The sequence below is a fragment of the Lampris incognitus genome, chromosome 12 (genome assembly GCF_029633865.1).
Source record: "Lampris incognitus isolate fLamInc1 chromosome 12, fLamInc1.hap2, whole genome shotgun sequence".
In the NCBI taxonomy this organism is placed as follows: Eukaryota; Metazoa; Chordata; class Actinopteri; order Lampriformes; family Lampridae; genus Lampris; species Lampris incognitus.
Genome location: NC_079222.1, coordinates 49,508,866 through 49,568,029, shown reverse-complemented (window position 1 = coordinate 49,568,029; position 59,164 = coordinate 49,508,866). Strand labels below are relative to the sequence as shown.

At 47.9% G+C, this 59,164-nt stretch overlaps 1 protein-coding gene across 3 annotated transcripts; it reads right to left on the bottom strand.

Annotated features, from left to right (window-relative positions):
- Positions 1-22,563: 22,563 nt before the first annotated feature.
- Positions 22,564-56,746, bottom strand: LOC130121896 (M-phase phosphoprotein 9). 3 transcript variants are annotated; one of them, XM_056290852.1, is made up of 24 exons: positions 56,671-56,746; positions 54,289-54,560; positions 53,329-53,476; positions 50,889-50,978; positions 50,266-50,789; positions 48,701-48,863; positions 48,401-48,494; positions 46,655-46,758; positions 44,818-44,934; positions 44,259-44,728; positions 43,907-44,056; positions 42,433-42,520; positions 39,726-39,941; positions 39,327-39,374; positions 39,111-39,175; positions 37,902-38,003; positions 37,004-37,222; positions 36,740-36,915; positions 36,250-36,525; positions 34,079-34,199; positions 28,970-29,061; positions 25,749-25,951; positions 23,767-23,835; positions 22,564-23,573 (listed from the first exon to the last, which is right to left on the bottom strand). In XM_056290852.1, exons 2-24 carry the CDS (start codon positions 54,522-54,524, stop codon positions 23,472-23,474), a joined length of 3,873 nt encoding a protein of 1,290 aa, XP_056146827.1. In that variant the 5' UTR covers positions 54,525-54,560; positions 56,671-56,746; the 3' UTR covers positions 22,564-23,471. The 3 variants fall into 3 exon arrangements, 2 of the variants coding, with proteins under 2 accessions (XP_056146827.1, XP_056146828.1); XM_056290853.1 differs by having other exon boundaries at positions 48,701-48,860; XR_008811103.1 differs by lacking the exons at positions 22,564-23,573; positions 23,767-23,835; positions 25,749-25,951 and having other exon boundaries at positions 34,079-34,194.
- Positions 56,747-59,164: the final 2,418 nt, after the last annotated feature.

The window sequence follows — 59,164 nt, the reverse complement described above, 5'->3', positions numbered from 1 at the left end:
TGGATGGATGGATGGATGGATGGATGGATGGATGGATGGATGGACGGATGGATGGATAGATACACCGATCAGCCAAAACATTAAAACCACTGGCAGGTCTCGTGACAGTGGCACCTGTCAGGGGGTGGGACGTATTGGGCAGCAAGTGAACAGTCGGTTCTTGAAGTTGATGTGTTGGAAGCAGGAAAAATGGGCAACTGTAAGGATCTGAGCGACGTTGACCAGGGCCACATTGTGACGGCTAGTCAGCTGGGTCAGGGCATCTCCAAAACGACAGGTCTTTGGGCTGTTCCTGGTATGCAGTGGTCAGCACCTACTGCCATATTCAACTCCACTCCAAATGAGGAGCGAGACAAAAATCTCTTACAGTATTGTCACACTTCATGAACAGACACACAACGTATAGACACATAGGTGTGCGCCCTGATCTCAGAGTGCACTGCCTTCGTACCTTGCAACACAACCTGCTGAGTCATGCTTATTGTTGCAGTCACAACGGTGTGTAGCCAGAGTTCTCCCTAATGCTGGCTGGAGGAAGTAGCTCATCTTTATTGCTGGACTGTCATCTTAATGGATAACAGAGCTTGCTGAAAGAGGTCATGGGTCAGGTCTCCTCTCATCCTTCTCTTCCAGCTTGTGACTCTCCAGGGCCGGTCCTTCGGACCTTGTTACACTCCAGTGAGCTTCTCACACATTCCTCTGCTATCAGCTAACAGCCAACAACAGACCTTTATCAGTTCCCATGGAGAAGACACTTCATAGCACTGGATCGGCTGGGAGAGCTTGGTCTGCTGCATCCTGTGGGCCCAGGGACCACGGCCTTGCCCGGAGCTGCGCCCGAGGAGGTCACACCGAGGGCGGTCTGACAGGACGCGGAAGCGGGGCAGGCTAAGCTAACTGCTAGCCCATGCAGACCGGCAGTTCCGATAACACCACGGGTGGTCTTGCAGCGGCCTCAGCTGGCGTCGACTGTGGTGTTTTTGATGTCGTCATGTGGAGTGTGGGGAGGTGTGTCGAGGGTGTCTGGCTGGGAGAGCTTGGTCTGCTTCGTCCCGTGGGCCCACGGACCATGGCCCCTGCTTGGAGCTGCGCCCGAGGAGGAAACACCGAAGGCGGTCTGAGAGGACGCAGACGCAGGATAGGCTAAGCTAACCGCTAGCCCATGCAGACCGGCAGTTCCGGCAGTCATCCTGGCTGGCGCTCGTTCCCTTGGACAGCGATTTTTTTTTTTTACTTTGTATATATGCATATCTGTGTTAGTTTGGGTTTGTGTGTTCTTGTAGTTTTTGGATGTGTTTTTGTCTTTGTGTTGCACTGCTGAGGGCTGGGGGGAAATGGCATTTGGTTTCATCTCATGTGTGCAAGTACATAAAATGAAACGACAAATAAAGTGCTCCGGATTCCTGATTCACCATCATCATCATCATCATCATCATCATCACAATAGTATGGTAGAACCCAGGGATCTGGAGAATATCTGACTTGTGCCGCATGAAGTACAGTTTTAATACAATATTTACAGATTAACCCAATCATACAAGTAATGATGGAAACAATAACAAGAAACAGGAGAATACCACAATCTTATCACCACGGACTTCAGAAAACCTCCCTCTCTGTCCACAGTCTGTGTGAATCATCTGTCTAAGGTAGGCGTGGTAGTCAGTCTGTTTTAGTTGAGGAAAAGCTGCGTCAGCAGCCTCTGTCTACGTCATATTGTCAGTTGATTTTAGTCCATGGCCATGCGTAATAGATACTAGTGGAGCCTCCAGGGAGGCATAGTCACAGATCCACTGTCTACAGTAGCCTGTCGTCCCTAGAAATGAGATTAATTGCCTCTTAATGAAAGGTTTTGGAATTTTGAGGATGGCTTCTGCTCATTTTGAGCTCAATGTTCTACCTTCTTTTTTTTTTAAGCGATCGCGTGCCCTAGAAAGGTGACCTTTTCCTAGACAAATTGCAATTTACTGAGACCGGCCTTGTGACCCTGCACTGCCAGATGTTTAGCAATGCAATGGTACCAGTCTCACAAACTTGTTTTGTTGATGAACAGATCACCCAGACAGCATCCGGATGTGGGCCACTGTGCTGCACTGATGGCCTTCTTCTGGCCCTGACAAAATGGATGTGAGCCTGAAGTGGCCCACATGTATAACAGCAAATATGGCCCAAATATGCCAAATCACATGTGGGCCTTTTTTGCAAACATGCGGTGCTCTGGGCAACATGTGATCTGGATGTGACCCTGAAGTGGCCCGTGTGGTAAATGGTGAATATGGCCCAAATATCACAAAACAAATATGGGCCACCTTTGGCAAATATGTGGCACATGAGGCATTGCTATGGCTTGGTTCTGGCCCAGATCTGGCAAACAGGAGCCGGACCGCCCAAGTGCCATCATTCCACACGGTATGCGGGCCGGATGAAGTGTCGGGTGTGGGACGGGTCTGGCCACAGACATTTTGCTATCTGGGCATCAAATCATCAACATACTGTATCAGCGAGCTCCCTGCTGGAAGCCCTAAACTCTCCAGGCTTGCATGCAAAAACTGTGAGTCCGCTGCTGGGGGACTCAACATAAGTTTGTGGCATCCTGGTCCACATATATGTTTTACCCTGAAACGTGAAAGCGAACCAATACTGAGACTCCTGGTGCACACAGACACTGCTGCATTTACTCCTTGTAAATCTTGCATGAATCGCCACTCTGCTGGGTGATTCTGCAGCCTTATCTTTTTAACTGGAAAGAAAGGCCTCCCCACTGGTGAATGAGCACATGGGATAATGACTCCTGCTGCCAGCATTGTTAAACACTGGTGTTATACCTATTACTGCCTCTGGCTGGAGCCTGACATGGACGGTATGTGCTCTTGGGTGTCACATGGAGGGGTTCAGCCCCTTCAACTAATCCCACATCGTAATTATCTGTAGCCCATAAAAGTGCACTGAAATTGGCATCTATATATGCTTACATTTGGGGTGAGCATTACACTCCTTCTCCCCTAGTCTCCCACATGCAGTCTTGTGATCACTGACGCATGGCCCTAAATCCCTCCACTGGATGTCACATATTTTGGCTAGAGACACGTGGTGTTGAGTTACACTCCCAGTGGAGTTTGGCTACGACGGAGGTTGGCACAACCATCAATGTACACACATCATTCCAAGACATCCAGTCACTAGTCACAAGATCACTTGTCTTTCCCTCAGCTGAACCAAACTTTCTCAGAACTCCTTATCAGCTCCGTCCCTTACACTGGCTGTGACATGCGAATCAGAGTCTTGCATGAACATATGCTGTGTTGACACGTGAGTGTGTGCTAGTTATAAGCAAATCAGAGGTCATCTTGGCCTGATGGCGGCAGATCCCATCAATAAATGTACAGGGGCTTGCCACGCTCTAACTGTACATACTGACCTGGGATGTTTGATACTCTAGTGACCTTAATTCCTTCCTCTGGACAATGTAATACCAAGCCCAATGTGCACATCACATCTCTAGAGTGTTGTTGCTTTTTCTTCCTGTCGCCGACTCTCATGACAACTGGGAATGGTGTGGTATATAATTCTCTCACAGTACTCTTATCTTTACACTCTGGGTCATTCGTTTAGTCACTTTCAAGACATGTCGTACCACTGTTATGCTGACGATACTCAGATCTGTTTCTCTAGCAAACACAATAACCTGCATCAACTGTCCTCCCTCCACGACTGCTTGGCTGCCACTTTTATTTTCTGCTACTTCTAAAATCATTTCGGGTAAAACCTCAAATCTGCTCATTTTGGTCATGTTGAATGCATCTTGGCTGGTGTGTGTGTATGTGTGTGTGTGTGTGTGTGTGTGTGTGTGTGTGTGTGTGTGTGTGTGTGTGTGTGTGATATCAGGGTTGCATTCACCAGGCTCCGGAATCTACCCCTCTTATCTCTTCTCACAATTCCTTTGCCTGTTTTTCCTGCCTCCTCTTTCCACATCATCAGTGCTACTTTACCAATCTGCTTTACCTTTCTCTTTTTCTCTTTCACATTTTCCCATCTTATCCTGCAGTTTCTTTTTGAAGCTGATTTACACTAAAACTAACAGTTTCAGGAAACCCACATTTATTTTCCACACTGAAAGCTGTTTAAAGGAGTCATCACCATGTCTTTCCACAAATATTTTTCGCACCTCCTGTCAGACAAGACTTGTCAGTTAAGTATGCTTTGTTTTCCCCCGTTCTGCTACCCTGCAGTCACTCTCTTACCCGGAAGTTTCCTGTCCTGACCCATCAATTGACATTATTCTGTCACAGCCTCTCGCCCTTGACATCAAAGCGATCGCCCTTGACACCTGCTACACCAGCTGACACCTGCTACACCAGCTGATACTTGCTGACACCTGCTGACCCCCCCCCTTCACCCCGGCACGCCAGCTGGCCATCAAGCAATCGCCCTCACCCTTAAAAGGCCTCCACTATGGACCAGTCTTCGCTGGAACGTCGCCATTCATGGACTTCTGCCTGCCTGCCTACCTGCCACAGAGCCACCTCCTGCTCTACCCCCGAGATCGGTCACTTCAATGAAGACTTGATTCTTCCCTTACCTGGTTGTCCCGTCTGCTTTTGGGTTCTTTCCCGATACGTGACATATTCATTATGTCCTTTGTCGATGGTTGTCACCCCTAAGTGAACATCATTGCCTTCAGACGTCTTCATTATTGTATCCTCATTTAAATAACAAGCCAAACCCCACACTTCCTTTCCCCAGAATCTCACGGTCTCTTCTCATCCCGGGAGTCGGCTACGAGCTGTCCTCAGTGGAGGTGGACTTCCTGTGTCTTAGGCACTTTTTCAAACCCTTCATCCGGCTTGGCCGGCCCGCTTTAATCCGTGCAGAGAATGGGTCCAGGAAGAATATGAGGTAGGCATCCTGGACGAGCCCCCAAATTGTCGTGGCAATTGTTTAATTCCGGTCCGACATTAAATGAGGAGCGAGACAAAAATCTCTTACAGTACTGCCACACTTTTTTATATGCCCATGAACAGACGCACTAAGTATAGACACTTAAGTGTGCGTCCTGATCTCAGAGTGCACTCCCTTTGTACCTTGCAACACAACCTGCTGAGTCATGCTTATTGTTGCAGTCACAACAGTGTGTAGCCAGAGTTTCTCCCTAATGCTGGCTGGAGGAAGTAGCTCATCTTTATTGCTGAACTGTCATCCTAATGGATAACAGAGCTTGCTCAAAGAGGTCATAGGTCAGGTCTCATCCTTCTCTTCCAGCTTGTGACTCTCCAGCGCCGTTCCTGCAGACCTTGTTACACTCGAGTGACCTTCCTACACATGTCTCTGCTATCAGCTAACAGTTAACAACAGGCCTTCATTAGTTCACATGGAGAAGACACTTCATAGCATCTTTGAGTTGCTACACATGAGCTTTAAGCATCTGTCCAAGCTAAGTAAATGACAGTTAAACATGGTGTAGGTCATACACGGTCAACGATCGAAAGTAAGCAAACATCATGTAAGCGCACCAACTTCAGCATCCTCGAGGAGGCCAACATGACTGCCACCATCACACAACATCAGCTGAGACGGACTAGCCATGTCCTCCACATGTCTGACTCTCGCCTCCCGAAACAAGTCCTTTACTCTCAGCTCACGACAGGACACTGTGCCCCAGGAGGGCAAAAGAAGCAATATAAAAATAACATCAAGCCCCACATGAAAAGGTTTGGCATCGACCTTAAAACCTGGGAACAAGCAGCAGCAACAAACAGGGAGGCCTGGAGACTGGCTGTCCATGAGGGTGCTGGGTGCTACAACCATGACCTCCATCGTGCTGCCGAAAACAAGCGCAAACTCAGAAAGGATAGTGCTACCAGAAAGGCACCAAACCCCATCCTCAACCACTTCTTCACACCCTTGCCCACATTGCCCCAAAATATGCGGCTCCAGGATCGGCCTCTACCTGAAGACCCACAAGGACCTAGGGGGACAGTCATACTCCTACACTACATCACAATACGTACGTGTCAGAGGACACGTTTTTGCGAGAGCGAAATACGTGTATATGGACACGTATTAGTTGCTACTGGGACCGCAATCCCGTCTTCTGGCCACTGGGGGCGAAATCCTGTCTTCTAGGTCTAGGCAGAGCTGTATCGGTCGGGATTCACCACAATTTCTCCACCACACAAGGTAATGTTACATCTAATACATATTTAAGTAAAATGTTAATTTAGACATCCTTTTTATAGAGTTGGCTGTTGCCCCATAGCGAGATTTGCGCACCATTTTACCGGATTACAAACTCCTCATTACCAGACTCCGATTGTTTTTCGGTAAATCGCATGCAAAATTGTGGGGACTAATTTATTGAGATTGCACTGACACTTCGTTTATTTAGCTTACATTTATTCAATTTAAATATAGTATCCACTCGCATATAACGTTAATATGAGTTAAAAAATAATTTGAAGATAGCAAATGTAGCTACGGCTCACATATTAAGAACATTCGCTTGGCATCGCTCCGCCATCTTTGTTCAATATTTTTGACATTCTATTGCGTCATGACCGTGGTCATGACAGACCTAATAGGCTACAGGGCGCCCCTAGCGGCATCTGTGAGATACGTGTCAACGAACACGTATAAGTGACTTGCAGAAGCGTGTCCATAGACACGTAAAGAGGAGGCGACCGGTCTGAGTTCCCCAGGGGTGGAACGAGTTACCAAACTCCATTCGAGCCCCTGAGTCCCTCTCCATCTTGAAGAAGAAGCTAAAGACCCAACTCTTTCTCGAACACCGCCACACCTGGTGCTATTTATATTGTAACGTGCATGGATAAGGAGACACGCTGGCCGCTGGCTGGCGGGTCTGACCCTTTAGTCGAGCGGTTAGCGATGTCTCCTGCGGTGCGGGCGATACGGGTTCGCATCCCGGCCGCGGCAGTTCCCGTGGTTACGTTGTCCCCCGAATTTGCTACTATATATATCCACCCATCCATTATCCGAACCGCTTATCCTGCTCCCAGGGTCGCGGGGATGCTGGAGCCTATCCCAGCAGTCGCTGGGCGGCAGGCGGGGAGACACCCTGGACAGGCCGCCAGACCATCACAGGCGACTATCCTCAATATACAACTATGTAATACTTCCAGGCATATATTCTCAAAATCCCACCGAAAGTGTGAACGTACGAGATGAAAGCCGTTGAGCGCTTCTGTGCACCTTTGTCTTTGTGCACTGCCTGTTGACTCCTATATGTCCTATCGGAGCTGAACCTGGCTTTTTGGCGCTTACTCATGTTGTTGTCTCCTGACTAGATCCTCGCTTGTGTTGTATCGGCTCTCAGAAGTACGTCACTGTGGATAAAAGTGTCTGCTAAATGAAACTGACATTACCATATCTTTTTTTAGCTAATCAAATACGGAAATTCCAAGTGGTGGTCCCGATCAGGCCCATATTTCAAGTGGCGCAGTGGCCCGGTGGTTAGAGCTGTCGCCTCACAGCAAGAAGGTCCTGGGTTCGAGCCCCGGGGTAGTCCAACCTTGGGTTCATCCCGGGTCGTCCTCTGTGTGGAGTTTGCATGTTCTCCCCGTGTCTGCGGCGGGTTTTCTCCGGGTGCTCCGGTTTCCCCCACCTTCAAAATGACATGCATGTTAGGGTCAGTACTCTGTCTGCGTCCCTGACCCGAGGCCTGGCGAGCCGGACTGGAGTTGGTCCCCGGGTGCTGCACGGCGGCTGCCCCCTGCTCCTAGCCACACAGCGAGGATGGGTTAAATCAGGCTGTTCTCATTCCCTGGTCGTGGTAAGTAAAATTCGTATGTAACCCACGTAATCGTGGGCCAGGCCGTGATCACGTGACCCTGACCCTAAATTTGTCAAACACTGTTTTTGTTGCGGACCAAGGCGACTGGTTTCGTGGCAGACTAGCTATCCGAATTCGCAACGTCAACACGTCGCCTCACCTGTAGCGGCGGGAAGCGGGTCTGCACTGCGCAGGACTGCGCAGGCGCCCTGCTGAATCGCTCGTGTCGTGGGACATTCGTGGGATTATCCACGAAAGATTGTGCGTAACTTTTCGTGCGATATCACACGAACCGTTTCATGGTTAAATGCAGCGTACTTTCCCTACGAGGATTATTAAAGTATATCAAAATGAAGAAAAAAACAATTTTTTTCGGTAACACTTTAGTATGGGGAACGTAGTCACCATTAATTAGGTGCTTATTAGCATGCAAATTAGCAACATGTTGGCTCTTAATTGGTCATTATTACGTACTCATTAATGCCCTATTCTGCATGGCCTTATTATACAACCAGTAAGCCATTAACTATGAGTTTTCCCTCTATAACCTCAGAAGTATTGCTTATTAGTAGTACCATCTCAATATGCTTTGCTTAGTATGGCCTTTATAAGGTGGTAGTACCACAAGAAGAGTTATTCTCCCTTACTAACACTTAATGAATATGGTCTGTTCTTACATAACAACACACACAACTACAAGTGTTCATAGTGTTAAATTACTCTAAATTAAGTTTTTGTTACTTAGAATATGTTCCCCATACTAAAGTGACATCTTGATCATTACTGATTCACTAGTAATTAAGTGTTTTTATGTGCCCCATACTAAAGTGACATCTTGATCATTACTGATTCACTAGTAATTAAGTGTTTTTATGTTCCCCATACTAAAGTGTCACCTTTTTTTCAAATCATTTACAATAATTCAGTGCACTACGTAAAACGGAGCAGACGTCATTCCCAGTGTGCCATACGATGCTCTGAGAAAAACCCGAGTGAGGCTCGAGGAGCATCCTCTTTGGATCCCACTCATTGGCTTTGCTTTGACCTGACGTGCCCCGAGTGCTGCAGGGGGAGAAGACTTCTGTGACTCACACAGCCGTGCTTGATAAATGCCCATTTAATTACATCAAGTCAACATGTCTCAGCGGGTTTGAGGTTAAAAATATCCCGAAGCCAGCCAGCCAGACTCTGTTGGGGATTGTTTTCGCCTGTCCCGTCGTCTCCTATACGGAGAGCAGCTGAATCCAGCACGCTTGTTCAAAATACCATCCAGTGCATAAGGGTACTCTGACTTGGTAGCTTTTGGCATAAATGTGTTATTTTGTCCGTCCGCCATACCCACATCCACTGTAGGACTCCGACTGGGGAGGAACTTCGATTTGATTTGCAGTCCACGTGGACTTCACCTCCTTTTCCGTGTCCTTTTATCTGCGAGCTGCGAAGATGGACAGACGTGCTTCAGATAAAATGCCTTGTTGACAGGTCCTCCACCCAGCATGGGCGCGCGCACGCGCGCGCACACACACACAACCCTTATCTGTAGATCAGCAGAACACGGCTAACAGAATCAGCTTTTGCTGGACTGCGTCACACTTTACGCCATGCAGCCGCTTAACAATACCCTGAACAGGAACGTCTGCATGCTGCTGTCATTGTTTTTCATTCATTATCTTGTCAATGGCTGCCTTTTCTTTATTGTGAGAGACTTCATTGATCCCCGTAGGGAAATTGAGCTGACCCCAGTACTGACCCCAGCACGCATGTCTTTCTGATGGTGGGGGAAAACCCAAGTGCCCAGAGAAAACCCCCGCAGACACGGGGAGAACATGCAAACTCCACACAGAGGACGACCTGGGATGACCCCCGAGGTCGGAAAACCCCGGGGTTTGAACCCAGGACCTTCTTGCTGTGAGGCGACAGCGCTAACCACTGCGCCACCGTGCCGCCAACACACCGGACTCTCCTGCTCCCCTGCTAATGCACGTTGGGGCGCGTCCTGGGGCTGCAGACCACCACCTGCCTCCTCCCATACATGTGGAGTCGCCAGCCGCTTCTTTTCACCTGACAGTGAGGAGTTTCACCAGGGGGACGTAGCGCGTGGGAGGATCGCGCTATTCCCCCCAGTTCCCCCTCCCCCCTGAACAGGCGCCCCAACTGACCAGAGGGGGCGCTAGTGCAGCGACCAGGACACACACCCACATCCGGCTTCCCACCCGCAGACACGGCCAGATGTGTCTGTAGGGACGCCCGACCAAGCCGGAGGTAACAGGCGGATTCGAACCAGCGATCCCTGTGTTGGTATCGGAATACACCCGCACGCCACAAGTCTCGTGATTTTCTTAATGTTATTTTGTGAGGATGTGATTTGTGCCCCCTCTTGGATCTCATCGGCGACTTCTTCTGCTCTCTCGCCATTTGCAACAGTACCGCTGTTAGCACGACTTCGTCGGGATTGATTGAGCGAGTTTGCTAATGGCAAAAGTTTCAAGTCCTTCTTTTGTAAATACTAAAAAATAGAACAGCATAAATCAACTTCTGCTTTCAATCACAAAGCGAGGTACTTCTGAAGCTTGCGGAACTTCCTTCCTAAATTTAGTTAAAGAGAAGAAAGATACTGCAGCAGAAAAGGACAAAACAGAATAGAAGCGCAAAATGCATCTGATTAATCCGCAGATTCTCTCGGTACATGAAGGTTTATCAGCCCTGCATGTCTTTTTCCTACCTTTTTTGACAGGGGAAGGGTCGCGGGGAAACCAAGACCTGATGTTGTCATTAGACACTGCTAAACATCACCGTATGAAAGGGGAGGGGGGTAGAAAGTGACTGAGAGTGACTGAAGCCCTGAAATGAGAACTGGATGATGACAGAACAGTCTAATTTTAGGTCAGATGGTAGCGGGGGGGGGGGGGGGGGGGGAACTGGACAAAGATGCTTGCACTGGTAAAAGAGAGTGACGGTACGCCTCAAAATGCTCCCGTCAACTGTGTTAAAGGATGGCGGGGGATTCGAACTCCCGTCAGCGCACGATACAATCACTATTGACGCTATCCATTTGGCTCCTCCATAAACCCGTCCCATCTGGTCCATGTTCAACATTATTAAAACCTATTCCGTATCTTTGTATTAGGAGACACGTGAAAGATAAGAGCATAATGCGTTGCAGCGAATTCGGGGGACAACGCAACCACAGGAACTGCCAAGACCGGGAAGCGAACCCGTATCGCCCGCACCGCAGGAGACATCGCTAACCCCTAGACTAAAGGGTCACACCCGCCAGCTAGCCAGCGCTACAGGACACATTTTAGCCTCTAACATCCATCCATCCATTATTCAGGCCGCTTATCCCGACCGGGGTCGCGGGATGCTGGAACCTATCCTAGCACTTACTGGGCGGCAGCCGGGGAGACACCCTGGACAGGCTGCCAGTCCATCACAAGGCCACCTGACCTACATGTCTTTGGAGTGTGGGAGGAAACGGAGCCCCTGGAGGAAACCCACGCAGACACGGGGAGAACACGTAAACTCCACACAGAGGACGACCCGGGACGGCTGCCAAGGTTCGAGTACCCCGGGGCTCGCTCTTCTTCTTCAAGCTGCGTCCTGAGTCCCCTCCTCTGCTCCCTGTGCACCCATGACTGCGTGGCAACACATAGCTCCAACTTGATGATAAAGTTTGCTGATGACACGACGGTGATGGGCCTGATCACCGATGATGATGAGACGGCGTACAGGAGAGAGGTCCACAATCTAACAAAGTGGTGCCAGGAGAATACCCTCTCTCTCAATGTCGACAAAATCAAGGAGCTGACTGTGGACTACAGGAAGAGAGGGGGGAGGCTGGACCCCCATTACCATCAACGGGACTGCTGTAGAGAGGGTCAAGAGCTTCAAGTTCCTCGGTGTCCACATTATGAGGACCTCACCTGGGATGAACACACCAGCCATGTGCTGAAAAACGACATCAGATCCTCCTTTTCTCACCACCCGGTTAGCACTCCTTGCACTAGCCCACCCTCTGCACCCTCCCTCAGCTCTCCACGTCCCACCCTATCCCACCTCGCTCCCCTCTCCCCCGACGAGGTCCACAACCTCATCACATCCAGTCGCCCCACCGCATGCTCCCTTGACCCGGTCTCCCCTCCCCTCTTCTTCAGTCTATAGCACCTGAACTCCTTCCCTTTCTAACCCACCTCATCAACACCTCCCTCCAGGCAGGATGCTTTCCATCTGCCCTCAAGACTGCTAGTCACTCCCCTTCTCAAGAAACCATCACTTAACCCCTCTGACGTCAAAAACCACAGACCGGTTTCCCTTCTACCCTTTCTATCCAAAACTCTCGAACGTGCTGTCTTTAACCAACTTTCTTTGTACCTCCACCAGAACCACCTCCTGCCGATCGACCCGGTCACGGCTCGTTTCTGTCCTGGCCCCACAGTGGTGGAATGAACTCCCCACTGATGTCAGGACAGTGGAGTCGCTGCCCAACTCTTCAAGAACTACTACCCTGTTACTTGCTCTTAGCACTTGTTTTATTCACTCATTTAAAAAAAAAAAACTCTTTCATGCGCTTTTACTTTGGCACTGGTTTCAGGCCCAACGAGAAGAACACAAACACCTGAGGGGAGCTTTAAAAACCTGCAGCTACCCCAGTTGGACCTTTGTGAAAACTGCAACACGTTCCAAAAAGACCAACCAGGTGAGTGTTGAGGAGAAAAGGAACAGAAGGAAGAGCACAGTCATCCCGTATGTTTCTGGGGTCTCCGAGAAACTCAGGAGAATTTTCAACAAACACCGCATCACGGTATACTTCAAACCCAGGAACACACTCCGACAAAGACTGGTTCATCCCAAAGACCGTGTACCACACACCCGGAAAAGCAATCTGGTGTATGCTGTACAATGCAACGAGGATTGTACTGACCTATACATAGGAGAAACCAAACAACCACTACACAAACGGATGGCCCAACACAGAAGGCCAAACTCCTCAGGACAAGACTCAGCAGTCTATCTACACCTAAAGGAGAAGACACACTCCTTCGAGGACAGCAACGTACACATTTTGGACAGAGAAGATAGATGGTTTGAAAGAGGGGTGAAGGAAGCCATCGATGTGAAACTGGAAAAACCATCCCTCAACAGAGGAGGAGGTCTGCGACACCACCTATCTCCCACTTACAATGCCGTCCTTTCATCTCTACCCAGGAGACTCAAGAAGCCTAGCCTCCAAGAACAAGTCGGTCACTAACGGCTCCAACCACTCTCATGACCACTGAACAATGACGTCGAAACTAACACCCCCAACGACCGTCGCTGCTAAACAAATGCAAATCAATAGCTCCGATAGCGACGGGCGTTGGTAAACATCGGATCACAAACAGCCATGGACATCATTAGCTCTGATAACGACTCCTAGAGGATAAATTCTGGGTCTCATCACCAGCCAGTCAGACTAGCTTGGTCTAGTCAGAAAGGCACGAACTGAGGAAGTCTCTTGGATGAGAGGCGAAACGTCTTCACGGATATATACCAAGTCCAGTTGCACTTGATTCAACTCCTTTGGATAGCATGTTTGCGTGGGTTTCCTCCGGGTGCTCCGCTTTCCTCCCACAGTCCAAAGACATGTAGGTCAGTTGTATCAGCCATACTAAATTGTTCCTAGGTGTGTGTGTGTGTGTGTGTGTGTGTGTGTGTGTGTGTGTGTGTGTGGGCCCTGTGATGGCCTGGCGGCTTGTCCATGGTGTTTCCCCGCCTGCCACCCAGTGACTGCTGGGATAGGTTCCAGCATCCCCACGACCCTGAGAGAAGGATGGATGAGTGCCAAGAGATAAAGAACACAGGAAGAATTCAGTCCAAAGGGTTTCTGATGCACCATGATGAGTTAACATAACTTTCTTCAACCAAAACACAGACTTTTTGGTATTGACTGAAAATCATTCCCCACCAATTACCTGTTGCCGTGTCCTTACATTACTGCGAAAGGCTGCTGTGTCTCCAGGGCAGCCGTCAGTGAGGAAATGAGTCAGCGAGAGTCTGGCAGATGAGTGGGCCAGCATGACACTGACTGGTTGCCTGGTGAACCGGCCCCTGGTCTTTCTGTCACCACAGAGAATCACAATCAGACTGCGGAATCTGTGGACATTTCTTCATTTCCAATCATCATATCATCTCCTCATTTCATAGGCCTGGTTATTCATTCGCTGGCATGAATAGATGCTGAAAAAAGACATGGAAGAAAAATGAATGGTAACAGGCTGCCAATGTTGGCAAGAAGGAGACGTGACACTTTATAAAAACTTTCTCTTATAAGCCGTTCACAAGCAGTTAGTTTATGATGAATTAGAAATTAATTACTTATCACTTATTATATCATACATGTCAGAACTTGGTTATTATTATTTTTCTACATTTTTATCCGGGGATGAGCCCCTCCAGCTGGGGCCGAGTGCTGACGCCTCCGGCCTGGTACTTTAGGCCTCTTTTTCTACAGTTTACACAGTTTTTAATCAGATTCCAACATCTGTACTACAATAAGTAATACGTACAGGTAGTCCCCGGGTTACGAACGCCCAATTTACGAACGTCCATACTTACGAACCGACCTCCGTAAAGCCTAATATTTTTTAAAAATCGAGTTACAGGGCATCTGGGTAGCATAGCAGTCTATTCTGTTGCCTACCGACACGGGGATCGGCGGTTCGAATCCCCGTGTTACTTCCGGCTTGGTCGGGCGTCCCTACAGACACAATTGGCGTGTCTGCGGGTGGGAAGCCGGATGTGGATATGTGTTCTGCACACGTTAGCCCCTAGCTAACGGGTCTGACCCTTTAGCTGAGCGGTTAGTGATGTCGCCTTGTGGTGCAGTACACCCCGTATCGAATCCCGCACCGGGCAAGAAAATAACCGGTTACACAAACGTTCTCTCTCTCAGTTATAAATACTGTACTGTAGTTGCATTTATTATTATTATTATACTCATGATGTTTTAGGTAGAATATTTACTATATACTAAGACAAACATTTGACTAATTTGACGTTTGATGTGAACTGTACGTAACTGTTCCGACTTACATACAAATTCGACATAAGAACAGACGCAGAAACAGAACTCGTTCGTAACCTGGGGACTTCCTGTAATTAACGTTTAATTCATCATTAACATATATCATTATTGTAGTAATAATAATAATGTAAACTACTAATAAGACACGTTAGCCCCTAGCTAGCGGGTCTGACCCTTCAGCCGAGCGGTTAGTGATGTCGCCTTGTGGTACAGTACACCCCGTATCGAATCCCGCACCGGGCAAGAAAATAACCGGTTACAACAATAATAATAATAGAAAAAAGTTTGCAGCTTCTTATGAATATAATAGAATAGAGCTTCATTAGCTATTGCACACAAGGTAATTAGAATGTTTTCTTTTCACATATTTCTCCTAAATTCACACACACATAGACCCCCTACATGTGTATTTCACCAGAACCGCTCATAAAACATAGGGCCTGACCTCAAATATAAGACTTTAGTCAAGCAAGTTATTAAAATCTCGGACAGAGACAGGACTCAAACATCGCTTTACCGACATGGCGGTCACACGGATATCGGCTTTATCTGTTGCGTTGGCTGCATTTCCTTTACAGCCACTAGGGGGCAACCACACACTGGTGTGTCTAGTTAGTAGGTCAGCTATTGGCTACTCTACTTCATATTGTAACGTGCATGGATAAGTAGACACGCTGGCCGCTGGCTGGCGGGTCTGACCCTTTAGTCTAGCGGTTAGCGATGTCTCCTGCGGTGCGGGCGATACAGGTTCCCTTCCCGGCCGCGGCGCTTCCTGCGGTTGCGTTGTCCCCCGAATTCGCTACACTATCTATACACACAGACCTTGTTATGCGAGTTCACTTTTTCAGTAACAAATTAAGGATTAGAGTTTACCTTAGAATAAAACAGACCACAGCGGCCCGATGGCAGCGCTCTGTGGTTGTGGTCACGTCTTCCACGGCTGAGGGAACGACGGCCAGCCCTGATCCAGGACTTCACCAACGGGACAGGGCGGAATTCGTCTGGGCTTCGGCTAGTCTGTCGCTCGATTTTTGTTTGATTTTTTTAGAAAACCGAACTTCCCTAGATCGACTTGCTGTCGCTTTGACATACTGGCTACACTATTTAATAGTGTTGTCGTGGGTAAAGTAGAAAGCAAGCAAATTTTGCAATTTGCTGCCGTAACGTTGTGAACCCATTCCCGCCTCCGCAAGTGACTGGCCGTTTCCTTTGGAATGAGATAAAACGCGCTCGTTCTGTGCGTAGCGCCTCTCTGGCGTGGCGGGTAATTGCAGCCTATAGACGAGAGAAAACCATGCTCGCAGATGTTTTTTAACCGGCGTAGATGCATGAAAAAGTTAAATCCTCAATATTAATAGTCCCCCCCCCCTGACATTTAATTTTTGCTTCCTCCAGAGGTGCGACGGACTTGCCCTATTGTAATTCAAACCCTGGATGTCGGTATGAAAAGTGTGGCCAGATGTGGCCAGGGATTGTCGCCGGAAGCTGCCCTCTTGTTCCGGTTGCATCGGGCGGCGTTTGTTTGGCAATTTGGCACCTGCGGTACGGGTGCGCTCCGCGCGCTCTTCCCCCTCCCCGGCACCCCCCACCCACCCAAGCAGACAACTTGTAACGAAGGTAGAAATGGCAAATGCAGTGAAGTAAAAAGTCTATTACTGGCTCCAAAACATACCCGAGTAAAGAGTAGAAGGACAGTTTACAAAAAGGAACAGAAGTACTTTTACCTTTAAAAACTACTTTTTTTACTTGTGCGTTACTTGTAACGCGTTACTACCCACCCCTGGTTATTATATATAGTGTTTTCGGAGAGAAAAGGCACCAACAGATTCCTTTTAACTAACAGAGACACGTCCATAGCTTTAAGTGTGTGTGTGTGTGTGTGTGTGTGTGTGTGTGATGAGGATGTGACGCCTCACTGGATTTGAACAAAGCTCCAGGAGTGTTAATTAGATAGAGTGCTCAAAACGAGGTCCACAAACGTGGGCCTGTGTGGCAGCGTCACGCTCTCATAACGGTTAGCTGACCTTGCTCCCACATGACCCCGGAGCAGCTGGGATATCGCCCTGTCAGCGAGGGCCCGTGTTCACAGTATCTATGTCTAAAAGTTTGTAAGAAGAGGACAACCTGGCTGCCGCTCTGAATCCTGTCTCACAGTCCACATAAATCTGAAAAATATATTATTCTGTATGCAGGCTCTGCCATTTGCATTCGTAGAGCTGTACACATGTGTGTGTGAATGTGTTTGAGAGAGAGAGAGAGAGAAAGCAGGAGTGCATGACATCATATTAAATTACTGCAGTACTACGGTGCAGAGAGGTTTGGGCACGTGCAGGAACAGAGAGTGACAGCAGGACCACTAGCTGTTGCAGACAGACGGGGCTCAGTAAAACTCTCATTTATTCACATCCCACCATCCCACCATACCACCATACTGCCATAACCGCCATCCCACCATCCCACCATACTGCCATAACCGCCATCCCACCATACCACCATACTGCCATAACCGCCATCCCACCATACCACCATACCACCATACTGCCATAACCGCCATACCACCATACCGCCATACTGCCATAACCGCCATACCACCATACTGCCATAACCGCCATACCACACTGAAGAGTGTCTCCATCCACCCATCAGAGGGGCCTGACTGGGTAGCCTTCATCAAAGAGCTGGAATCCCTCTGTTTACACTGCTAAAAATAGATTTCACACACTGCGATGACGTGGTGTCTCGTGACAACAACCCCCCCTCCAGCTCCCCCATCCCCTCCAGCTCCCCCATCCCCCTCCACCCAGAATGTAACGCTAAACGAGTCGTGCTGTAGGCAGCAGTGTGTCTGGCTCAGTGCCTCCTCTCTCCCCACCCTGTCTTCCTCACAGCGTTGCATGGAGAAACCAGAGCGACAGGAGAAGGGGAGCATCGAGGGAGGAGAGGTGAAATAAATGAGGGCGACTAATAAGAAAAGGAACACTGAGAGGATAATGAAAGGAAAGATGAGATAAGACACGAAGAAACCATAAAAGAAGTGCAGCGAGTGAGTGGGGAGGACGGAGGGACCAGACAGGGAGGTGGGGGGGGGGGAGTAGAGAGAGTATGAAGGGAGAGGGCTGGGCAGAAAGGAGGGGGTGGCAATCAATACTATGACTCATTCTTTCTGAGCTGGCTGCTGCCTCACCGCCTTCCTCCCTCGCAGACCTGACCATGTTGGCCAAATAATCAGAGCCAAGGGGCTCGATGCGTGCGCAGCCCCGGCCATACGCAGCACGGTCATGCAGAAGGACGCCGGAAGTAGAGGAAGTAGGCCAGTATAACAAGTAGTATAAGAAGTATAACATTCAATATGGCGGAACTGACGGGGCAGCGCGGCTGGTAACACACCTGCTGGACTTGCAGCACAGAACACGTATAACTACTGTATCAAGATATTGTAGCGAATTCGGGGGACAACGCAACCACAGGGAGTGCCGCGGCCGGGAAGCGAACCCGTATCGCCCGCACCGCAGGAGACATCGCTAACCGCTAGACTAAAGCGTCAGACCCGCGAGCCAACGGCCAGCGTGTCTGCTTATCCATGCACGTTACAATATTAAATAATGCGCACTACTCCAAAGCCCCATCTCACCTTTGATTTACAGTTCAAGGGCGTCCGGGTGGCGTGGCGTGGCGGTCTATTCCGTTGCCTACCAACACGGAGATCGCCGGTTCGAATCCCCGTGTTTCCTCCGGCCTGGTCGGGCATCCCTTACAGACACAAGTGGCCGTGTCGGGGCGCCTGTTTGGGGGGGGGATAGCGTGATCCTCCCACGTGATAAGTCCGCCTAGTGAAACTCCTCACCGTCAGGTGAAAAGAAGCGGCTGGCGACTCCACGTGTGTGGGAAGAGGTATGCGGTAGTCTGCAGCCCTCGCCGGCTCAGCAGAGGGGGCGGAGCAGCGGCTCAGAACAGTGGGGTAATTGGCCGGAAACAATGAACCTATCGCTAAGCCCCGCCCCCCTTAGTCACTGTCGCTAACTAGGACAAGCTACCCGGACCCTCTGTAAACTACTAATAAGACCCTTTAGCTAGGTCTGACCCTTTAGCCGAGCGGTTAGCGATGTCGCCTTGTGGTGCAGTACACCCCGTATCGAATCCCGCACCGGGTAAGTAAATAACCGCTTACATTGGTGGCAGCGGTGGGATCCGGAAGTGTGCAGATCCTCAGAAGTCTCTTCGGAGCGCGGGAATAACGAAGCCGCTTCCGGGAGAGGGTGACGACTGTAAACTACTAAGCAGACCCGTTAGCTAGGACGGGTCTGACTCTTTAGCCGAGCGGTTAGCGACGTCGCCTTGTGGTGCAGTACACCTCGTATCGAATCCCGCACCGGGCAAGAAAACAACCAGTTACACTTCTTTTCTTTTTTCAACTTATATCCACAAAACATCGCAGAAACTAAGACTTCTGACGCAACTCCGATGCTGCCCTAATGGAGTCGTTAGCTCTGCATGTCCGAGTGAGCTCCCGCGCGCGCATTCGGTACTACGCTGCCATTGGCTGGTCTGCGTTCGAGGGGCGGCACCAAGGGGTAGGTCCGTCGGGGAGAAAAGGGGAGACATTGGTTTTTTGGGGGTTTTTTTAATATAGGAAAACAAATCAGTGAAATTATGAAAAGTGGTCAACTGAGAATTTGTAGATGGATATTAAATTCAAAATGACTTCAGTTTAATTGTCAGGTTGGATCCCTGGTGGCCACGGATAACGAAGAAGAATTGTCATATCGATATAAAATACTAATGGTTCATATGTCTTGATTAGAACAAGTTTTACTCCAATTGTTATAAATGCCTCATGGGAAAATGGGCTTTCAAGAAACCTGATCTTCTTTTCCTTAACAACCATAGAACACAACACTCAACAAAAATCCAAACCCCTACCCGTCCTATACACGGCAGACTGGGGGGGGGGGATAAAGTGCATAGAGTGAAATACAGATACAGATACATCCCACTAATAAATACAGTGTTATATCTTATAACGAGGCCTTCTGGCTGACCAGAAACGATCACGTCCCTACTGTGACATCACTGGTGTGCCTTTGTACCAGTGGCGGCTGCTGCTGACAATTCTGTTGTTTTGGGGGGGGGGGCACGTTCTCCTTCTTAGTAACTCTGTGACTGTGTGGTCATTAAAGCAGCTGTCAGGTGTGCTGCGCCAAGGTTGAGCCCCCACCCCACCCCCACCCCCACCCCCAAAAAACAATGGTTAGCACCAGCCACCACTGCTATGTACTTAAGGTAAGGCTGCCACATTTTCAGAAAGGTGTTGGATCCTTTTCTAAGACTCTATGTTGCAGTGGACTTATGGGCACAATTCACCGTGGCTTGTTGTTTTGCATTAGGTCGACGTGTTCGCTTTAAGGCAGGGGTGTCGAACTCCAGGCAGGTATTTGTTGCAAACTGCACTACACCACCTGATTAAGCTAGTTCCTTTCCCTCCTTGCTCCAGGAGGTGAGCTCATTAGTGAAATCAGGGGGTGTAGTGCACGGTTGCAACAAATACCTGCAGACACTGCGGAACCTCGAGGCCTGGAGTTTGACACCCCTGCTTTAAGGGCTCACGGTGTAGCCACGGTTACGCCGCAGCGCCATGTTGTTGAGGCGGGGACGTGGAAATAAGACACAAGCGTCCGTGTGGTCAAAGAGAGAAGTTGTTCGTCTCTGTTTTCTCCCCAACTTCCACACTGGTGACCCCGCCGTCTGTCTGCTGGACGTTTCCAGAGACAGCTCTTCACGAACATGAGGACTAATGCGGTTTCTCTCAAGTTCTGGGAGTCGTCCGCCTCGGCTTGGTTCGCCCAGACAGAAGCGCAGATCGCAGCGCGGACGCCACAAACTGCCATGATGTGGTGTTGGGCCCTCCGCACTTCAGCAGCAACCAGAGCCGTGAGCCTCCTCACAAATCCTCCTCCGCAGCAGCAGCAGCCTAAATACCAGACACTCAAGCCTCGCCTGCTGAAAACTTTTGAACTTTGTGACGCTGAGCGGGCCCAGCCGGCTCCTCTCTCTACAAGGCCTCGGTGACAGGAAGCCGTCTGAACTTGTGGACAGGACGCTGGATCTCCTGGGAGACCACAAGCCCGACTTCCACCTGTTTCTGCAACAGCTGCCTCCTCAGGTACGTGCTCTGGCGGAGGAGGCTGATAAGTGTTTCCTTGCTGGTCCGCAGCACTGGAGGCCGCGTCTTTCCCCCCCCAAACATTTTCACCACTGCCTGGAGACACTACAGCCGCCTCCACAGCAGCAGCAGCTCCTCAACGGCCCACGCAAAGTTTGGATCCAAGGCCAAGCTGTTCCGATCTCCATGCAGTTTCAGCGTGGCGGGAAACGCCGGGGCCGTCGCTCAGTAGTGGCCGTGTGCGTCGGCCGAGCTGGCAGGCTGCTGTTCATCCAACACACCTCCTATGTGACACGGTAGCATCCTGCCCACATCATGAGTAGGCATCCTGTCCAGTGGATATGCCCCCCCGCCCCCATGGAAGCCGTTAACGGTAGCCCCATCCGCACTTGTGGCACTAGGTACATGGAGTTGTGCTTCGATGGACATCGGTTCAGTTGGGACTTTGTCACGGCAAAAAGTGGCCGCCCCCCTCATCCACCACCAGCTTACAGTAAACACCAGCATCCACCACCAGCTTACGGTAAACACCAGCTTACGGTAAACACCAGTATCCACCACCAGCTTACGGTAAACACCAGTATCCACCACCAGCTTACGGTAAACACCAGTAATCAAATGTCCCCCATCACCAATTGCAATTTCACAGTGTAAGACGACTAACCTGTCATGTTCCACATCCTCCCTGGTGAACTTCATGTGGTGTCCACAGAGTTAATGAGGTCGGTGAAATGTGCCACATCCTGAGATTTAACTTTAACCCAGGTGTCGTCCACATCTGAACCAATGGCAAGGTGGTGTCCCTGGATGGGACATCAGAGCCCTCTTTTCCACTTCCTCCATGTACAAGTTGGCCACTATAGGTGAGACTGGGGAACTCATAGCACACCCATGACTCTGCCTATAGTACTGCCCCCTGTACGTGGACAGGGGGCAGTACCCCCCTGTCCACGACACAGCTCCAGGAGCTGACACACTTGGTCAGTATTGGGTCAGCAGACACAGCTCCAGGAGCTGACACACTTGGTCAGTGTTAAGGGTGGTCCTATTGATAAGGGTGGAGTCGTTTTGTAATTCCATACGGACTACCTCCACTGAGGACACGCACGTGAAGAGGTGATGTTAAGCCTCTCTTCACGTGCATTCCTGTTGATGAAGCAGTGAGAGAAAACTTGTGAATTACATGATCAGAAGCACTGTCCTCTCATCAGCTCACCTGCAAAACTGAATGACTGGTTATGCGACTAGCTGCAAGCCTCTGAAAATACACATAAACACATCCAATCCATGCATCTACCCTTCCGAGTCCGTGCGCCACAGTTGCTGCCATCGTTCTGCCACAAATAGTGTAGTCTGAAGAAATCCAGGAGGTAATGGCGCACCCTACCGACCAGGTAGACAATCACATCAGAGGACGCCACATCCCTCCACTATCAAACAAGGCAAAGGCGCCTCCCAGCGGTGCAGAAGTGTGGGTGAACTGCCTGCTGCAGTGGTAAAGACCAGTTCAACAGCTCCTCTATGGTGGACAATGAAAGAGCAGAATGATCCATTATCAAACAACACTGTTTATTGTGCAAGAAGATCAATATCATGGTTCCAGTGAAGTCAGAAGGTAGATCGTTACAAAGAGCTCAGAAAAACTGCATGGCAAAAGGAAAAGGTGCGAGAAACTCCATGCAATAAGCACTGCCCGAGAAGAAGCATCTGTCAGAGAGGCGTGTTCTCTACTGGTTTCTATTTAAATGTAAGCTGGTTTACATTTTACAAGTGGTTCTTATCTAGAGGTTCGATACAACTGTGAAATCCTTACAAAGAAAAAGACGTGAATGTAGATCGAAGAGATGACTGGACAAAAAATGAAAAAGGCAATTTGATTCAAGTAGGTTAAAATCCTTCAAGTTCTGTAATTTTGTCAACAAAATCAGAAAAAAAAATGAATTCGGCATGAAGAAAATATTTTCAAAAATGCATAAATCAACAGGCTCGAGTATAAAAAAAACATCAGATTACAACGGTATGTCATGTAAAATGGATAAATATTTAAAATATTCACAAACAGGACCACAGTGGCAGTGATGTTGTCCAGGCGGATGGATGTCGGCTTGATGCTCTTGGATCGTTCACTTGTGCAATGGCCAAATATACCAAATAGCCGTTAAAAATTTACACAACATACCTGAAAATGGCAAGTAAAGACATTTATTAATATTTTTCAGACTAAAAAAGTGACGTAAAAATCTGTGTAATACTAAAAATATACTCCAGAGCTGTGAAATCTTTCCATCGTATAAAAAATATCCCCGAGTTTTAAGTAGCATGTATAAAAAAGTTGTTGTGGTCTTGTTGTACATGTATGTGGACTATGGTACAGAAAGAGACAAGAGGAGAATCAGTGCTGCGGATAAAACCACAACCTAAACTGCAGTATCTACAACTGGATGTACAAAAGACAGACATTGCTATATATTGGTAGAGGAGCGGAGGACGTGGAATCTTTTCAAAGTCATGCGGATCGAACCCAGTTCCCGATTCAGTCTCTCCAGACGCTTCTCTAAGGCCACCTGTGGAACCAACACACGCTGGATGAGAAACGGCCGTGGAGACTTCCGGAATATATTTCCATGAAAACACTGTTACAGTTCATTTGCATTAGTGACAGTGTGTTTGTATGAACTTTTAATTAACACAAATAAGGACATTTGTATATAAACACTACTGGTCTCTGCAAGGTTAAATGGTTTGTAGTTTGCTTACCTCGTCTAATCTGGTCTGCAAACTCACTCGCCCCCCTGCACCAGGCATTCGACTCAAAGCTGCTTCAACCTGGCCGACCAACACACACACACACACACACACACACACATCACAATTATGTAAATTTGCATAAATTTAGTTAGCATGTACTCCCCCGTGTCTGTGTGGGATCCCTCCGGGTGCTCCGGTTTCCTCCCACCATCAGAGAGGCATGCATGTTAGAGTTAATACTCCTGCCTGTGCCCCTGAGCAAGGCAATGGAAAAAAGAACTGAAGAGTTGGCCCCCGGGCGCTGCAGCTGCCCACTGCTCCTATACAATAGGATGGGTTACATGCAGAAGATGGGGCATCCGGGTGGCGTAGCGGTCTATTCCGTCGCCTACCAATAAGGGGATCGCTGGTTTGAATCCCTGTGTTACCGCCGGCTTGGTCAGGCATCCCTACAGACACAATTGGTCGTGTCTGCAGGTGGGATGCCGACTGTATGTGTCCTGGTCGCCGCACTAGCGCCTCCTCTGGTCGGTCGGTCGGGGTGTCTGTTCAGGGGGGAGGGGGAACTGGGGGGAATAGCAGGATCTTCCCACGCGCTACGTCCCCCTGGTGAAACTCCTCACTGTCAGGTGAAAAGAAGCGGCTGGTGACTCCACATGTATGGGAGGAGGCATGTGGTAGTCTGCAGCCCTCCCCGGATCAGCAGAGAGGGTGGAGCAGCGACCGGGACGGCTCGGAAAATTGGCCAAGTACAGCTGGGGAGAAAAAGAGGTGGCGAAAAAAGCCACAAAAAAAAAGAAAAATGCAGAAGATGAAGTCTTTGTAACTGAACAATGACAACATAAAGTGGTGTTGTAGATGAAATAAGTGGCTTAATTTCACATAGCTCATTAGCTTGGTCGAGTGGGAGATGCTCTGTGAATGTGTGTATATTGTGATATTGTGCAAAGTCGTGAGACAGTCATCACAAAATGAGCGGGAATGAAGGAGTAGTGTTAGAAGGTAATGGGAGGTAGTGAATGAGCACCCCTTAAAATTAGATCTCATTTAGGTGTTGTCGAAAAACAGTAAAGCCAGTGGTGCATAAGAGGTCAGGTAGAGATTAAAGTTGTACTGCCGGGATTTCACTCCTACCTAGAACGACCATGGGCAGTCAAAATGACCGCCACGGTTTTTAAACTCTGTATTCTGTCAAGGTAAATACCCAGTTGAGATATTAATGCATTACATATATTAGTATGTCTTTTATGAAACTAACTTGACGCCAAAATGAACATTTTAACAAAGTTAATACTATTTTTCCAACAATTTAAAATGGCAGCTGTCCAACGCCTGTAAATACTGCAAGGCCTCGGTGGTAGTCATGGTGCGTCTGTAACGGTGTCTGTAACCAGACATGTTAGACATAATCAAACATCAAGTTTAGATTATTTCTCTGCACTGGAGGGCGCTAGTGTGTTTCTAGGACAGAGCAACGAACTTCACGACGGAAATGACGTCACCAACACGCGTCATAAATACTGACATGACGCACACCATCACGCACAAATCACGAGATGGTCTTTTTGACAGCTCAAGGTCGTTTTAGGTAGATCTTATCATAACCTTTTTCTTTGCGATTGATCTAAAACTAATTTTAAGACAAATATGTGCAATTTTAGGAGCATTTGGGGAGCGGCAGGTCTGTATCTTTTTCTTCCACAAAGTTATTAACCTTTGAAAATCCAAACAGTCAAAATGACCACCTTGGTTGTTCTAGTGTGGGTGGTCTGTCAGAGATAGCCAGGCTCAGTTAAATTAATGTGCCACTGATAAAATCAATGGCACACTGGATCCTGGGGGCATATGTATATCATACTTTTACAAAACTCTTTTGACAAGATATAGGTGGTTAAAAATTCCTTGGGTAAGAAAGCCGTAAAAAACTCATGTTATAACGTGATATGTATGTGTGTGGCTTTTAAATTCACTTGGTCATTTTAATAACTAACCTGCAATTTCTCCTGTGTCAGCTCATCAAACAATCTCTCAGCATCGGCCAGTGAGCCCAGTTTGTCCTGGAGAAACAGACCCGGGTCCTCACAAGTGTCCAGAATCCTCTGCCTGATCAATGCCTCCTGGTCCTCCCAGCTACTCTCGACTGGGTTCACACTGCAAGTACTGTCAGCTGAGATGCTGCACTGCTGATGTGGGTCTGCAGAGGGGGCCAATAATGTGTTAGATTAGTAAACTGAGGCAGCATGGTTCAGGAGGTACAGCATGCTGTCTAGGGTTGATGCTAGATCCAACAGAAGTAGACGTGATTGGTTGTTGGTTAGGGTTAGGGTTAGGGTTTAAACTCTTTTTGAATTTCCATTGTTAGCAAGCGTTGACATTAGCTATCGTTACAGTACGATCTGGAAATGTTAAGGTCAGTTGTAAGCTAGCTAGCTAAATGTTTCAGTGCCCATCGTTTGTTTCAAGTCAGTGCGCTTCGAGGTTCCGCGCTGTCTATTGGCCGACACAACAGCCAATCACGGCTACTTCCGTGCCTACACCCCGTTGGATCTAGCATCAACCTAGACGGAAGGTTCCTGGTTCAATCCCCGGCTCCTCCAGGGAGCATGTCGAAGTGTCCTTGAGCAAGACACTGAAACCCTAACTGCTCCTGATGAGCAGGTTGGCACCTTGCATGGCAGCCTCCGCCATCAGTGTGTGAATGTGTGTGTGAATGGGTGAATGTGAGGCGTACACTGTAAATCACTTTGAGTCGTCGGAGGACTAGTAAGGTACTGTATAAATGCTGTATAAATTTGCCATTAGTCACCCATTTAAACTGTGGTTTTTTGCTTCTTAGGCAAGTAACCCCTTAGGTATCCCAGAAAGTTGAATCAGTTCATCTGGACACAGCGTTTAGTGGGAGATATGTTTCATCATCATCTAAGTGACCTCTTCAGTCTAAACTGACTGCAGGTACCCCCACCCTTATAAACAGCACGGTTGCATAACGACCAAAACCAACAATTGGTTTCATGTGCAAATTGCCGTGACTATTAACTGGACTTACAATGGCCATGTGTACTATTCACAGTGGATTTGGGAAAGGTTGCAATCACAGCATTGTAAGATGGTGACAGATGTACTCTTAGGCCACCCCAGCCCCTCGGTTCAGGGATGGTCATTCCCTCTTAAGCGTTCCTCCCTATCAAGGACGTGCACATCCTCATCCTTGAGAGAGTGGCCACTGGCCTGTAGATAGTGTAGACTGCGGAGTCCTGACCTGACGTATTAGCTCTTCTGTGTTGTGCCATCCTCTTCATTAGAGTTTGATTGGTTTCCCCAATGTACAAGTCACGGCAATCCTCCTGGCACATAACGGCGTACACCAGGTGTGCCCAAATCCAGGCCTCCAAGGCCGCAGTGTCTGCGGGTATTTGTTCCAACCACGCACTACACCACCCGATCTAACTAATTAGCTCACCTCTTGGACCAAGGAGGGAAAGGAATTAGTTAAATCAGGTGGTGTAGTGCATGGTTGCAACAAATACCTGCAGACACTGCAGCCCGCGAGGCCTGGAGTTGGGCACCCCTGGCTCAAGGGTTGCCCACTGGTTTACGCTTAAGGCAGCTGTTGTCCTGCTGCTCTCTTAGATTGGCTGGTGCACTGTTTGGGCGTCTTCCTGACTTTGACAAACGCCCAGTTAGGATAACCACACCTAATTTTTTTTTTTTTTGTGGAATTTCCCCCCCTTTTCTCTCCAATTGTACCCAGCCAATTACCCCACTCTTCTGAGCCGTCCCAGTCGCTGCTCCACCCCCTCGGCCAATCCGGGGAGGGCTGCAGACTACCACGTCTCCTCCCACACATGTGGAGTCGCCAGCCGCTTCTTTTCACCTGACAGTAAGGAGTTTCACCAGGGAGACGCAGCGCGTGGGAGGATCACGCTATTCCCCCCAGTTCCCCCTCCTCCCTGAACAGGCCCCGACTGACCAGAAGAGGTACTAGTGCAGCGACCAGGACACATACCCACATCCAGCTTCCCTCTGGCAGACATGGTGAAGAGACGCCCGACTAAGGCGGAGGTAATACAGGGATTCGAACAAGAGGTCCCTGTGTTGGTAGGCAACGGAATAGACTGCTACGCTACCCGGTTGCCCACGATAACTGCACTTAACCAGGGCCTGTTTAATGTGGGATCTCTCCCCTTCCCCGGCCGCAGTGTCGGTGGGGACATTGTCAGCTCGGTGGTACAGCGTCCTGATGACTCCTATTTTGTGCTCCAGTGGATGACAAGAGTCAAACCTTAAGTACTGATCAGTATGTGTTGGTTTGCGATAAACGTCAACAATTAAATGTCCCTCATCACCAATTGCATCTCACAGTGTAAGAAGGCTAATCTGTCATTTTTCACATCCTCCCTGGTGAACTTGATGTGGTGTCCACAGAGTTCATGTCGTCCGTGAAATGTGCTACATCCTGAGATTTAATTTTAACCCAGGTGTCGGCCACAAATCTGAACCAACGGCAAGGTGGTGTCCCTGGATAGGACATCAGAGCCCTCTTTTCCACTTCCTCCACATACAAGTTGGCCACTACAGGTGTGACTGAGGAACCAATAGCATACCCATGCTTCTGCCTATAGTACTGCCCCCTGTATGTGAAGTATGTTGACTGAAGACACAGCTTCAGGAGCAGACACACTTGGTCAGTCTGAAGGTGGTCCTATTGCTAAGGGTGGGGTTGTCCTGTAAATAAATGCTCTACAATGGTACAAATAATGTTGTTGAATAATATATCCAACAGCATTATTTGTACCATAAATCAGGTCTGAACTTAGTTAAGTCAAGGACAAAACCAAGACATGTGAAAGTTGAGCATTTTGTTAAGATTAATACAAAAACCATCAGCATATTTTGCACAAATGTTACACTTGCAATATTCAACTTTGCTTTTTAGCACAACCCCCCCAATAATTGGTGAAGATTGTTTTTGATTATATTATTATAAATGTATATACATTTTTATCATTGATAAATCTTTAGCTACACAGTGAGGTTAAAATATGGTAAAACACAAAACAAAGCCCCTTGAAATAAAAATCAGATAACAACACAAAAACAGACAAAGAACAGATTCAAGAGTAGACCAAGATTTAGGTAATCAATCTGATTTATACATTAATGTTGAATTTCTTTTTACTGTGAAATGGAGAAAGATATTGCCCAACATTACCTTCTTTCTTGTTTGGTGCTGTAAAGGAGAGTCGTTTCCTAGGACTGGCAATGTGGAATGAATGGCGTCTCTGGTCTGGTGGTCCATCAAGCCTGTGGTGAGAGATTAAAAAGCCATGTTTTAATCATTTAATCATCGTGGAGGGCTTTGAAAGGCAGATCAGCCAGTTCCTGGCAGGTGGCTGGGCCTGCTGCGGCGCCTTAGCAGCATCGCCTTTTACGGGCACAACAAAAAGCTACAGCTTCCTCTCGGCAGTCTGGCAAAGGAGTTCAAGGCCACCTGAGCCAGAGAAGTCTTGCTCTACCAGGAGTCTGCTGACACCAACGTCTCCTCTGCAGGTATCGAGATCAGAACAGGAAGGAGGTGGCACACGCAGGAGGCAGTTGAGCGGGCTGAGGCAAGGTTGCGGCACAGCATCTTAATGGGCGCTGTGTTAACTGGTCGGGCCGGGCCCAGGAGCAACTCCATGTGGGGAGTGTGCATGCACACTCTAGTTGAGATTACTCAGAAAAGGACTTGTCATAGGTTGCCTTAGTTTTTAAAGTTAAACCAACAGATTATTTTTTACAGTGTTGCTCCCACTAGTTCAGATTATGGAAAACAACAAAATATGTTACTCTAATTATGCAGATGACACACATATTTACATAACCGTATCACCAGAGGACTATAATCCCAGACAAGCACTGAGTAAGTGTATGGAAAAAATCCAATGATTGGATGTCTCAGAATTTTCCTCAACTAAACAAAGCTAAAACTGAAGTAATTGTCTTTGGAGCCAATGAAGAATGATTAAAAGTCAGCGCTCAGCTCCTATCAGTAATGTTAAAAACCACGAACCAAGCCGGAAATCTTGGTGTAGTCATGGACTCAGACCTGAATTTAAATAGCCACATTAAGACCATTACAAAGTCAGCCTACTATCTCCTGAAGAATATATCAAGAATTAAAGGATTGATGTCTCAGCAGGATTTGGAAAAACTTGTCCATGCATTTGTCTTCAGTCGACTCGACTACTGTAACGGTGTCTTTACAGGTCTCTAAAAACTCGATCAGACAGCTGCAGCTGATTCAGAACACAGAAGACCAAAGAAGTGGATCACATCCCTCCAGTCCTGAGGTCACTACACTGGCTTACCGCCTGAATGGTTTAGGGCCAGAATACATTTCTAATCTACTGCTACACTATGAACCATCCACACCTCTCAAATCATCTGGGACAGGTCTGCTTTCTGTCCCCACAGTAAAATCTAAACATGGAGAGGTCTCTTTCAGTTTTGATGCACAATATATCCGCAACAAAATCCCAGAAAACTGCAGGTTTGTTCCAACTCTGTTCTTTTTAAATCAAGGCTGAAGACTTTCCTGTTTACCACTGGTTCAAAGCGTTTGGTTACCATCTTACACTGCACTGTAACTTTTAATCTGTCTTACTTGTTTTCAAATATCTTTTTTTATGTTGCCTTTCTTAATGCATTTTATGTTTATGTAAAGCACTTTGAATTGCCTTGTTGCTGAAATGTGCCTTGCCTTGATCTAGTTAATGTTAACTAAGCTTAAAATTTTGCAAGTTTCAGTGTAAGGATTTGTTGCTGTGGTAACAGCCTAAACTAAGTAAGATTTCCTTAAGAAAGAGAATATTTAAGACTTGATTTTAAATAACTGAAATTTGTATCATGATTTTCTTCTTGAGCACCGGCACTTCTCGTAAGCTCCTGGCACTCTTTTCTGCCCTCTCCATATCAGGTTCTCTGGGAGAGTCATAATAGCTGTAAATAAACTGCATTACCCAGGTGGCACTGGGAGCACTACATACCCAGGGGCACTACATGACACTCACCCGCCATCTTCCCACACCGGTACTGGGTGAGGCCACTGCAAACGTGAATTTGTGCAGCCACTATAAGTATCTATAAGTATCTATAAGCAGAGAGAAGAGAAAGTATCTAGGAATTTCGCCAGGAATACAAGGAACTAAGGGCATCCTGGCTTGATGACTTAATTGCCCCACACACTAAAGTTAGTGTACATAGTCAGTTATTTTTTACTCTTAACAATTGAAATGGTTGTCCCCTTGACTGTCATGTTGGGAACATCAGCAATATCTCCTACTGTCTTTAATTAGTGTGAATGCTGGGGGCATTCACACTATTGCTTTGCAGTTCTTTATTTATTTATTTTTCTCCGCCCATTTTTTGACACTTTGTAGCTCCTTCATATTTTTAGCTACTGAAACCATTCAACTATCAAAATGTTCAACTCATTAAGGACATTAGTGCTCCCCTTTCAGATTTTTCATACCTTTTGAACGTTTTGAAATATTCAACTTTTTTCAGCCATTTTTTGAATGGGAGTCAATGGGGGACTTTTGCAACCTTTCCAACTCTTTTACTCCTTCATACTTTTAGCCACTGAAACCATTCAGGTATCAAAATTTTAATCTCTTTAAGCCCATTAAGGCTCACATTTCGGTTTTTCTAAATTTTTTAGACTTTTAGACATATTCAGCTTTTTCTACTTTTTCAAAACAATGGAAGTCTATGGGGAAAGGTTGAAACCCTCATCACCTTTGAACTGTATCTCCTCCTTCATTTTTTGAGCTAGAAACCCCATTTAAAGCTTAGACAGTTCAGGGCATTCAGCTCTTTCAGAATCCTATTCAGATTTTAAAAATATTTTATAGTTTTTGAACAATTCAGCTCTAAAGTTTAGCAATTCTGCCATACACTTTGCCTGTTAGAATGTTCAGTCCTATTGTGACATCACATATCAATTTGAAACTCAACTGCCAGGGTAATTAGTGTCAACTCTCAACCCCTGGTAGATTTGATCAGCTTCTGCCACTTCTTAACTGCTCTTCCTCCCTCTTCAACCTTCCTACCTTCCTTCCTACCTACCTTCCTTCCTTCCTACAACCTTCCTTCGTTCCTACAACCTTCCTACCTTGCTTCCTACCGTCTTTCCTACCTTCCCACAACCTTCCTACCTTGCTTCCTACTGTCTTTCCTACCTTCCTACAACCTTACTACCTTCCTTCATACCTTCCTTCCTACCTTCCTTCCCACAACCTTCCTGCCTTCCTACAACCTTCTTACCTTCCTACCTTGCTTCCTACAACCTTCCTACCTTCCTTCCTACAACCTTACCTTCCTTCCTACAACCTCCCTGCTATCCTACCTTCCTACAACCTTCTTACCCTCCTTCCTACCCTTCCTCTTCATCACTACTCTTCGTCTTCATCACTACCCTTCCTCTTCCTCCCTCTTCAACCTTCCTACCTTCCTTCCTACCTACCTTCCTTCCTTCCTACAACCTTCCTTCGTTCCTACAACCTTCCTACCTTGCTTCCTACCGTCTTTCCTACCTTCCCACAACCTTCCTACCTTGCTTCCTACTGTCTTTCCTACCTTCCTACAACCTTACTACCTTCCTTCATACCTTCCTTCCTACCTTCCTTCTCACAACCTTCCTGCCTTCCTACAACCTTCTTACCTTCCTACCTTGCTTCCTACAACCTTCCTACCTTCCTTCCTACAACCTTACCTTCCTTCCTACAACCTCCCTGCTATCCTACCTTCCTACAACCTTCTTACCCTCCTTCCTACCCTTCCTCTTCATCACTACTCTTCGTCTTCATCACTACCCTTCCTCTTCCTCCCTCTTCAACCTTCCTACCTTCCTTCCTACCTACCTTCCTTCCTTCCTACAACCTTCCTTCGTTCCTACAACCTTCCTACCTTGCTTCCTACCGTCTTTCCTACCTTCCCACAACCTTCCTACCTTGCTTCCTACTGTCTTTCCTACCTTCCTACAACCTTACTACCTTCCTTCATACCTTCCTTCCTACCTTCCTTCCCACAACCTTCCTGCCTTCCTACAACCTTCTTACCTTCCTACCTTGCTTCCTACAACCTTCCTACCTTCCTTCCTACAACCTTACCTTCCTTCCTACAACCTCCCTGCTATCCTACCTTCCTACAACCTTCTTACCCTCCTTCCTACCCTTCCTCTTCATCACTACTCTTCGTCTTCATCACTACCCTTCCTCTTCATCACTCTTCATCTTCATCACTACCCCTCCTCTCATTCTACACACATTTCAGTTTCCAACAATCAAACTATTTATGTATTTAGCACATTATGGCAGTTTTCAATTTTTTATACCTTTAAAACTTTTAAAATATTCAAGCCATTTCACATTTCAGTTTCCAGGTATTTCAGGTAGACTAGTGACTTTCTGACTTTTCCTATTTATCCATTTTCAGCAATGCTTTCGTGATTTCTTTCAGCAGCTCAGCATTCACACGCTTTTTCTGTGGAAAAGCATTTTTCTAGTTCACTGTAGAAATTCAGAATGTAAAAATGATTTGCTGATAATACTGGCTGATACACAAGCCAGCATGTGACTAAGGGGAGGACCGGGACTTATTTTTTCCCACTTCAAGCACTGATCCATCTGACTCGGTTAGTCACGTATAAGATTAAAGGTGCTGTTGTTTTGATCGCTTTATTCCAAGACAGTTAATCAAAAAATAGAAACTCTATGCTCAGGAGACCAACTTAAAATCTCCAAAAAAGGGGCATCCGGGTAGTGTGGTGGTCTATTCCGTTGCCTACCAACACAGGGATTGCCTGTTTGAATCCCTGTGTCCCTACAGACACAATTGGCTGTGTATACGGGTGGGAGGCTGGATGTGGGTGTGTGTCCTGGTCGTTGCACTAGCACCTCCTCTGGTTGGTCGGGGCACCTGTTCAGGGGGAGGGGGAACTGGGGGGAATAGCGTGATCCTCCCACGTGCTACGCCCCCCTGGTGAAACTCCTCACTGTCAGGTGAAAAGAAGCGGCTGGCGACTCCACATGTATGGGAGGAGGCATGTGGTAGTCTGCAGCCCTCCCCGGATTGGCAGAGGGGGTGGAGCAGCGACCAGGACGGCTCGGAAGAGTGGGGTAATTGGCCGGATACAATTGGAGAAGAAAAAAAAAAGGGGGGGAGGGTCTCCAAAAAAAGAGGCAGAATTATATTACCCAATACTGCAGATGGAAATTCGACGGATGTACTGGTGACACGAGGTGGTGGTTGAGAAGAGATACCGTCCGTCATAGCTCACCTTTGCAGCATGTGCTGATGTCTTGGCAACAGGTGGCCAAACGCCGTGGAATAGTTCTCAGTGGGACAGCGTTTGGGGCTGGACTTAGCAGACAGAGGCGTGAGTAAAGTTTCCCTCTTTGCTGGCAAGAAAAGAATGAGTATTTTGTCATTCATAAAAAAACACTGGTCCCTTAAAATTACATTTACCAATGACTCTTTCTTTAAATAATTCAATGATCACAAAAAGTTAGGATGAGATTCATGTGGTTTTTGTACATTTTAGCTAACTTACCGGTTTGCCAAATTAATCACAGCTAAAAAAGTTGTTATCAAACAACTTACAATCAGGAGATATGGGTGCTGATATGTACATATTTTCCATCCATCCATTTTCCAAGCCGCTTCTCCCAAATGGGGTCGCGGGGATGCTGGAGCCTATCCCAGCAGTCATTGGGCAGCAGGCGGGGAGGCACCCTGGACAGGCCGCCAGGCCATCACAGGGCCCACACACACACACCTAGGGACACTTTAGTCCGGCCGAGTCACCTGACCTACATGTCTTTGGACTGTGGAAGGAAACCGGAGCCCCCGGAGGAAACCCACGCAGACACGGGGAGAACATGCAAACCACTGTGCTGCAGTGCCGCCCTATTTACATTTTACATTTATTTACATATTTTGCTTTACAAAATTACTGCGAGAACTGTCTCTTAATAATGTCCACATGCAGAGTGGGGGAAGTCAAGGCTATACTTATCGCCGACGCAGCTATAGAATTTGACAGTTAAAAATGAAAGAAAGGCAGTCAGTCGCATATTACACATTTGCCAAAAAAACAAAATGCACTGCTTCCTGAATTCGAGCAAGCAGACTCAGCTACCTGATGTACTGCTCAGTACTTGTTCAATTACTCATCCGCTACACGCGGACGATTCCATGTCATGACCCGTTAGCCTGCGTATGATGCACTGACGCCGTCAAGTCTTTTAGTCTTGCTGTGTGCGGCAGCAGTATGAGCTTACTGAGTGGTACGTACTGCTTCAGCACATTCGGTACATACTACTCAGTGACCTTCATCCAGCACATACCATGTGAGACTTGTAAATGATTCCCTCGGACACAGCGCCTCCGTTCATTTTGCCCACTAAATTATCTCTTATCTAAAACCACTACGATAAGTCTGTAACAGAGAACTTCGAACAACTGTTGCGAGGATTACAGTAACTCCGCATAATGTTAGAAATGTGACGTTACAGCCAGCTTTGGTGCACTAGCTCAACGTTGCAATTGTAGCAGATAAGAATTTAAAAATAATCACGTTTTTCAGAAAACACAATTTCCTTCCTTTCAGAGTCATGCAAATGCACTGCTCATATTTTCTGTTTTCAGAACATGTGATTTCATTGTTATTTCAGCTATGTTGCGAAGGTTATTGCTACAAGGTTCGTGTAACTAGTACACGAGGTAGGTAGGTAACGCAGGTTCTTGTCTGGGTTAATTGTGCGTCGATCGACTGGCGATGCCTCAAGTCTCCGGTAGGGAGAATCGCGCTCTTCTCCGTCACTCAATACGGACGAGTGACGGTTTCTGAAAGATGGGGCACGATGGGGCAAACCGGCTGACTCGGTGGAGAGTAAGCTAGGGCTCGGTAGCTCAGACTTAGCAAAAAATGCTAGTCAAAAACAAAGTGAGGCTACTTGCGCACACGGGTATTTATAGTTTATAAGCAGCACTTCAGATGGCTAGCTAGCCTGCATCCCTCACCAATGAATGATGCCGTTATTGAATAAGTCTGTGGTTGTTTTTTGTCAGCAACCAAAAAAACTGGCCAATATCGGCTCTACAATTTGTAAAAAAGTTATTTTTTTATTAGTGCATCACTGAATCCATCTTTTTCTTTGGTTTTAAGTAATTACCTGAAATAATTTATTGGTCACTGCATCCATTATCTTAATATAATCTCTTGTGAATTATAAAACACTTGATGTTCAAAATATTTATCTGATTTTATCTGAAATGTTAGTTACCAAAACTTACAAACTGACAGACCAACTGCTTATCAAACTAAGTTAACTGCAGCACTAGTATTTTCTTTTAAATCTAGCAAAAGATGCTTTCTTGTTATGATCATTACTGATGCAGGACAGGCTTAGGCCAGCAGTAAGCAGGAAGGAGAACAGGAATACATACTGGGTGTGGTTGTCGTTAAGTGACAGTGGACTGGAGGGGGCAGCGAGGAGGATCTATGGCCCTCGGGTGACACACCCCTCTGAGCCCTGCCCAAAGGAGCAGCTTTCTCTTGTCCAGTGCCACAGCCCGTTGCACCAAGCCTTTTTCGCTCCGGTCCGGCTACTCCCCTTCCAGGATGAGTCATATCCACATCCGCTGCAAGCCCGACTGGGTCCTGAACAGGTTCTCTGTGGATCCTCTCCACAAACCCTGCCGCAGTTCGCTGATTAGAAACCCCTGCATAGAAAAACCACGTCAATATGGTCCAATGCAATAATGGTGGTTTCCTTGATGATTTGATGTGCCCCCTCTTTACCACCATCAGTACAGGTCTACGCAAACAGCTAAAAGAACTGAGGAAAAACACAAGCATTTGACTTGAGCATTAGATGTCAACATCAAGTGGACAAATTGAGTAGGAGTCCTATTGTGGACGAGGAACCGCTCTCACATGGTGCCCGACTCTCCGTGGCCCTGGTTTCCTCCAGCTCTATTAAAGCCATCATCACAGGTGTCATGGGGCATGGCCCCTCTCGCCTGCCGGGTTCTTTGCCAAATGGCTCCTGGGGTTGGGACTGATGCCTAGATTCAGGGTGGGAGTGTTCACGCTCTGGGGGTGAAAAACATCTACAGAACAAATAGGTCAGTAACTCAATCAGACTGAACAGTACTCACTAATTAAACTTGAGGAAATACTCACTTTAATTAAAAATACCTCCAACTGCTCTTTGCGGGCAAATTGTTCACAGAGCCTCCAGAAGCATTTGACTGGTCATTTGGTGTACATGGTGACTTCCTATTGGTTTGAGGGTATGGCGACTTCTTGGCACTACTAGGATGGTCAGACGGAGGACAGGAAGACTTCCGATGGCTAAGATCTGGTACTGTCCTGCTTTTGGTTGGTGAAAGTAGCAGGTCCGGGTGGTGGTAAAGACTGGGGATGTGTTAAGGAGAAATAGTGTTGAGGAGAAATATCTGACAGGGAAAACTGGTCATTGCAAACACTCCTCCCCCTATAGCAGCCTGTCACACCTCTCCCAAGGACAGGCAAATATTGCAAAGTATGGTGGAGTTATGCCAGAGTTAGTGCAGATATATAGCATTGCTCCTGTGATAGCTATCTATAGAATTTGGGCAGGGGGTGATGAGTTGTGATGGGTCTGGGATGTTATTTTACTTACATCGCTTGTTCATGGGTGAGTGTGACATCAATTACATATCTATTGTAATGATACTTTCATTCATTCATCTGTTATCCAAACCGCTTATCCTTACTCAGGGTCGCAGGGATGCTGGAGCCTATTCCAGAAGTCATTGGGCAGCAGGCGGGGAGACACCCTGGACAAGCCGCCAGGCCATCACAGGGCCCACACACACACACACACACCTAGGGACAATTAAGTGCAGCCAATTCACCTGACCTACATGTCTTTGGACTGTGGGAGGAAACCGGAGCACCCGGAGGAAACCCACGCAGACACGGGGAGAACATGCAAACTCCACACAGAGGACGACCCGGGACGACCCCCAAGGTTGGACTACACTGGGGCTCGAACCCAGGACCTTCTTGCTGTGAGGCGACCGTGCTAGATATTAAAATTCAAAATTCTTACCCTGCCCCAGAAGGCTGTGTGTTACTATGGGAAGCGTAGCGCAATCTGGCCTGGTTCTCATGCTCCAACTGCTTCACCTGAGACTCAAGCTTTGAAATCACCCTGAAAGGACAAAGGTAAGAGGGACAAATATTGTTCGAAGTTTAGTGGTTGAGGATGTCCCACGGTCCTTTGAAGCTACACAAGATTAAAAATTTATTTTACTTAATCTGATCACGAGAGTAAAGGAGAAGACAAGCACAATATATGGACAGACAGATATATAAGACTTTTTTTGCTGACCTAATTTGCTGCAAGCTTTTACAGTTCAATTCAAAATCACTGTGGACACATTATCAGGTGTACACAAAATGTTTTTTTTTTACCAACAGCATATGACATATGAGTGAAGATTTTATGTGCAAATGAAATAAGGATCAATATTTGCACCTGTAAATGCTTTGCAGGATGACAGTACAGTGATGTAAAGCATGAAAAATAGGTATCATGCTTGAAGATAATGCCATATTATTAGGATCAGGCACCATGGTGCTTTCTCAGTACTACAGCACAGTGCTACACTGGCAAGGCCCAGCACACAACTTATTTATGTACAGTAATTCAATACTCTCCCCATTTGTAAAATTTGGAAACAAAAGCTAAAATATCTAACAGCCCTCCTTTTTCTCCCCAATTGTATCCGGCCAATTACCCCACTCTTGCGAGCCGCCCTGGCTGCTGCTCCGCCACCTCTGCCGATCCGGGGAGGGCTGCAGACTACCACATGCCTCCTCCCATACATGTGGCGCCACCAGCCGCTTCTTTTCACCTGACAGTGAGGAGTTACACCAGGGGGACGTAGCGCGTGGGAGGATCACGCTATTCCCCCCCAGCTTATCCTGCTCTCAGGGTCGCAGGGGTGCTGGAGCCTATCCCAGCAGTCATTGGGCAGCAGGCAGGGAGACCTGTGGACAGGCCGCCAGGCCATCACAGGGTCAATACATTCACACCTAGGGACAATTTAGTATGGCGGATTCACCTGACCTACATGTCTTTGGACTGTGGGAGGAAACCGGAGCTACTGATGTGGTGAGATAAAAAAAAAAACAAGTCACTGGGCATGACCTCCATCATGATATAAGATTATGACCAACAACAGTTTGCATTGCACTATTTGCATTTTGTTCAAAGTGTCAGTAGTCTCCCTTGGTTCTGAAAAAATACTCTTACCTCTTCAGTTCAGAGATCTGCTCATTGGCATCGACGAGCTTGTTTTCAGTTGATATCAGCTTGTCCTGTCGATGAAAAACATGTCTTGTTTTACAATACACTGAAGACGATGATTTTTGTGTCTTTCAAAAATGGAGTTTGTTCACATCATTCTGTAAACCAGCAACAGCATACTAGTGAAATTCAGCCAAGATGAATAGTGAATATGAGCATTACCTTCACCCCTTCATGGTCCTTCCGCAGAGAGTCATATTCCCCAAGCAGCTGAGAAAACAGGAAAGTCATTAATTACTTTGCCCACCATTACCCAAAGAAGAGTGACGAAGAAACCTGCAAAATATCCCCCATGGTTAAGAAAATATATATATCCACTTCATAGTTCCTTTAAAAGAACAGCTAAATAATGCAGATTTGGGATCTGTGAAGCAAATAATCTATTAAGTTAATCAACAAAGACTGAGCAAGCTACCACAACACGAGAAGCAAAATAACAGTGCTGTGCTGGTTCAAGTATCACTGGACTGCTCCAGAGATCAATAACCAAACGATACTGAAGTGTCGCCATCTACATCTCATCGTACTCTTGCTTCTCTTCCACCAGTCATCAGCACTCACATCCTGCAGCATCTTGTTCTCTCTTGCTCTTGTGGCGTCCTTCTCATCTGCTTCCTTGCAGGCACTCTGAGCAGCCTCCTCTAGCTGGCGCACTCGGGTCTTCAGATGTGCTACCGAGGTGTCTTTCTCATTGCCTGACCGTTTGCTTTCCTCCAGTCGCTGCTGCAGGGATTTTACAGTGGCACCTGCTACGGCATACCGCTGTGGCCACTCCACCTACAACACGAGGAGATAGAAGGTTCGTGTTATAGAGGAGCACATATCTGAAACGCCATGGTCATGAAGAAGTGAACAGGTTAAAAGACGGCTGAGTCAGACAACATAATGTCAAATGCTATGTGATTAAATTCCCCCACCCTTTTCCCCCCAACTGAAGTTTTGGCCAATCACTCCACTCTTCCGAGTCGTCCCCAGTCTCTGCTCCACTCCTTCTGCCAATCCGGGGAGGGCTGCAGACTACCACATGCCTCCTCCTATACATGCGGAGTCGCCAGCCGCTTCTTTTCACCTGACAGTGAGGGGCTTCACCTGGGGGATGTAGCACGTGGGAGGATCACACTATTCCCCTCAGTTCCCCCTCCCTCCTGAACAGGCCCCCCGACCGACCAGAGGAGGCGCCTGTTCAGCGACCAGGACACATACCCACATCCGGCTTCCCACCCGCAGACACGGCCAATTGTGTCTGTAGGGACACCTGACCAAGCTGGAGGCAACACGGGGAATTGAACCGGCAATCCCCGTGTTGGTAGGCAATGGAATAGACCGCCACGCCACCCGGGCACCCCCTTCCAGGACATCATTAACATTGCATTATTTAAAAACATTTGAGTTGACTTACTTTTACAGAGCATCATTACTACTAACTAGAAACTGTAGAAATCAGGATTCCCGTTTTGGGTAAATAGTTATCAGACACAGCAAATCAATCCTCAATGTCCTAACTGAGTACATGAGCCGAAATCCAATCCCCTACAACCCTGATGCCCCATGTGGCACTGGATTCCTTAATTACCAGGGCTCCTGGGTGCAAGGTGTCTCCACAGGGCTAATTAAAAAGTGCCAAGAAAGAAAAAAACCCGTTAAATATACCGAGAAATGTGAATAAGCTCCAGGCTGGCAAATTAAACTCAGGGTATTTACAAAGAGTAAGCCCTTGAGTCACCCATCCATTCCACATTCAAACAAAAGTACTACAGATGAGAGATTCCACTCAAAGTAAAGCAGAATATTTGCAATCCCTTAGTGTGGTGAAAAGGAGTTACTGTTGTTCCATCACTTGGCTCTGTCCAAACACTGACAGAGTAAAACATGAACACAAATAAAGACCTCTGGTAGACGCAGGAGGACACATCAGTGATGTCCCCTGGGTTCACCGAGTGTTTCAGGCCGTTCAGCATCAAACACTCTTGCCCAGATGACCCGGCTAGTGCTGATTAAACCCTGACTTGTATCAATGTATCATGTGTCCACAGAGCCCTTCATCTTCATCTTCATCTTCAGCATCTGGTGTGGGAAGATGGCGGCGCGAATTCGCATTTGCAGCGGCTTCACCCAATACCGTCCATGCACTGTCTTTGTCCACATCTGCGTCTAAGTTTTGTCTTCGTTTGATGGCTGGGAGAGCGGGGCAGGCTAAGCTAACTGCTAGCCCATGCAGACCGGCAGTTCCGATAACACCGAGGGTGGTCTGGCGGCGGCTTCACCTGGCGTTGACTGTGGTGTTTTTTACTCATCGTGAGGAGTGCGGGGAGGTGTGTCAAGGGTGTGTGGCTGGGAGAGCTGGCGCTGGGTCGGCTGGGAGAGCTTGGTCTGCTTCGTCCGGTGGGCCCGGGGAACACGGCCCCTGCCTGGAGCTGCGCCCGAGGTGGAAATGTCGAGGGCGGTCTGACAGCATGCAAAAGCGGGGCAGGCTAAGCTAACTGCTAGCCCATGCAGACCGGCAGTTCTGACAGTCATCCTGGCTGGCGTTCGTTCCACTTAGAAATAGATTCCTGAGGCTGTCTCGCCCCTCTAGGAGTAATTGATGTATCCTACATGGCACACTTACCCAAAACTAAAGATTTCCAGCAAGCGCTATTTGAACCAGATGTATGTCAGATGCCAAAGAAGTTATTAATTTAAAAGTTATAAGCCAGATAACCACCCAACTGCTAAATAAGTGCCAAATGCCTTTTTTTTTTTATTTACCCCTTTTTCTCCCTAATTGTGCTTGGCCAATTACTCCACTCCTCTGAGCCATCTCAGTCGCTGCTCCACCCCCTCTACCGATGGGGGGAGGGCTGTAGACTACCACGTGCCTCCTCCGATACATGTGGAGTCGCCAGCCGCTTCTTTTCACCTGACAGTGAGGAGTTTCACCAGGGGGACGTAGCACATGGGAGGATCCCACTATTCCCCCCCAGTTCCCCCTCCCCCCTGAACAGGTGCCCCGACCGACCAGAGGAGGCACTAGTGCAGCGACCAGGACACACACCCACATCCAGCTTCCCACCTGCAGACACGGCCAATTGTGTCTGTAGGGATGCCCGACCAAGCCGGAGGTAACACAGGGATTCGAACCGGTGATCCCCGTATTGGTAGGCAACGGACTAGACCGCCACGCCACCCAGACGCCTACCAAATGCACATTATTAATGGTGGGAAGATCAAGTTCCCCTCAGCTGCACTGGTCAGATAGGAGTATTGCAGTATACAGGGGAAATGTTACCAGTTTTTTCTCTAGTGCGGCGTTTTTGGCCTCCAGCTCTTCAATACACCTGGCAGCTTCAGCCAGAGCACGCTCTAGATCCCGACACCTGGAAAAAGAGAAAAATCACAACTACAGCATGGGATCAAATACAAAGTGACCTCTGGAAAAGTGGCACAATACTAAAAATGCACAGAAAAAAAACTCACATGCACATACACTCACATACACTGATGAGCCAAAACATTATGACCCCCTGCCTAATATGCTGTTGGTCCTCCATGTACCGCCAAAACAGTGCCCACCCACTGAGGCATGGACTCTACAAAGCCCCCGAAGGTGTCCTGTGGTATCTGGCACCAAAACATTAGCAGATCCTTCAAGTCCTGCACATTGTGAAGTGGAGCTGCCACGGATCGGACTTGTTGGTCCGGCACATCCCCCAGATGCTCAATCGGATTGAGATCTGAGAATCTGGAGGCCAGGGAAACACCTTGAACACTTCATCATGTTCCTCAAACCATTTCTGAACAACGTGTGCAGTGTGGCAGGGTGCATTATCCTGCTGAAAGAGGACACTGCCATCAGGGAATACCATTGCCATGAAGGGCTGTACCTGGTCTGCAATGATGTTTAGGTAGGTGGCACGTGTCAAATTGATGTCCACGTGAATGGCCAGACCCAGGGTTTCCCATCAGAACATTGACCAGAGCACCACACTCCCTTCACAGGCTTGTCATCTTCCCACAGTGCATCCTGGTGCCATCACTTCCCCAGGTAGGCGCACACGTACACGGCCATCCAAATGGGATTCGTCGGACCAGGATCAGTTCTGACAATCGCATGCCCAATGTAGACTATTTCGACGGTGGACAGGGGTTATCATGGGAACTCTGACCAGTCTGCGGCTACACAGCCCCTTATACAGCAGGGTGCGTTGCACTGTGTTGTGTCACATTCCTCCCGTAGCCATCATTAAAATGTTCTATGACTTTTGCCAGAGAAGACCTTCTGTCGGTTTGGACCAGACGGGATACCCTTCGTTGCCCTCCCGCATTGATGAGCCTTGGGCGCCCAACACTGTCGCTGGTTTGTGGGTTGTCCCTCCTTGTAATTCTGTCGGTGGGTACTCACCACCGCTGACTGGGAGCACCCCACAAGCCTTGCCATGTCAGAGATGCTCTGACCCAGTTGGTGGCTGTAACAACTTGGATCTTGTCAAAGTCACTCGGGTCTTTACTCCTGCCCATTTCTCCTGCATGCAACACGTTGACTACGAGAACTGATTGTTCACTCACCATCTGATCTACCCAGACCTTGACATGTGCCCTCGTTTGGAGATGACCAATGTTATTCGGTTCACCTGTGAGTACTGTACATAATGTTTTGGCTCATCAGTGTACATGCACACACACACACGTGCACACACACACACGTGCACACACACACACACACACACACACACACACACACACACACACACACACACACAAACCTCTTTCTGAGGGTCTGGTTGCTCTTCTCCATGTCCGGGGGCAGTTCTCTCAGGCTGAGTTTGTCTCGTAGGGCTTGAATCTCACTTTCGTAATAAGCTTTCACATCAGCTATGTGTCTCGAATGCTTCTGTCTCAGGTCCTGCCTTAATCTGGGGGTAACAACCAATGGGTTTTAGAAAAAAAGGAAAAGGGGGGTTGAATAAAAGAGAATGATTTGCATTTGGACAGTCTGTCTCCTCGAAAGACAGGATTAAGAAATTGTATATTTAACATACAGGAATCAAATAACCCTGAAATTAATTGTGGCTCTTTGACACAGTAGAAATGTGACACTAGCAATAACACACTCACAGAGAGAGAACAACAGGATCTTCGAATGATGAAGCTCTTTCTACACGTGGACCGGCGGCATGAAGTGGGCTGGCATCAGACGGCTTCAGGGTGCTGGTGTGGGTGTGACTGCCCTCCTCTTCACTGGCTAAGGGTGCACTGGCTCTGCGTTGCTGGCTGGTCATAAGAGAGCAGGGCTTCATCTTATCCTGGGCGGCAGTGGGGAATCCCTGGGACGGTTTCCCCCAAAAACTCTCCACCTTTGCAGACGAAGGTGTGGTGACCGAAAGGCTGGAGGTACTGGAGATACAGTCTGTATCTCCACGGTTGGCGCTGCAGTCAACCATGCTGTCAGAGGTGACATGGGTCCCTGCCCTGGGGTCGAGTTGGGGTTGAGTGGGGAAAGATGGGCTGCTGAAGTGAGAGGGTGATGTGAAGCCAGATGTACGATCGGACTGACGCACATTGAGTGCTGGATCCAAAGTCAACACCTTTGAGCACAAAAAGGCAAACATGAATGACAAGCTCAGCCAACAAGCCCGACATATTTTATGGTTGTGTTGTTGTGCACGTGCAGTACCTGCGGTGACGAGGGACAAGAGGTAAGGGAGCCATCCCAGTCAGTTCGCTTGGAATCTGCTTTCTGCTTGCTCTGATAGATCTCTCTAAGAGACAACTGAGGCTCCTGGGATGGAGCCTGGAAGAAGGCATGGCATCATGACGGACAATTTACACTTTACAACATCAAAATGCTGGTGGTTTTAAACTTTAAAGAAAAAAAACACATTCAGTGACCAGAAAAATACAAACACCTCTTCAGTGTCACATTGCACAATCTTTGGCCCTGGTAACAGCTTGCCACACGGCATGGCGGTGACTCAACAAGGGTCCTGTAGCCTCTTGGTGTAAAAGCTGACCATACAGACACCAGTGCTTCACACAACTGTCCAAGGTTGATGGGTGGATGTCCCCTTGTACAGATGCTGCATTCCAGTTCATCCCAAAGGTGTTTACTGGGACTGACGGTAGGGTCATTAACATCATTTCACCTGAATTTTCCTCGAACTGGTACTGGACAATTCTTGCACTATGCCAGGGAGCATTATCTTGGTAACAGTACCCATCCCCTCGTCGGAACATGATGGCCATGAATGGATGAACCCGATCTGCTGCGATGTTGAAGTATGCTCTGGCATCAAAGCATCGATCTACAGGGGACTACTGACCCATCCTACGACAGCATAATGCCCCCCCCCCCAAGTCATTACACCTCCTCCACCAGCTGCATAGTTTGTAGCCATGCATCATCTCGATGTTTACGCTACACCGGGAGTCTCCATCATGGTGGTGCAGTTGGAACTAGGATTCATCACAGCAGACTTTTCCCAGTCTTCAACAGTCCAGGGCTGGTGTTTCTTAGTCCACTGGAAACACTGTTGGTGGTTTACCATGGAGAGGAGAGCTACCCTGCATGGTCATCTGCTGTTATAACACATACAGGCAATAGTCTGGTACATTGTATGTTCAAAAGTTGGTTTGTTGTACCCCACAATAGTATTGTGATGTTAACTGTCATATTGTGGACTGACAATTACTTTTTATGGCCCAAGCCACCCGACTTCTCCTATGTTCATCCACCAAGGGCCACCTCCCACATAGAAAATGTTTTGATGAGCTGTCTTGTGTTCTGGTCCATTAATGGTGTCAAATTGTATGTAGCTACATATGAATGTAGCAAATTCAGGGGGCAGCCGGGAACCTCCGCATCCGGGACGCGAACCTGGGTCTTTCGCACCACGGGCGACTACGTGAACCAGTTGACTAAAGGGTCCAACCTGTCCTAACCAGTTAGCGAGTCTACTCATTCATGGTCGTTCCACTTCCCCCTCCTTCGGGAAGCGTGTCGCCGTGCTTCAACATATCAGCTCCCTCAGGCCTCTGGGCGCACACGCTTCCAATGGCCTCACCATCCCACTTTGGACACCAATGTACACCAATTTCCCTTGAAACTGCAGCCTGTAAAAGGCCCAGCAACTCTACAGTCTTGGCAAGGTTCAAACCCGCTCTCCCAGCATCCATGATCGTACCTTTTTCAGTCTGTTAGATCACGCTTAAGCCCATTCTTGGTGATCTGTTCACAAGCAAAGCAAGTGTTGAGACTCAGTTGCTGTTGCAGGGACAGGATCTCTATTTTACTAGCCACTGAGAGTGTATTTGGTATACATATACTGATATGGTACAAGTGCAAGGTAATTTTTTCATCCACAGTGGCAGGCAGGAGTAAAACCTTCCTACCCCAACAGACATGGTCAGAAAAATTCACTTCTGAGACAGAGGAGATTATAATATACAATACACAACTTCTATCTTTCCACAGACAATACACATGTAACACTCATCCAGCTATTTCAAAATACCAGGCTCATGGATGCCTCTTGCAAAAGGAGGTAGGTACCACTGTCAAAGCTGTCCGGCAGGGGTCGATAAAGATCGCTCTCATTCAGACGCCAATATGTTAGACCTTTGATAGGGAGGGGAGAGAAAAATTCCATGTTAGTACTGTTCTGCTCATATTGGTTCCATTCCATAACAATTTGTTAAAAGATTATGCAACATCCGGCAAGGTGACCTCTTATCAGGTGCACTTTGATCATGCTTGTGGCTCTATTAGCCATGAGGTAGAGAAGACTGCATGGTGCAAAAACACAGGCCTTCATGCCCTTTGTGAGAAAAAGTCAGATGATGGTCAGTGGTTTAGGTTTGCACAGGGAAATGTATGGGTATTTTCATTTGTCATGTTGGTAAGTCACTCATGGAACAATATTCATAATTTTCCCAGTTGATTCAGTGCGCTTGCTATTTCGTAATGAAAACTGACAAAATTCTAATCTATTTCTTTTTTCCCCCCCTCTTTTTCTCCCCAGTTGTATCCGGCCAATTACCCCCCTCTTCCGAGCCGTCCCTGTCTCTGCTCCACCCCGTGCCGATCCGGGGAGGGCTGCAGACTACCACATGCCTCCGCCCATACATGTGGAGTCACCAGCTGCTTCTTTTCACCTGACAGTGAGGAGTTTCACCAGGGGGACGTAGCGCGTGGGAGGATCACGCTATTCCCCCTCCAGCCCGAACAGGTGCCCCGACCGACCACAGGAGGTGCTAGTGCAGCGACCAGGACACATACCCAAATCCGGCTTCCCACCCGCATACACGGCCAATTGTGCCTGTAGGGATGCCCGACAAAGCCAGAGGTAACACAGGGATTTGAACCGCCGAGCCCCGTGTTGGTAGGCAACGGAATAGACCGTTACACTACCCGGACGCAAATTCTAATCTATTTCTAATCTGGCAGACATGGTCAGTTTGCTATTTTCTCCTTTAGCTGTCTGCCTGAACTTTATGCTTCATGCCCCAAGAAGTTTGCAAAAGCCCACTTTAAGCTGCATGTTGCTTGATCACAGAGGGCAGCTGGTAACAACCATTGAGATCTCTAGCAGTCGACATCTACTAATAGTAGACCATTTGGCAATAAGTATGGTGTGTCACAGATGAACCTCTTTAAAACATTTAAAGGTTTTCCAGTATCCTCTTTATGGAAATTTGGGCTTAGTGCTCTTTATTGTAACACTAGCGCACATCCAGATGAGAATTATTAATGTCAGCACAGAAATGAGTGATGGCTGAGCAAAAAAATGGTGTGAAGGAAATTATAGTAGATTGGAAATTATAACTTCCTTGGACCAGGTCAGACAATAATAAGTAGTTTACATATAATAAGTGCAATAATCGAAGAGACTTCCCTCTAAAAGTTAATGAGGGGCCTTGATGCAACTTGTAGAAAATGTACCCCTGTCAACATTCACAAGTGCTACACCGAAATATCTTCTTCAGAGTGAAAATGAATGAATGACACTTATGGGGCTTAAACCAACTGCTCCCTGAGTGAATCAGGACAGGTTTATGTGCCCACTTTGTGAAAAACCTAGCGTTCCTATAGCGTTCCTGTACAATGTTGCCATCTTATGGTCGATATTGGTAACTGCACGTCCGTCTGCATCTTGTTTGGCAATGATATTCTATTATTGTTTATTTTTGAAATATATCTCGAAGAATTTTTCCTATTGTCCAAGCCTCATCTACCTGCTCATGGGACAGTGTGCCCTTACCTGATACCTCAGACACCAGGCTGTCGCTCCTCCTCAAGATAAATGCAGGGGGGGAGGGCCCATCTGGTGGATGCTGTAACCCAGTTGGGATGAGCTGATGAGACCCAATAGCAGGAATGAAATCAGGGAAACAACAGACCTATGCAGGGGTTCTCAACAAACACCTTACAGATTCTTTGCAATGAAAAACTAAAAGAGTGATTTTTTTTTTCCAACACTGCAAAAGCCGATGCTGCGCCACAAGCAGCACTTCTGCAACAGCGCCCACTTGAAGTGTCAGTTGGTGAGTTGTACCTGTACCTGGAAGTTGGCGTCCTCCAGGGGGCTGTGTCTAGGTGTTTGTCTGGGGCTGAGAGGCTGCTCCTGGCTATCAGGGACCTGGGATGGAGCTTGTCCAGCCTTATTCTTTTTGGGCCTCGCTTTCTGCCTCTGAGCCCAGGAGGTCAAAGGTTGGTTGACGCTGCTAACAGAGTTGATGGAGTTATGGCAAGAGGGAATATTAGTCTTATAATTGCAATTTTTTTTGTTTGAAGCTTTTTATATCACCATAATTGATATTTTTATTTGCCGTATAGAGGCATGAAATTGTTTTTTATCATCTTCAAAGCAGATAAAACACCCAAGGTGCTGGACTGAAGCACATCCAACACTTCCTTTATTTCTATGAGCATGCACACGCGGGTCAAACTGCTAGACAAGTAGAGCAAACACAAAGATGGAGGATGATATTTCTGAGACATGAAACAGTCCCACACACTGTTTCATGCCTCAGTATTCAAAACCATCTGAGAGCTGAGCAGCACCAGTCCAGTTTAACCCAAGGCCTGGTGCGACTTTGGATCTCACAATTTAAATTTTAAATTCAACAGCTGGGCATGAGGAAATCTGCTTGCCTGTCATGGCAAAGTGGAAGTGCAGTAATGCAGCCAACATGCAGGCACATCTGGCCTGACACCATCCAGAGGTGACCAGAAGCCCAGAGGAGGATGAGAGAAGGCAATCTGTTGATTTGCCTGGTCAACACACACTGGAAATGTGTCCTGTTTGTACTGTTTATTAATTTACTTGAAATGTATGTGCAGCCCTATTTCACATCAAAGATGCACCGCTAGTGTTTACTGCTGAACATATATTTGAGACAATATTTTTTCTTTAATGGCAACACTGCCTACTAGTGCCTGTTATTGTTATGCAATACATTCTTCTTCTTTTTTTTACCCAGCCGTCCCAGTTGCTGCTCCACCCCCTCCTCTGATCCGGGGAGGGCTGCAGACTACCACATGCCTCCTCCGATACATGTGGAGTCGCCAGCTGCTTCTTTTCACCTGACAGTGAGGAGTTTCGCCAGGGGGACGTAGCACGTGGAAGGATCACGCTATTCCCCCCCCCATCCCCCCAAACACGCGCCACGACCGACCAAAGGAGGCGCTAGTGCAGCGACCAGGACACATACCCACATCCGGATTCCCCCCCACAGACACGGCCAATTGTGTCTGTAGAGACGCCCGACCAAGTCGGAGGTAACACAGGGATTCGAACCAGCGATCCCCGTGTTGGTAGGCAACGTAATAGACCGCCACGCCACCCGGACACCACAAGTTGTTACTTTTGCGGCTCCAATACTGTTTGTGAGTGAACATGATAGTTTAGATGAGCTGTCACATCGAGAAGAACGCCATCATATTAGCTGTTTTAAAAGTAGGGGGCGAATCCTCAGTGGAAAATCCATTTAAAAAATCCATCGAAGGGAAATCGCTTAGTGGGCTTTTAAGAACCGATATAATGTTGTATCGAGAGGTCCCTGCTGATTCCCATCCCGACCGGCAATATCGTTCAGTGCTGAAAGAATCCATGTTAAGACCTACCCAGAGGACTTCTGCTGACAGGACAGCGAGCTTGACGCCTCAGCTCTAGGAGGCATCTCAGTAGATGAGCTCCGCTGGCACCCGGTCACAGCTGGCTCTGTCTGCTCCTGGATGACAGACGGCCAGTCATGCCTGTCTTTCAGTTGGCTAGCTTCCTCCACTTCCCTCGGAGAACCAGTCTTTTCCAAGCCTGTTTCCCAGGTGGACAGCGTCCCATACCCACTGCTCATCACTGTAGCTGACCGCACCTCAGCGGGCTCCCCATCCCCCGGGCTAGTTGTCTCTGGTCTATGAAGTGGAGGTGAGGGGGAGCTAAAGGGGACTTGGACAGAGGCTGACAGGCAGTCAGCCCCACTGGACAGGTTTGTAAGAGGTGAGGGATCATTGGGAATAAAGGGCAAAATATATTCCTTGGTATCAGTTGTGGTAGTGATGGCAGGAGTTGGTAAAAAATCTGTGTGCTGCTGGCCACTGCTCTGGCGGTTCTGTAGTTGGACCAGGGCTTTAATTTCATCCTGAATCAACTGCGAGAGAAACAGTACGTTGGCTCATAGCACAAAATGCCTAAAGAATGATTATAAACTTACAAACTGACATGATGACATGACCAAAGGGGGACTCACCTGTATTTGGCACTGGTATTGTTCTTGTTGAGCGAGGATTTGCTCCTGGTATTGCTTCTCAACCAGCTGAAATAGATGCAACCATCGTCCCTGTTTGAGAGGAACACAATGGCACACAATTTCATTAGTTAATAAGTGTACAGCAATGCACAGGCAGGCAGCTACATAGTAGCTGCTGAAATAACTTAGCAGGATTCACCTGACCGACATGTCTTTGTACTGTGGGAGGAAACCGGAGCACCCGGAGGAAACCCACGCCTAGGTGAGAATGTGTGTGTGTGTGTCGGCCCTGTGTCCAGGGTGTCTCTCCGCCTGCCGCTCCAGCAGCCCCGCAACCCCGCAACCGAATTCAGGGGGCAGACGGGAATCCGCCGCAGCTGGGATGCGAACCCGGGTCTCCCGCACCATGGGTGACTATGTTAAGCAGTGGAGTAAAGGGTCCGACCCGTCAGCCAACGGGCTAGCGAGTCTACACATCCATGATCGTTACACTACTATTTTTCAAACAATTCAAACCGCCGCTGTCCAACGCCTGTAAATACCGCGACGCCTCGGTGGTAGTCACGGTGCGTCTGAAACGGCGTCTGTTCCCACATATGTTGGAGATAATACCTGAAGAACAAAACGGAAAACACGTGTCACTAATCCAACAAACCTAACAAGGCCTATAAAACGTGACATGTAAAAAAAGAACTGAACTGGGAGACAGATCCGCCTCTGTTGCTCTCCCTGAGCTTTCTTCCTGATTTTCCTCCCTGTTAAAGGGTTTTTAGGGAGTTGTTCCTTATCCGATGTGAGGGTCTAAGGACAGGAAGTTGTGTTGCTGTAAAGCCCCTTGAGGCAAATTTGTCATTTGTGATATCGGGCTATATAAATAAAACTGACTTGACACCTTTATGAAGTGATAAAAAAAGTACACCAAGTACCTGAGTTTGTTGTGAAAGAAACTATTTCAGAGAGCAAGTTCTTCAGTCTCACTGTGTGTGTGTGTGTGTGTGTGCGTGTGTGTGTGTGTTCTAGTACATGGACCGAGGACCGAGGATAAGCTAATAAGACAGTCCCTTTCCCCTGTGAGCACGTTGTCGGTTTTATAAACATCTAAAAGAGGTCAGAAGGGATCAGAAGTTGCTTTACGGAACGAATAACGACGATGACGGCAGTTCAAACTAAAACCACAAGGAGGCAGCACAAGATGGAAGCAAGCTGCAGACGATGACTCCCCCATGTGAGCAGAAAAGGCTCAATCAAACATTTATGAGCTGAGAGAATTGAGTCCTGTCCAAAAACCACCCGATAACTCAGGGGATCAATTAAGATGTTGTGTCGTGTCATGTCATGTCATGTCATGTCATGTAATATCATGTGATGTCATGTGACGCCATGTGATGTCAAAGGCTGCACTGAGCAGAACTTTATGCAGACTTTTTAAGTACCGGTACTTGGGCTGGGCCGATTCACAGATCTCACGGTTCGATACCTCTCACGATTCAGGGCTCAGGATTTGGATTCGGTACGATCCAGTGGACGCCTCGGTGAGCACGAGGCAAGGGGGGACACCTGGGACAAGCCACCAGTTCAGCTCAGGACAGACACACACACACACACACACACACACACACACACACACACACACCTAGGGACAATTTAGTATGGCCAGTTCAGCTGACCTACATGTCTTTGGACTGTGGGAGGAAACTGGAAGACCCAGAGGAAACCCATGCAGACACGGGGAGAACATGCAAACTCCACACAAAGGACAAACAGGACAACCCCCAAGACTGGACTACCCCAGGACTTGAACCCAGGACCTTCCAGCTGTGAGGCGACCGCACTAACCACTGCGCCACCGTGCCGCCCCCCCCCATCGATAATTTAAGTTCCGTAAATCAATTTACGCAATCATGTTTATTTACATTTGTAATAACTTACCTTGTCATGTGTAATAACCATTTTTATTCTATGTATATACACAGCCTAACACGCTAACAAGCTGTGCGTTATAATGCTCTGCTGTATGAGGTGATGTAGCACTAGACATCCCAGTTGTCTGCTCCCAGTAAATCATGCCGTGTCTGAAAAGATCAGCTGGATTGTGGAGTTATGAGAGCTGCGAGTAGTGCGTGTCCATTTGTCGGTGAGTATGTGTGTGTTTGTGTGTGTGTGTGTGCACACATGCACGTACATGCGTGTATGTCCTGTTGTCAGCTGTGTTCCGCATAAAAACAAAAAGTGACAGCTCAGGAATGAGGATGCCAGCAGCCAACAGCAGTGCACAGGAACAATGGCTGCAGCTTACCCTATCGTTACCTTCAATGTTACAAGCACGCAAGTAATTATACATGCACAATCTATAATCTGATCAACAATCTATAATCTAAGCGCTATATAAATGTAATGCATTATTATTATTATTATTATTATTATCATAACATTATCTTACCTCACAGTCTTTCCAGATCTCAGGATCTGTCTCCCCACTGCTCTGGATTTCCTGCACCAGGGCCCTCAGGGTCTCCAAAGAGCTCGGGTTGATGAAGGGAAGGTTCTTCCCTTGGACAAAAGCTCCTTTCGAGCTTAGACACAGGCTTCTACAAAATAATCACACGTGTGGCTGAGTATAGAAATATACAACAATATAAATGGTTCATGCCATGAGTAAACCTCAACTGAATAAACAGCAGCCCCGTATAAACAAGCATTCCAAGTATCAGAGGACATGGAGACATTTAACCAGTGGGAGGTTAGGGTGGGGGGGGCACACGCCGCAGTGGCATAAGGTTAGGGCTGCTTAAAAGCCCTTAATAATGTGTCTGTATTGCAGCGAATTCGGGGGGCAGTCCGGGAACCGCCACAGCCGGGACGCGGACCCATGTCTCCCACTCTGCAAGCGACAACGTTAACCAGTCGACTGAAGGGTTCAACTCGTTAGCCAAGGGCCAACGTGTCTACTTATCCATGCATGTTACAGTACGTTCAAAAGGACAGTCCAAATATAACATTCATTTTCTCCAAAGCTGTCGTCTTTGTTTAAAATCCCTGATATGGCAACATGAATAAAATTTCTTTTTATTATACACCAAAAAAAAAAGTCCTCAAAGGTTTTAACGAATCCCTGGACTTAATTAAAAAACACTTAATAATCTGTCCCTAAACAAGCCTCATAAAGCTATCATCATCATGTCTCTCCCTCGACTCAACAGCCATGTCCAATAAATCCCAAATATTACAACGGTATTAGAAATATAACACGGTATTATTTCTAAGCCTTTCGACCCATTTTTCTATTTTCTAATCCATTGCTCAACTTGCACTGAATTTCACTCTTAAGAACAAATGCACCTATTGTGCCGATAGGGACCTCTCTAAAATCCTCCGTCTTCCTCGCGCAAAATTACTGCACCTGATCTTGTTGCATGCTGGTGTGATATCCATTGATCTGTTCTCCACAGTGCCTCTTGTTGCAGAGGTTCGAGTGTGTCCATCCTCTGGCCCAGCCACACCGGAGGCTGATGTCCCCTCCGAAGAAACCAACGAGGCCTCACTCCCTTTACCGCCATCCCCATCGCCACTGACATGGCAATGGCTCAAAGCCCCGGAGCTGGACACATCTTCAGAGATACTGTCATCTGTGGACATGGTTATGGGCCCATGCAGAGGGGGTCACTCGGGGAACTGTAAAATATAGAAGGGGGATTAAGGCGTGAACACGCAGGGAATTGACTTCATCACTGACCAACTCTCGATGTTGTTGCTGCAGGTATTCTTGTTTGAAATAGAGAGACAACGACAGACTATGAGCCTCCAAGTTTTGATGAGGCATCACGTCCACTGCGGGGCCTTTATGTTTATAAAGAAAGAAAAGAAAAGAAGAAAGAAAGCCCCTTTATTGTGTCGTTGTATTCTTACAATAAATTGTATTCTTACAATGAATTTGTTCTCTGCATTGAACCCGTCCTATTGTACAGAAGCAGTGGGCAGCTGCAGTGCCCGGGGACCAACTCCAGTTGCGCTGCACCTGCCCACTGCTCCTACCCAATAGGACGGGTTAAAAGCAGAGAGCAAATTCATTGTAAGACTACAACGGCAAAATAAAGTGGCTTTCTTTTTTCCTCTTATAAAGCACTGAATGGTTTAGGGGCAAAATACATTTCTGATCTTCTGCTACGCTATGAACCGTCCAGACCTCTCACATGGTCTGGGACAGGTCTGCCTGCTGTCCCCAGAGGCAAAACTCAACATGGAGCGGCAGCTTTCAGTGTGTATGCGCCACATATCTGGAACAAACTCCCAGCAAACTGCAGGTCTGCTGCAACCCTGTTCTTTTAAATCCAGGCTGAAGACCTTCCTGTTTGTCATTGCCTCTTATTCAATCAAATTCGGAGCTTTTGATTATCATTTTACACTGCACTGTAACTTCTACCCTCCTGTTTTATCTCTTGGCTTATTTTTTCTGTCTTTTATTTACTGCCTGCCGCCCAGTGACTGCTGGGATAGGCTCCAGCATCCCCGCCACCCTGAGAGCAGGATAAGCGGTTTGGATAACTGAATGAATGTTACTTTACACGTCTTAACGTCTTTTATATTTTATGTAAAGCACCTGGAACGGCATTGTTTGTGAAAGGTGCTACAGATACACGCGCCTTTGACTGCTTTCCATTGCTTTGCTCAGGGGCACGGGCAGTGGTATCAACCCTAACATGCATGTCTTTTTGATGGTGGGGGGAAAGCCACGCAGACACGGGGAGAACACGCCAACTCCACGCAGAGGACGACCCGGGGCGGCCAGGGGTTCGAACCCACGACCTTCTGGCTGACAGCGCTGGGTTTCTTGTTTCTTAACGCTTGTCTAAGTCATTTCTTGTTAGAGCAAGATCTTCTCCTTTATTCAGCAAACAACTGACGTATTGGGAAAAAAAACCTCAAGCTGATTGGCGTTGTTTACTCCTGGTTAGCAGCGTTGTCCCGCAGCACGAAGGTCGTGGGTTCGAACCCCGGGCCGTCCTTCCTGTGTGGAGTTTGCGTGCTCCGCGGTTGGGGTTTTCTCCCACCATCCAAAAGACACTTGCGTGTGAGGGTTAATAGGCCAGCCGGGGTTTTGGTTCAGCTTGAGGTGGTTGTTGTTGTTGCTTTAACGTCCGTCGTTTGCCGGACGTGACTTGAAGCGAGAAGACGACGCTCTAACGAGCCATTACGACCGAGACGCGCGTTGAGACGCCGGCAAACTTCTCTCGCAGCCGGCCAGCCGGCCAGCACCGTGTCGGTGCAGCCTTGCGTTAGTTACGCAGACCCCCGTGTCAGCCTCGCCTCGCCGACCACATTTTAGCCGGCATGCGAAACAGCCCTGCTACCTGGCAGATCACACAGCCCAGGTGGTGCACACAGCGGCTGCCAACTGTAGGTTTAAACAACTTCACGTTGACGTCCGGCTGCTAACTTCGGCTAAAGCTAGCTAGCTAGCTAGCTAGCTAAGCGTTTTTTGTGCAGCCCGTTAAGAGTCGCACGTCGACAAGCACTTGGTCACCGGGGTTACACCTTAATTACCGAGCAAGGTGGTCGCCCTGGCTGGCAGAGGCGACCCGAGCGCCGCCGGAGAGCCATTCGGTAAGCTAGCCCGCTAAGTTAGCTAAGCTGTATTCCGCAGGTTCCCCGGGCGAAACCCGGACCGGCTGTTCCGAGCACGGCTGCGGCGGGAACGCGGGCCAATACGGGCCGCCGTGAGCTTTGGCTGGCGGTGAAACGCTTGACGGGGGGATTTGACGGAGGGAAATAACGTTAAACCTACCCGTTGACTCGTAACGTCGCCTCGTCCATATTTCCTCAAGAGTCCACTAGTCGGCTAGCTGCTAGCTGGTTGGCTACTGCACTGCAGTGAAACGTCGGCGGCCGTGCGGCTCCTTGCCCGCAGCATCCCCATTGGACGAACGGCGTTGAAAAACCGAGCCGTCTGATTGGACCCTGTCTGCCCGCTCGCCCAATGGCTGTCGGGGAGAAGGAAGACCCGCCCCGCCCCCTCCACATCTACGAGGCAAGCTCAGAAACGCTAGACTTCGTGTACCTTCACTGACGTTAGATGCTTTTAATGTTTGGGACTCTAGTCAGAATGTGTAAATACTTAAAACAACTTTAGCTCGGTAGCTAGCTAGCGTGGTCAATATTAGCATTATATAAACAAGTTTTAACGATCCTGTCCCTAGGTCTGTGTGTGCGGCAGGGGGGGGGGGGGGGCAGCACAGTAGCCCAGTAGTAAGCGCCGTTGCCTCAGAACAAGAAGGTCGTGGGTTCGAACCCCAGGCCGTCCCAGGTCCTTTCTGGGAGGAGTTTGCGTGTTCTCCTCGTGTCTAGGTGGGTTTCCTCCGGGGTGCTCCGGTTTCCTCCCACCATCAAAAAGACATGTTGGGGTTGATACTCCTGCCGGTGCCCCTGAGCAAGGCGATCGAAAGAAGAACTGGAGTTGGTCCCCGGACGCTGCAGCTGCCCACTGCTCCTATACAATAGGAGGGGTTACATGCAGAGAACACATTCATTGTAAGACCATAATGGGGGGGGGGGGCTCTGTGATGGACTGGAGGCCTGTCCAGGGGCCCTGAGAGCAGGATAAAACGGTTTGGATAATGGATGTAGAGCGGTAAGTGGTGTTCAGGACACAAGAGCAGACTTGTCTCGGGGGAGTTATCAACCTCCTCCCATTATGTGTGTGTGTGTGTGCGTGTGTGTGTGTGTGTGTGTGTGTGTTTAATTAGGCCCATGACACTTCCAACAAGTCTCGACAGTTAATCCTTGCAACTGCAAAGCGTTGATCTAGGTAAAGAATCGCAACGGCCATGAACTTCCCACCAATGTTTATAAGACCATGTCTCTGCACCCTTTGACTTGCGTGCAGCCCACAAACAGTCTTTCGCCACACTCTCTGAACGCTTCACCATCAATCTGAACAGCAAAGGATCGTCTGACTTTTAATGGAGTACTCAGTAGAAAATGGGTATTTGGTTAATAATTCGAGAGAGGAGGAAGGGTAGGAGTGTGGAGGTGAGAGTCAGAACTTTGAATGTTGGCACTATGACTGGTAAAGGGAGAGAGCTGGCTGATATGATGGAGAGAAAGAAGGTAGGTATATTGTGTGTGCAAGAGACCATGTGGAAGGGGAGTAAGGCCAGGAGTATTGGAGGTGGGTTCAAACTCTACTACCATGGTGCGAATGGGAGGAGAAATGGGGTAGGGGTAATCCTGAAGGAGAAGTATGTCAAGAGTGTGCTGGAGGTGAAGAGAGTGTCAGACAGACTGATGAGTATGAAGCTGGAAATTGAAGGTGTGATGATGAATATTATCATGGCATATGCCCTGCAAGTTGGGTGTGAGATGGAAGAGAAAGAAGAATTCTGGAGTGAGTTGGATGACGTGGTGGAGAGGGTACCCAAGGAGAAGAGAGTGGTGATTGGAGCGGACTTCAATGGGCATGTTGGTGAAGGGAACAGAGGTGATGAGGAGGTGATGGGTAGGTGTGGTGTCAAGGAGAGAAATAAGGAAGGACAGATGGTGGTGGATTTTGTGAAAAGGATGGAAATGGCTGTGGTGAATACATATTTCAAGAAGAGGGAGGAACACAGGGTGACGTACAAGAGTGGAGGAAAGTGCACACAGGTGGACTATATCTTCAGTAGGAGGAGCAATCTGAAAGGGATTGGAGACTGCAAGGTGGTGACAGGGGAGAACGTAGCTAGGCAGCATCGGATGGTGGTCTGTAGGATGACTTTGGAGACCAAGAAGAGGAAGCGAGTGAAGGCAGAGCCGAAGATCAAATGGTGGAAGTTGAAGAAGGAAGACTGTTGTGTGGAGTTTAGGGAGGAGGTAAGACAGGCACTGGGTGGTAGTGAAGAGTTGCCAGATGGCTGGACAACCACTGCAGAAATAGTGAGGGAGACAGCTAGGAAGGTACTTGGTGTGTCATCAGGACAGAGGAAGGAAGACAAGGAGACTTGGTGGTGGAATGAGGAAGTAGAGCAAAGTACACAGAGGAAGAGGTTGGCAAAGAGGAAGTGGGATAGTCAGAGAGATGAAGAAAGTAGACAGGAGTACAAGGAGATGTGGCGTAAAGCAAAGAGAGAGGTGGCAAAGGCAAAGGAAAAGGTGTATGGTGAGTTGTATGACAGGTTAGACACTAAGGAAGGAGAAAAGGACTTGTACCGATTGGCTAGACAGAGGGAGCGAGCTGGGAAGGATGTGCAGCAAGTTAGGGTGATCAAGGATAGAGATGGAAATGTGCTGACAAGCGAGGAGAG

Bases quoted from the DNA above. Each gene is read 5' to 3' on its own strand.
- LOC130121896 (XM_056290852.1), bottom strand. From the start codon at position 54,524: ATGTCCACAGATGACAGTATCTCTGAAGATGTGTCCAGCTCCGGGGCT. The intron at 38,004-39,110 runs GTAAGAGTATTT...TTGTCCTTTCAG, and splicing joins CAGATCTCTGAACTGAAGAG to GGTGATTTCAAAGCTTGAGT. The intron at 29,062-34,078 runs GTGAGCTATGAC...CTCTCACCACAG, and splicing joins CATCAGCACATGCTGCAAAG to GCTTGATGGACCACCAGACC.